Genomic DNA, 72,089 nt, shown 5'->3' with positions numbered 1-72,089 from the left:
TCCAAGTAATACCTTACGTGGGTAAGGGTCGAATCCCACGGAGATTGTTGGTATGAAGCAAGCTATGGTCACCTTGTAAATCTCAGTCAGGCGGATATAAAATAGTAATGAGGTTTTCGAAAATAATTAATAAAATAAGGATAGAAATACTTATGTAAATCATTGGTGAGAATTTCAGATAAGCGAATAGAGATGCTTTCGTTCCTCTGAACCTCTGCTTTCCGGCTATCTTCATCCAATCAGTCTTACTCCTTTCCATGGCTGGCTTTATGTGATACATCACCACTGTCAATGGCTACTTTCGGTCTTCTCTCGGGAAAATGATCCAAATGCCCTGTCACGGCACGGCTAATCGTCTGGAGGCATCACCCTTGTCAATGGTTTCATCCTATCCTCTCAGTGAAAATGGTCAACGCACCCTGTCACGGCACGGCTATTCATCTGTCGGTTCTCGATCATGCTGGAATAGGATTTACTATCCTTTTGCATCTGTCACTACGCCCAGCAATCACGAGTTTGAAGCTCGTCACAGTCATTCAATCATTGAATCCTACTCGGAATACCACAGACAAGGTTTAGACTTTCCGGATTCTCTTGAATGCCGCCATCAATCTAGCTTATACCATGAAGATTCTGGTTAAGAGATCTAAGAGACACTCATTCAATCGAAAGTAGAACGGAAGTGGTTGTCAGGCACGCGTTCATGGGGAATGATGATGATTGTCACGTTCATCACATTCAGGTTGAAGTGCGAATGAATATCATAGAAGCGAAATAAGATGAATTGAAAAGAAAACAGTAGTACTTTGCATTAATCTTCGAGGAACAGCAGAGCTCCACACCTTAATCTATGGAGTGTAGAAACTCTACCGTTAAAAATACATAAGTGAAAGGTCCAGGCATGGCCGAATGGCCAGCCCCTCTGATCTAAGAACCAAGCGTCCAAAGATGATCCTAAGATCCTAAGATGATCAAAAGATTCAAAAATGTCTAATACAATAGTAAAAGGTCCTATTTATAATAAACTAGTCACTAGGGTTTACAGAAATAAGTAATTGATGCATAAATCCACTTCCGGGGCCCACTTGGTGTGTTCTTGGGATGAGCTTGAGTGTTGCACGTGTAGAGGTCCTTCTTGGAGTTGAACGCCAGTATTTGTGCCAGTTTGGGCGTTCAACTCTGGTTTTGGATCCTTTTCTGGCGCTGGACGCCAGAATTGGGCAGAGAGCTGGCGTTGAACGCCAGTTTGCATCATCTATTCTTGGCCAACGTATGGACTATTATATATTTCTGGAAAGCCCTGGATGTCTACTTTCCAATGCAATTGGAAACGCGCCATTTTGAGTTCTGTAGCTCCAGAAAATCCATTTTGAGTGCAGGGAGGTCAGAATCCAACACCATCAGCAGTCCTTCTTCAACCTCTGAATCTGATTTTTGCTCAAGTCCCTCAATTTCAGCCAGAAAATACCTGAAATCACAGAAAAACACACAAACTCATAGTAAAGTCCAGAAATGTGAATTTAACATAAAAACTAATGAAAACATCCCTAAAAGTAACTAGATCCTACTAAAAACATACTAAAAACAATGCCAAAAAGCGTATAAATTATCCGCTCATCATTGACTAAGTAGGATTAACTCTTCATAATCATCATATGTTTGTGGTCAATGACTAGGATAGGTAGACTTAGCCTTCAATTACTTGCCAAAGAGGTTTCTTGCATTTTAAATTTCCTTTACTTGCACTTTAATTTTACTTGCTTTGACTTCTATTGCGTTGACTTTTATTTGCTTTGATGTTTATTTTCTTGCATGTTTAATTTTCACACTCTTGGTTAAGAAATTGGATGTTTGGGTGGAATTGAGTTGTGGATGTCTATTCCGCATTGTGTGAGAATGGTTAATTGATTTGGTTTCCATTGACGCTAGTCTTTCACTAAGTAATTAGTGAGTTGACTAGGACTTATGGATTGAGATCAATTACACCTTTTGACTAATTCTCAAGGAGGATTGACTAGTTTGTATTGCTTCCACACAATTGCCGTGTTTGTGGTCCACAACTAGGATAGGAAGCCTAGATTACCCAATTCTTACCAAGCATTGCCATTCACATTCCTTGCATGTTCATTTACTTTCTTGCTATTTACATTTCTTGCTCTCTTGCTTTCATTCCCAATTCCCCATGCTCTCTCCTCGATATCCATAGATTATACATTTTATTGCAACTCCTAGAGAAGATGACCCGGGAGTTAAATACTCTCGGTTTATATTTTGTTTTGTGACATTTATTATTTGATTGTGAGAGTTCATTGTTGGTTTGGACTATGCTACCAACGAATTGATTCTAGTTTTGATTGATTCCGAACCATACAAGAATTCTCTTTATCAAATTTGGCGCCGTTGCCGGGGAGTTGCAATGGTGTAAAGTTAGTGGCTATTGTAAATATGTTAATATGTAAATAGCTTGCTTTTTGGTTGTCTTTGTTAACGGTTAGGATTGGGATCCCAGAGGACATTAGACATTCAAGCCATTAGTGGAAAAGTCAAGCACCACCATAGCAAGGGCTCTCCCAATTGTCTAACTTAAAGACATTAAATATAAGTGCTTGGTAACATTGTTCTAACTCTTCTCTTTTGTACATATTTTGACTTATTTGCTTTTTGTTTTGCTTGGTTAGCTTAGAAATAGTGTAATTTTGAGTTAGTTAAGTTAATTTTGGTTTGGATCATGAATTTATGGGTTCTTGCATGTTTTAGTGTTGAGTTTTGATTGAACTAAGGCATGGTACCTTAGATTTTGAAAGAAAACAATTTTTGAAAAACAGGGCATCTGTGCGTACGCACCCAGCTGTGCATGCGCACAGCTTCTATTTTCTGCTACCTGTGCGCACGCACCGACCTGTGCGCACGCACACATATGATTTTGCCCTCTGGTCGCAGTGCCAGCACGCCTTGTGCGTGCGCGTTCCCCTGCTATCTGCGACCTGTGCGTCCGCACGTACCTGTGCGTACACACACATACCCTTTTTCGCGCTCTTTGTGTGGCCGTACAGACGTGTGCGTCCGCACGCGAACTTGTAACCACTTTGGTGGGAGCGTTGGCGTAGCGTGTGCGTGCGAACCCCTGCCCCTTATGCTCTTGTGCGCGCGCACGGACCTGTGTGTGTACGCACACATGATCCAACCCACAAAAAAAATCTCTGTACGTGCGCACAGGCTTGTGCGCACGCACACGCCGTAATTCCTCTTCTGTTTGCAGCGCTCGCATCATGCTGTGCACTCGCACACCCTCCCTTATTTCACCTAGTCTGCGCACGCACGCACCCCTGTGCGTGCACACACCCCTGTTTTCTCACACTTTACTTCTTTTCTTCTCTTCTCTCTACTTCTCCTCTTCTTTTCCCTTCCACTCCTCTCCTCTCTTACTTTTGCTCTCTTCTCTACTTATTTTAGTTGCTTTTCATTGCATTTCATTTCTCATTTTAGTTATTATATTTGTTTTTAGTTTAATTGTTCGTGGTTAAATAAATTGCAAGTGTTTGATTGATGTTGACTGGGTTGCTTCTTGCTTGAATTTGGTTTCAAGTTGGATGGATATGTGCACTATGTATCAAGTCTTTGTTTAATTGCCTATTTGAATTGTGATTTTGATTCATATGTTGTAGCTACCATATGCATTAGACTTTATCCTTGTTTGGCATTATAAATTGTGCACTTTTACTTTAGTGAATTGAGTTGAGCTACTTAGTCATCATGGTTCTTAAGTGAATATAATCACATAACAAGGTATTTGTTCCTTGTTAATGCTTTGCATTTTTTTTAGTTGACTTGACTTGATTCTTATCAAGACTTGTCACTTTTTGTAACAAGCACCTTATGATGCACGGAAACTTGTCTCTTAACAAATCTCCCTCGGCAAGTATATCGAATTGTCGTCAAGTAAAAACTCACAATAGAGTGAGGTCGAATCCCACAGGGATTGATTGGTCAAGCAACTTTAATTGGAGGAATGTTCTAGTTGAGCTAAGCAGAATTTAGTTTGAGAGTTGCAGGAAATTAAATGGCGGGAAAGTAAATAACAGAAAATGTAAATGCTAGAAATAAAGAGGTGAAAATAGATGACGGCAAATAAATTGCAGAATCTTAAATGGGAATGGGGAAGATGATTGATGAGCGGATATTTTATACGCTTTTTGGGGTTAATTTCATATAGTTTTTAGTATATTCTAGTTAGTTTTAGTCTATTTCCATTAGTTTTTAGGAAAAATTCATATTTCTGGACTTTACTATGAGTTGTGTATTTTTCTGTAATTTCAGGTATTTTTCTGGCTGAAATTGAGGGAGCTGAGCAAAAATCTGATTCAGGCTGAAAAAGGACTGCTGATGCTGTTGGATTCTGACCTCCCTGCACTCAAAGTGGATTTTCTGGAGCTACAGAACTCAAAATGGCGTGCTTTTAAGTGCGTTGGAAAGTAGACATCCAGGGCTTTCCAGCAATATATAATAGTCCATACTTTGCTCAAGGATAGATAACGTAAACTGGCGTTCAACGCCAGTTCTCTGCCCAATTCTGGCGTCCAGCGCCAGAAAAGGATTAAAAGTTGGAGTTCAACGCCAGAAATGGATCCAAACCTGGCGTTGAACGCCCAAAACAGCCTTATGCACGTGAATTGTTTAAGTCTCAGCCCCAGCACACACCAAGTGGGCCCCAGAAGTGGATCTCTGCACCATCTGTCATAGTCTACTCACTTTTTGTAAACCTAGGCTACTAGTTTAGTATTTAAACAACTTTTAGAGACTTATTTTGTATCTCATGACATTTTAGATCTGAACTTTGTACTCTTTGACAGCATGAGTCTCTAAACTCCATTGTTGGGGGTGAGGAGCTCTGCTGTGTCTCGATGAATTGATGCAAGTATTTCTGTTTTCCATTCAAACATGCGTGTTCCTATCTAAGATATCCATTCGCGCCTAACTATGGAGAAGGTGATGATCAGTGACACTCATCACCTTCCTCAATTCATGAACGTGTGTCTGACAATCACCTCCGTTCTACATCAGATTGAATGAATATCTCTTAGATTCCTTAATCAGAATCTCCGTGGTATAAGCTAGATTGATGGCGGCATTCATAAGAATCCGAAAAGTCTAAACCTTGTCTGTGGTATTCCGAGTAGGATTCAGGGATTGAATGACTGTGACAAGCTTCAAACTCGCGAGTGCTGGGCGTAGTGACAGACACAAAAGGAGGGTGAATCCTATTCCAGCATGATCGGGAACCTCAGATGATTAGCCGTGCTGTGACAGAGCATTTGGACCATTTTCACAAGAGGAGGGGATGTAACCATTGACAACAGTGATGCCCCAACACACAGCTTGCCATAGAAGGACGTGCGTGCGTGAATCAGAAGACAGAGGAAAGCAGAGATTCAGAAGACAAAGCATCTCCAAAACTCCAACATATTCTCCATTACTGCATAACAAGTAACCTTTAACCCATGCTCTCTTGTTTATTCGCAATTCAACTGATAAATACAATTGACTTCCTGACTAAGAACTGCAAGATAACCATAGATTGCTTCAAACCAACAATCTCCGTGGGATTCGACCCTTACTCACGTAAGGTATTACTTGGACGACCCAGTGCACTTGCTGGTTAGTGGTACGAGTTGTGAAAAGTGCGATTCACATTTCGTGCACCAAGTTTTTGGTGCCGTTGCCGGGGATTGTTCGTGTTTGGACAACTGACGGTTTATTTTGTTGCTTAGATTAGGAAAATTTTCTCTTTTTGGTTTAGAGTCTTTTATTATTGTCGTGTTAAAATTTTAGAATCCTTATTTTCTTTTTAAAATCTTTTTCAAAAATAATTTTTTTATATTAAATCTTGTGCCAAACTTTAAGTTTGGTATTTTCTTGTTGATTTTTCTATGTTTTTCGAAAATTTTTGTTTGGTTTTCTAAAAATTTTAAGTTTGGTGTTCTTCCTTCATGTTCTTGTGTTCTTGTGAGTCTTCAAAGTGTTCTTGAGTTTTCCTTGTGTCTTGATCTTAAAATTTTTAAGTTTGGTGTCCCTTGGTGTTTTTCCCCAAAATTTTTGAAAACAAGGAGCATTAGATCTAAAAATTTTAAATCTTGTGCTATCTTATTGTTTTTCTCTCTCCTCTTTAAATTCAAAAATATCTTTTCTCTCTGTTTTAAAAGCAAATTTTCGAAATCTATTTTTAAAATTCAGATTTTTATTTCAAAATTTAAAACCTTTTTCAAAAATCATGATATCCTTTTCAAAACTTCCGAACCACTTTCTCTCTCCTCAGTTTTTCGAAAATCTTCACTCATTTTTTATTTATTTATTTTATTTTGATTTATTTTGTTAATCGAAATAAATAAATAATTAAAATATATATATATATATATATATATATTCTATTTTACATCATCTCCCTTTCTCCGTCATGGATCTAAGCAGAAATGAACAGTCCAGGAGGACTCTGGGGTCATATGCTAACCCCTCTACTGCTTCATATGGGAGTAGTATCTGCATACCCTCCATTGGAGTCAGTAGCTTTGAGTTGAATTCTCAACTCATTATTATGGTGCAGCAAATTTACCAGTATTCCGGTCTTCCACAGGAAGAACCTACAGAGTTTCTGGCACAGTTTTTACAAATTGCTGACACAGTACATAATAAGAAAATAGATCAGGATGTCTACAGACTATTACTGTTTCCATTTGCTGTGAAAGATCAAGCCAAGAGGTGGTTAAATAACCAACCTAAGGCTGATGACAAGTCATCTTAGCCTAGTTTCACTAGCCTTTTTCTTTTATTTTCAATTGATTTATGCACTTTCTTGAGCCATAAGCAAGCCAATTGGGTAGATTTTCATGCTTCCTTTGATTTAATCAACCATAGATGAATTAATGCAATTTCATGAGGTTTTATGCTATAATTGTCACATATTATGGAAGAATGAATATCTCATGATTTTGAGCATAGCTTTGATGTGTTTGGATTATTAATGATAGGTGAAGAAAGCTTGGAGAAAGGTTGAAGCAAGAGGGAATGGCTAGGAGGAAGAGAGGACAAAAAGTTTGAGCAAAAGTTTGCCTCAAACTTTAGCTCAAACTTTTGGAATAAGTGAAAACGAACCAGGGAGCAAAAAGCTTGACCAAAAGTTTGCCTCAAACTTTTGTGCAAACTTTTGGGCAAAAAGCTTGAGCAAAAGTTTGCCTCAAACTTTTTGGCAAACTTTTGGCATCACAAATCAACACCCTGGAGAGCAAAAGTTTGTGCCAACGTTTGCCTCAAACTTTTTGGCAAACGTTGGCGCCATGAACAACACACCCTGGAGAGCAAAAGCTTGCGCCAACGTTTGCCTCAAACTTTTTGGCAAACGTTGGCGCCATGAGTGTGCAAGGGGGAGCCAACGTTTGAGCAAAAGTTTGACCCCAAACTTTGGCTCAAACGTTGGTAGCAGCAAGGATGGGGTGGCTGATATGAAAAGTTTGAGTAAAAGTTTGCCTCAAACTTTTACTCAAACTTTTACTCAAGCTTACATGATTCCAAACCCGGTTCACTTCGGTTCTTCTCCAAACTCCAAGAGCAATCAACCAAGGCCTCTATCAACCCAATTCCATCAAGAGCAAAGGCCCAATTGAAGGCTTGAAGACCATTTGAAGAAAGTGTATAAATAGCATAGGATTTAAGTTTTTGGAGAGCTTTTCCTTTAGTTTTGATAGAGAGTTTTCGGAGAGCTTTTGGTGTGGAGTAAATTTTAATTTCTAAGTCTCGGGGAAGGAGAATTGAATTCCCTTCCTCTTGGTTTTCTTGCTTTCAATTTCAATTACAATTGTCTTGGATCTTGGGTTGGAGAATTGAAGGAATTCTGTTTCAATCTCATCCTGAGACCTCTCTATTTTTTTACTGCACAATTGAATTTATATTTCTGATAATTGCTTCTTCATCTGTTTTCTCTGCAATTTACATTTCCTTTGCAATTGTTCTTGTTGGATCTAGGAAGGCATTGAGATCTAGACTTGGTTATCTAGTCTCTTGGGTCCTGAGATCTGAATCATCATTTTACATTCTCTGTTTACTGCTTTCAAGCTCATTTACATTTTTGTTTCAAGATCCGATTCAATCCAATTCATCTTCCACTCTTATGCTTGTTGCAATTTTACTTTTCCTTGTTTAATTTCTGCAAATCCAATTCCCAATTCCCTTTACAATTCAAGCCATTTACATTTCTTGCACTTTAAGATTCTGCAATTTACATTTCTTGCGTTCTAAGTTTCTGCCATTTAATTTCTTGTTCTTTAAGATTCAGCACTTTAAATTTCAGTTCTCTTTAAATTCAATGCAATTTACCCATTCCCTTTATTTTCCATGCAATTTAAATTCTGCAAATCACAAATCTCTCAACCAAATCTTGATTCGCTTGACTAAATCAACCACTAAACTAAAATTGCTCAATCCTTCAATCCCTGTGGGATCGACCTCACTCCCGTGAGTTATTATTACTTGATGCGACCCGGTGCACTTGCCAGTTAGTTTTGTGTCAGATCGTTTTCCGCACATCAAGTTTTTGGCGTCGTTGCCGGGGATTGATTAGATTGACAATGATTAAGTAAAGTGGAGATCTAGAACAAGCATTTTTTCTTTTCTGTCCTTTAATTTTCAATTAACCCACTAACTGTTTGAATTTTTGCTTAAGCTAACTAAAACCTCATTCTAGCAGTAGATTGAAGTGTCACTGGTTTGTGTGTTTCTTATGTTCTGCTTGTATGTCAGGTACAAGAAGAACCACACCCACCTTTCATGAACAAGACGAAAGAACTCTCAGGAGGTTAAGAAGAGCTGAAAGAGGGAAAAATATTGTTGGAGAAGAGGAATCAGAAGAAGAATTCCAAGATATGGAGGAACATTCAACCAATCCACCTGGTGGAGCAGACAACAACAATAACAACCCACCCCAGAGGAGAGTTTTGGCCTCCTATACCTTTGCAAATGCTAGACATTGTGGAAGCAGCATTCTCACCCCTAATGTCAATGCAAATAACTTTGAATTGAAGCCACAACTCATTATATTGGTCCAAAACAACTGCTCGTTTGGGGGAGGACCATTGGAGGATCCAAATCAACATCTATCTACCTTCTTAAAGATTTGTGACACTGTCAAGTCCAATGGCGTGAATCCTGAGACTTACAAGCTTTTGCTGTTCCCGTTCTCATTAAGGGACAAGGCCGCACAATGGCTTGAAACTTTTCCTCAAGGAAGCATCACTAGCTGGGATGATTTGGTGACTAAATTTCTAGCCAAATTCTATCCACCTCAAAGAGTCATCAGGTTGAAAACTGAGGTGCAAACATTCACACAATTGGATGCTGAAAATCTGTATGAAGCATGGGAGAGATACAAGGCTTTGCTGAGGAAATGTCCACCAGAAATGTTCACTGAGTGGGACAAGCTACAGAACTTCTATGAAGGACTCACTCTAAAGGCTCAAGAATCACTTGACCACTCAGCTGGAGGATCATTGCAACTGATGAAAACAGCAGAAGAAGCTCAAAATCTTATTGACATGGTGGCCAACAATCAATATTTCTTTGCTCATCAAAGAAATTGCCAACCATCACAAAGGAGAGGAGTAATATAGCTAGAAGGGGTGGACTCAATCTTGGCTCAAAACAAGATGATGCAGCAGCAAATTCAACAATAATTTGAGCAAATGGCCAAGAGGATTGATAGCCTCCAAGTTGCAGCAGTTAACACAAGCCAACCATCATCCACATGGGGGCAAAATGAAGAAACTCAAGAAGAACAACAACAAGAGCAAGTACAGTACATGCACAACCAAGGACCAAATGAAGTGTATGGTGATACATACAATCCATCCTAGAAGAACCACCCAAACCTCAGATGGGGAGATAATCACACCCAAAACCAACAACCATGACAGAGGAACTCAAACCAAAACAACCCAAGAAGCAACCAAAACCACAACCAGCAGCAAACTAACCAGAACCCCTACAGAAAACCTCAAAATAACTACCCCAACCCCAACCAGTACCAATCCAATAACCAACCCACCAACCAAAATGCCTACCATCCACCACCCACATCTCACAACCCACCTCAAGTATCACCTGAATCTCAAAGACTCACTAACTTGGAGACCTTGATAGACAAAATGTTGAAACACCAGGAAATGACAACCAAGAACCATGAAGCCTCCATAAAGAGCCTAGAGAGGCAAATTGGGCAAATCTCCAAACAGATTTCTGTTGAGAGACCTTCAAGCTTACTGCTGAGTGACACAATCCCAAATCCTAAAGAAGAATGCAAGGCAATACAATTAAGGAGTGGGAGAACATTGATGAGCAACAATGACACTACAAAGAAGCAAGCAGAGAGCAGCAAAAGGTCAATAGAAGATGAGGAGCTAACAAAGGAAGATGAAGCTAAGAATCAAGTTGTGATGCCAAATAAGAGCACTAAGAAACTCAAAGAGAAGGATAACCAGTCACACAGTTCAACAGAAGTGATTCAGGGACAGCAGCAAGTAGGAAAAAGCATCACACCTCCACTGCCATATCTCCAGAAGTTCAACAAAGAGGCTGAGGACCAACATTTTCATAAGTTCCTTGAGACTCTCAAGAAGCTGGAGATCAATATTCCCTTGGCTAAAGCACTTGAGCAAATGCCTCTGTATGCCAAGTTTTTGAAGGAGCTTATCAATAAGAAAAGAATTTGGGATGAGAAAGAAACCATACTGCTTACTGAGGAATGCAGGGCCTTGATTCAAAAAGGGCTTCCTCCGAAGCTTGAGGACCTAGGGAGCTTCTTGCTGCCTTGCACCATTGGGGAATTAACCATCACTAAAGCAATGTGCAATCTAGGAGCAAGTATCAACTTAATACCATCCTCCTTGGTGAAAAATTTGCATATAGAGGAAGTTAAACCGGTACAGATATCTCTAGAGCTAGTAGATAAGTCAACGGTATACCCCAGGGGTATGATTGAAAACCTTCTGGTCAAGGTGGACAATTTTATATACCCTACAGATTTTGTGGTTCTAGATTCAGATGGGGATGATGGTGACTCTATTATACTGGGAAGGCCATTCTTGGCCACTGCTAGAGCTATCATAGACATAGAGCAAGGAGAACTAACTCTCAGGATGCATGATAAGAGTGTCACTCTGAAGGTATTACCAGAAGCCCAGTTTAGTAATAAGAGGAGGGACTCTATGGAAATTGACAAGGTGATTCACAACAATATCCCAAGGCAGAAGATTGTGCAGAAGGATGAAAAAGTCCAAGAGGATATTGGAGTATTAGCCACTGAAGAGAGAAATCCCCAAGGTAAGTCTACAGCCATAAAAGAAAGATCAACAAAAAAGGGGATGAAACACAGAAACAAAACAAAAAGGGGTTGGAAGAACAGGAAGATTCCAACAGAGGGGCTTTCCAAAGGTGACAAAGTGCAATTGATATATCAACAACTGGGAGCAAGCCAACAGACTGATAACTATTACACTGTCAGCAACATAATCTCGTTGGAACATGCTGAAATTGAACACCAGAGAACAAAGAGGAGGATCACAGTCAGGGGAGACAAGTTGAGGCACTACAATCCTCAACCACCATAAAAGAAAGCTCCAATTTCAAGCTAGTGACAATAAAAGAGCGCTCCATGGGAGGCAACCCATGATTTAAGATTATTGTCATTTTAAATTCAATAAGCTATGATCACCTGAGCATGAATTTTTTTTCTTTTCATGGACGTACTTAATGAATGCATGCAAAATTTTTTTTTACATATGCTAAGACTTCTAAAGTTTGGTGTGCCTTCAAGCACACCAAACCAGTGTTACAAACATTTTCATACTATATGCCTAGCATATGACCAAACACTAAGTTTGGTGTTTCTCTTCTCATGAAAATTTAAAAATCATGCATCAATGATCATACATTATCTCTTACTGAGACTTTTCAATTAAAAATAAAGCATATTCTGTGATGAAGGCATCAATTGTGGTTAACTACTAGCATCTCACATTTACCTCTTAAGCAAAAATAAAAACCTTGATGCACTGATTCGGGGACACAATTGATCCTTCATGAAAAAAAAAAGAGAAAAAGGAAAATTATGATGAAAACATTTCTTATAAACATTTAATCAAGAGTGACATTGGGATTTCACTAGTTGGAGGGAGAGACACATTTTGTAACTATATGACCAAACATTAAGTTTGGTGTCCTCCAAGAAAAGTCACGGTTCAAATGGATATAAGGAATGATGATTCATATAGTGTTAAAGAAGGAAGCATTCTTGCCACGGTTTGATTATGCTAATATGTGTTGTCTTGTTGTGATGACTAGGTGGTCTAAAGAACACTCAATGAAAAAGACAAGACAAAGGAAACCATAGCATGAGGACAAAATCTCATCACATGCCTCAAAAGGAGAATCTGCCACTCCTTGAGATGATCACGGCAAAGACAATTGAAGAAGCAAGCTTTGTCTTCATTCATCCTTACATGCACACCTTTGATTCACATAGTATCTAATTGCATCCTAGCCCTTCATTGTTCATTTAAATAACACACCACCTTCAAGCCATGCATATGACCGAATCCTTGCACTCCAACCATTTAAACTCCATTCCCTTCATCACTTCTCATCATAATAAGCTCAGCCTCAAACTTCTTCTTGCTCCAAACACACATCAAAATCTCCAACATTCTTCACACCCCCTTTAACCCCAGAGAGATCAAACGACCAAGTGATCATGGCCTCTTCCTCAAGAACCAAACGAAGAAAAGGGAAAGATCCCATGGTGGAGGAGAGCACCCCTGAATATGACCGGTGGAGATTCAAATCTTGGCACCATCAATTACAAATTGAATGGATGAATGAGAAGAAGATATATCCAGAAGTTCCACTCTTGCTACCGGATGATGGATGCCAAGAAATGAAGGACAAGATTAGAAAAAGGAGGTGGGAAGAACTCATATCACCAATCACCCGGATCAATGCTAACATAATAAGAGAGTTCTATGCCAATGTCTCAAGGCTTGACATGAGTGAGGCTCCAACATACAAGAGCTATGTGTGGGGAGTGGAAGTAGACTTTAGCTCGGAGGCCATCAAGAAAGTCTTGGGACTAAAATCAGTCCGCTTTAGTGAACCGGGATACCACCAAAGGATAAATGGAGATCCGGATTATGAGAGAATTTCTAGAGATATTTGTATGGAGAACTCAGAATGGGAAGGAGATGCCAAGAACAAATACAAGTATCTTAAGAGAGGTAACCTTACCCCGGAAGCAAAGGGATGGTATGAGATTTTGAAAAGATCAATCCTGGGCACAGTAAACACCTCAGAAGTCAACAGGAAGAGAGCTGTTATGTTGCATTGCATCATTGTGGGAGGAGAGGTAAAAGTGCATGAAATCTTTGCAAAAGACATTCAAAAACTTGCAGAGAAGAACTCGGCCGGGTCTTGGTTATACTACCCAAGTACCATTTGGAGGTTGTGTGCAAAAGCTAAAGTACCAATGGAGGAGGAGAACCCAACGTGGTTGAGCCAAGGCATGCCTATAACCATTGAAAGAATGATGATGGCTCCTGAAGCACATCAAGGCCGAAGACCACACGGAGGAAGGCAAAGAGAAGAACCAATGGAGGAAGAAGAATTACAAGAGGAAGAAGAGCCACAAGAGGAGGAGGAACAGCAGCACATTCCCCTACATAACAATCTGGACATGACTCAAATGCAGGAAGCAATTGGAAGATTATCACAACAGTACATGAGAATTCAAGAAAGGCAAGAGGAATACCATTCACTATACATGAAAAACCAACAAGAGCAAGAAGAACGGGAGCTAAGAATGATGAACAAACAAAGTGAATTTGAGTCAAAATTTCTTGTGATGCAAGAAGAGCATGCTTTTCAATCTCATGAATCATTTGGAAAGTTGGAACAAATGCAAGCTGAAAATTTGAGGGCTCTCAAAGAGTTCACAACACTCCAAGATGCAAGATATGAAGTCCAAGCCAACTACAACATAAATAGTCAAATCAAGCTGAACTATATTGGAGAGTATCTGCACAACATGGATCCAGCTTTTCCAACTTTTGATGAATTCTTTAAAAGGAGAAGTGAGATAGAAGTAAGCAATGCTATGAAGCTTGAAGATAGAGTAGAGAAAGCGATGAATAGAGCTGGTTTCTGGCGGGATCAACAGACAACAGACATGGACACAGGGAACACCAGCAACCAAGTGTATGAAAGAAGAAAGAAAAAGCATAACAAATGAAAGGTGGACTTGCTCCTTATTCATCACTACAAAGAAAAAGCATGCATTGTATCTGTTTTAAGTTGTCTTTGCATCTTTAAGTAGTTATTTTAATTAATAGTCTTTGCATTATGTTTGTTTCTCTTAAAATAAGTAAGCTAGCCTATGTGTGTGCTTGTGTGTTTACTTTCACTGAACAAAAAGCATGCTTTGTCCCCTGCATTTTCAATTCAATAAAAGAAATGTTTGAATGTGAAGTGAGATAATTCTCTGTTAGAAAGAAGTACAATAAAAGTAAGTGGTGGTATATATGTGTGATTGTATGATAGCTCACTTTTAGTGAATAAGAGAACTAGGATGTCTCCCTCTAAGTAGAAAGTGGCCTACTGTCTATGAATCTCAATCAAATAAAAATTCTTGGTTAGAAAGAAAAACAAAAAGAAAGAAAAAAAAAGGGAGAAAAAGAAATAGCCAAAGAGTGGCAGAACAAAAGAAAACAAAAAGAAACAAAGCTGGACACCAATAGCTTAAACCTTAGAATATATGCCTGTGGTGTCTTTGTATTAGGATCTGCTTGGACTACTAAGTTCTTTGGAGTGCATCAACACTCGGTGACTTGGGTTAACTAACCCGGGATCATCAGCTGAAAGTCCACTATCAAGAGCAACCTAACTACAAGGCATTTAGTAGCCCAAAGAGGTGCTAGGCATCAATATTTTAAGAAGGAATGTGAGCCAAGTGTCTATAGTGAATAATGTGTCAAGTATAAAGAAAAGAAAATGAACTTGCTACACATGACACTCAAATAAAGCTTATGAACAAAATAATAGCCAAGGATAAAGGAATAATGAGAGGTCATAGCAGTATGTTACTTGAAGCTTGAAGGAGACTTTCTAGGCTTAAGAGTCAATAAGAAGTGAGTGTTTACATATCCACATAAAACCCCATGAACTACCAATAACACTCTACTAGCATGAACATCCTCTTCCATTTCATTCTTTCTTCTCAATAAATCTTTTCTTGCTTGGGGACAAGCAAGCTTTAAGTTTGGTGTTGTGATGACAAGTCATCTTAGCCTAGTTTCACTAGCCTTTTTCTTTTATTTTCAATTGATTTATGCACTTTCTTAAGCCATAAGCAAGCCAATTGGGTAGATTTTCATGCTTCCTTTGATTTAATCAACCATAGATGAATTAATGCAATTTCATGAGGTTTTATGCTATAATTGTCACATATTATGAAAGAATGAATATCTCATGATTTTGAGCATAGCTTTGATGTATTTGGTTTATTAATGATAGGTGAAGAAAGCTTGGAGAAAGGTTGAAGCAAGAGGGAATGGCTAGGAGGAAGAGAGGACAAAAAGTTTGAGCAAAAGTTTGCCTCAAACTTTAGCTCAAACTTTTGGAATAAGTGAAAACGAACCAGGGAGCAAAAAGCTTGACCAAAAGTTTGCCTCAAACTTTTGTGCAAACTTTTGGGCAAAAAGCTTGAGCAAAAGTTTGCCTCAAACTTTTTGGCAAACTTTTGGCATCACAAATCAACACCCTGGAGAGCAAAAGTTTGCGCCAACGTTTGCCTCAAACTTTTTGGCAAACGTTGGCGCCATGAACAACACACCCTGGAGAGCAAAAGCTTGCGCCAACGTTTGCCTCAAACTTTTTGGCAAACGTTGGCGCCATGAGTGTGCAAGGGGGAGCCAACGTTTGAGCAAAAGTTTGACCCCAAACTTTGGCTCAAACGTTGGTAGCAGCAAGGATGGGGTGGCTGATATGAAAAGTTTGAGTAAAAGTTTGCCTCAAACTTTTACTCAAACTTTTACTCAAGCTTACATGATTCCAAACCCGGTTCACTTCGGTTCTTCTCCAAACTCCAAGAGCAATCAACCAAGGCCTCTATCAACCCAATTCCATCAAGAGCAAAGGCCCAATTGAAGGCTTGAAGACCATTTGAAGAAAGTGTATAAATAGCATAGGATTTAAGTTTTTGGAGAGTTTTCCTTTAGTTTTGATAGAGAGTTTTTGGAGAGCTTTTGGTGTGGAGTAAATTTTAATTTCTAAGTCTCGGGGAAGGAGAATTGAATTCCCTTCCTCTTGGTTTTCTTGCTTTCAATTTCAATTACAATTGTCTTGGATCTTGGGTTGGAGAATTGAAGGAATTCTGTTTCAATCTCATCCTGAGACCTCTCTATTTCTTTACTGCACAATTGAATTTAAATTTCTGATAATTGCTTCTTCATCTGTTTTCTCTGCAATTTATATTTCCTTTGCAATTGTTCTTGTTGGATCTAGGAAGGCATTGAGATCTAGACTTGGTTATCTAGTCTCTTGGGTCCTGAGATCTGAATCATCATTTTACATTCTCTGTTTACTGCTTTCAAGCTCATTTACATTTTTGTTTCAAGATCCGATTTAATCCAATTCATCTTCCACTCTTATGCTTGTTGCAATTTTACTTTTCCTTGTTTAATTTCTGCAAATCCAATTCCCAATTCCCTTTACAATTCAAGCCATTTACATTTCTTGCACTTTAAGATTCTGCAATTTACATTTCTTGCGTTCTAAGTTTCTGCCATTTAATTTCTTGTTCTTTAAGATTTAGCACTTTAAATTTCAGTTCTCTTTAAATTCAATGCAATTTACCCATTCCCTTTATTTTCCATGCAATTTAAATTCTGCAAATCACAAATCTCTCAACCAAATCTTGATTCGCTTGACTAAATCAACCACTAAACTAAAATTGCTCAATCCTTCAATCCCTGTGGGATCGACCTCACTCCCGTGAGTTATTATTACTTGATGCGACCCGGTGCACTTGCCGGTTAGTTTTATGTCGGATCGTTTTCCGCACATCAAAGGCCAGCATAAGGACATGGAAACAGCTGACAGAAAAATTCCTGAATCAATACTTTCCCCCAAAACGGATGACACAGCTAAGGCTGGACATCCAAGACTTTAAACAAGGAGATAATGAATCTCTTTATGATGCTTGGGAGAGATACAGAGAGATGCTACGAAAATGCCCCTCTGAAATGTTTTCAGAGTGGGTTCAGTTAGACATCTTCTATTATGGGCTTGCAGAAGGAGCTCAGATGTCTTTAGATTACTCAGCTGGTGGATCTATCCACATGAGAAAGACAATTGAAGAGGCTCAAGAGCTCATTGATACAGTTTCCAGGAATCAGCATCTGTACCTAAGCAGTGACCCTTCCATGAAAGAAGAGGTTAAAATAGTAACTGCTGAACTCAGTCCTGTGAAACAAGCTGCTGAATTCACTCAGCAATTGGATTTTCTAACAAAGCAGTTAGCTGAATTCAAGGATAAACTACAAGAGACAAGGATGGCTAATATAAATGTGGAAGAATGATTGAAGCAAACCAAGCAGCAGCTGTCAAGACAAATAACAGAAGAATGCCAAGCAGTTCAATTAAGAAGTGGAAAAACATTAAATACTCCACCTCAAGGCAGCAAAAAGCTAAGGAATGAGCAGACCACCCAAAATTTACCTGAGGACAGTAAGAGCCCAGGGAAAAGCAATTCTGGCGTTTTAACGCCAGAAATTTGGTGGAAGGCTGGCGCTGAACGCCCAGACCATGCTCAGGACTGGCGTTCAACGCCAGAAACAAGGCAGGACTGGCGTTCAACGCCAGAAATAGGCAAGGATCTGGCGTTGAACGCCCAAAATGGGCAAGATCTGGCGCTGAACGCCCAAAATGGGTACAGTTCTGGCGTTCAGACGCCAGGAACAGACAAGGAGCTGGCGTCCAATTTCACTCCAGCTTCTAACCCTGGCACTCAATTGCCAGTGAGGGATCAGACACACACAAATGCTGATAATAACCCCTCTAAAAAGGCTTCTTCAACCACTTCTGTAGGCAATAAACCTGCAGTAACTAAGGTTGAGGAATATAAAGCCAAGATACCTTATCCTCAAAAACTCCGGAAAGAGGAGCAGGATAAGCAATTTGCTCGCTTTGCAGATTACCTCAGGACTCTTGAAATAAAGATTCCATTCGCAGAAGCACTTGAGCAAATACCTTCTTATGCAAAGTTCATGAAAGAGATCTTGAGTCATAAAAAGGATTGGAGAGAAACAGAAAGAGTTCTCCTCACTGAAGAATGCAGTGCAGTCATTCTAAAAAGCTTTCCTGAAAAGCTTAAAGACCCTGGGAGTTTTCTGATACCATGCACATTAGAAGGTCAATGCACCAAGACAGCTTTATGTGATCTTGGGGCAAGCATCAACCTAATACCTGCATCCACTATCAGAAAGCTTGGCTTAACTAAAGAAGTTAAACCAACCCGGATATGTCTCCAACTTGCTGATGGCTCCACTAAATACCCATCAGGCGTGATTGAAGACATGATTGTCAGAGTTGGGCCATTCGCCTTTCCCACTGACTTTGTTGTGCTGGAAATGGAGGAGCACAAGAGTGCCACTCTCATTCTAGGAAGACCCTTCCTAGCAACTGGACGAACCCTCATTGACGTCCAACAAGGGGAAATAACCCTGAGAGTCAATGATGATGAGTTTAAGTTGTATGCTATCAAAGCCATGCAGCATCCAGACACATCAAAAGACTGCATGAAAGTTGATCTTATTGACTCTTTGGTAGAAGAGATCAACATGGCTGAGAGTCTCGAATCAGAGTTGGAAGACATCTTTAAAGATGTTCAGCCTGATTTGGAGGATTCAGAGGACATGAAAGAGCTTCTGAAATTTCTTCTGGAAGAGGAAAAACCTCCTAAACCCGAGCTCAAGCCATTACCACCATCCTTGAAATATGCATTTCTGGGAGAAGGTGACACTTTTCCAGTGATCATAAGCTCTGCTTTAAATTCACAGGAAGAGGAAGCACTTATTCAAGTGCTAAGGACACACAAGACAGCTCTTGGGTGGTCCATAGGTGACCTTAAGGGCATAAGCCCAGCTAGATGCATGCACAAAATCTTATTGGAGGATAACGCTAAACCAGTGGTTCAACCACAGAGGCGGCTAAATCCAGCCATGAAAGAAGTGGTGCAGAAAGAGGTCACCAAACTACTAGAGGCTGGGATTATTTATCCTATTTCTGATAGCCCCTGGGTGAGCCCTGTCCAAGTCGTCCCAAAAAAGGGAGGCATGACAGTGATTCATAATGAAAAAAATGAACTGGTTCCTACAAGAACAGTTACAGTGTGGCGCATGTGTATTGACTACAGAAGGCTCAATACAGCCACCAGAAAGGATCATTTTCCTTTACCATTCATAGACCAGATGCTAGAAAGACTAGCAGGTCATGATTATTACTGCTTTTTGGACGACTACTCAGGCTATAACCAGATTGCAGTAGATCCTCAGGATCAAGAGAAAACAGCATTCACATGTCCATCTGGAGTGTTTGCTTATAGAAGGATGCCATTTGGGCTGTGTAATGCGCCTGCAACCTTCCAGAGATGCATGCTCTCTATTTTCTCTGATATGGTGGAAAAATTTCTGGAAGTCTTCATGGATGACTTCTCAGTATATGGAGACTCATTCAGCTCCTGTCTTGATCACCTGAAACTTGTTCTGAAAAGATGCCAAGAGACCAACCTAGTTTTAAACTAGGAAAAATGTCACTTCATGGTGACTGAAGGGATTGTTCTTGGACATAAAATCTCAAACAAAGGAATAGAGGTGGATCAAGCAAAAATAGAGGTAATTGAAAAATTACCACCACCTGCCAATGTTAAGGCAATCAGAAGCTTTCTGGGGCACGCAGGATTCTATAGGAGGTTTATAAAGGATTTTTCAAAAATTGCAAAACCTCTAAGCAATCTGCTAGCTGCTGACACGCCATTTGTGTTTGACACAGAGTGCCTGCAGGCGTTTGAAACGCTGAAAGCTAAGCTGGTCACAGCACCAGTTATTTCTGCAACAAACTGGACATTACCATTTGAGCTAATGTGTGATGCCAGTGATCACACCATTGGTGCAGTGTTGGGACAGAGGCATGACAAGCTTCTGCACGTCATTTATTACGCTAGTCGCGTTCTAAATAATGCCCAGAAAAATTACACAACCACAGAAAAAGAATTACTTGCAGTGGTTTACGCCATTGACAAGTTCAGATCATACTTAGTAGGATCAAAAGTGATTGTGTATACTGATCATGCTGCTCTTAAATATCTACTCACAAAGCAGGATTCAAAACCCAGGCTCATCAGATGGGTGTTGCTTCTGCAAGAGTTTGATATAGAAATAAGAGACAGAAAAGGGACAGAGAACCAAGTGGCTGATCATCTATCCCGGATAGAGCCAGTAGAAGGGACGTCCCTCCCCTCTCTTGAGATCTCTGAGACTTTTCCGGATGAGCATTTATTTGCCATTCAGGAAACACCATGGTTTGCCGACATTGCAAACTATAAAGCTGCAAGGTTCATACCCAAGGAGTACAATAGGCAACAAAAGAAAAAATTAATTACTGATGCAAAGTACTACTTGTGGGATGAACCCTATCTCTTTAAGAGATGTGCAGACGGAATAATCCGTAGGTGTGTGCCTAGAGAAGAAGCACAGAGGATCCTATGGCATTGCCATGGATCACAATATGGAGGCCATTTCGGAGGTGAGCGAACAGCCACCAAGGTCCTCCAATGTGGCTTCTATTGGCCCACACTCTATAGAGATTCCCGAGAGTTTGTACGTAACTGTGACAGTTGCCAAAGAGCTGGTAATCTGCCTCATGGTTACGCCATGCCTCAGCAAGGAATCTTGGAAATTGAGTTGTTTGACGTATGGGGAATTGACTTCATGGGACCTTTCCCACCATCATACTCAAACACTTATATTCTGGTGGCAGTTAACTATGTATCAAAATGGGTTGAGGCCATTGCCACACCCACCAATGATACTAAAACAGTGCTGAAGTTCCTCCAGAAACATATCTTTAGCAGGTTTCGTGTCCCTAGAGTACTAATCAGTGATGGGGGCACTCACTTCTGCAATAAACAGCTTTACTCTACCATGGTCCGATATGGGATTAGCCACAAGGTGGCTACTCCATATCATCCACAAACCAATGGGCAAGCTGAAGTCTCTAACAGAGAACTAAAAAGAATCCTGGAACGGACAGTAAGTACCCGTAAAAAGGATTGGGCACGGAGCTTGGATGATGCTCTGTAGGCTTACAGAACAGCATTCAAGACCCCTATAGGGACCTCCCCATACCAACTTGTGTATGGTAAGGCATGTCACCTGCCCGTGGAACTGAAACATAAAGCCTACTGGGCAACCAGATTCCTAAACTTTGATGCCAAATTAGCAGGAGAAAAAAGATTGCTCCAGCTAAATGAGCTAGAGGAATTCAGATTCACTGCTTTCGAAAATGCCAAGCTTTATAAAGAGAAATAAAAAAAGTGGCATGACAGAAAGCTGTCATCTAGAATCTTTGAACCAGGACAGAAGGTTCTGCTGTTTAACTCTAGACTCAGGCTATTCCCCGGGAAATTGAAATCCCGGTGGAGGGGACCATACGTGATTACAAGTGTATCACCATATGGTTATGTGGAGCTTCAAGTTATTGATTCTGATAAGAAGTTCATTGTCAATGGACAGAGAATCAAGCACTATCTTGAAGGCAACATTGAGCAAGAGTGCTCAAGGCTGAAGCTAGATTAAAAGCTCAGCAAGATCCAGCTAAAGACAATAAAGAAGCGCTTGCTGGGAGGCAACCCAGCCATGGGGCATCAATCCTCTAAGCATTTTGCCCTATTTTTATTTGTTTATATAAAGTTCATTGATACTAAGGTAAAGAATCAATTTCATAAATTCACAGGGTTACAGAAGGAATCTGCACACAAAACAGAGAAAAAGAGCTCACTGGCAAGAAAACGCCAGTGGGAGCCCAATTTGGGCGTTCAGCACCCAAAAGGGGCATCCAGTGGGCGCTGAACGCCAGTAAGGATAGCTATCTGGCGTTCAACACCAGAAAAGGGCAACCACTAGGCGTTGAACGCCCAGGAGAGCAGCATTTGGGCGTTGAACGCCCAAAACAGGCAGCATTTGGGCGTTCAAACGCCAGGATAGTGGGGAGGAGCTCTCCTTCTACCCATCTCCTTTCTTTTCTTTTGATTGAGGACAAGCAAACCTCTAAGTTTGGTGTGCTTATCCGTGATCACTAAGATCATGGCCCCTAAAGGAAAACCACCCACTCCAAGAGGCAAGAAAGAGAGTATTCCAAAACCACTTTGGAATCAAGGGAAGTTCTTAACCAAGGAACATTCAGACCATTACTACAAATTAATGGGTCTAAGATCAGTGATCCCAGAAGTTAAGTTCGATCTGAAAGAAGATGAATATCCGGAGATCCAAAAGCAAAATCAAAACAGCATGCTCTGCAAACTGCTCAGGGAACAAGAGGAGCAAGGGCGTGACTTAAAGGAACTGAAGCGTCAGGAGTTATCTCTTGAAAGACCAAGCACCTCACAAACTAGAGGAACATCCACTTCCAAACCTCAAGGTTGTTGAGTTCTAATCTTAGCCTTAACTCTGTGATAATTGTTCTTATTTTAGTTTTACCTTAGGAGTCATATAGTAGTAATTAGTATCTATTTTGATTTTATCTCCAATTAAGTTATAGTCTATTTTTCTCATCATCAACAAACATGAAGAAAATAGTAGATCTTTTGAATAAGAGGCAATAAAACTTCGAGTTTTTAATAAGAGAAATTCTAATTAGTTACATGTGGTGGCAATGCTTTCTGTCTTCTGAATGAATGCTTGAACAGTGCATATGTCTTTTGAATTTGTTGTTTAAGACTGTTAAATATGTTGGCTCTTGAAAGAATGATGAACATGAGACATGTTATTGATAATCTGAAAAATCATAAAAATGATTCTTGAAGCAAGAAAAAGCAGCAAAGAACAAAGCTTGCAGAAAAAAAAAGAGAGAGAAAGCAAGTAGAAAAAGCCAAAGCTCTTAAAACCAAAAGGCAAGAGCAAAAAGCCAATAGCCCTTAAAACCAAAAGGCAAGGGTAATAAAAAGGATCCCAAGGCTTTGAGCATCAGTGGATAGGAGGGCCTAAGGGAATAAAATCCTGGCCTAAGCGGCTAAACCAAGCTGTCCCTAACCATGTGCTTGTGGCGTGAAGGTGTCAAGTGAAAACTTGAGACTGAGCGGTTAAGGTCAAGGTCCAAAGCAAAAAGAAGAGTGTGCTTAAGAACTCTGGACACCTCTAATTGGGGACTTTAGCAAAGCTGTAGTCACAATCTAAAAGGTTCACCCAAGTATGTGTCTGTGGCATTTATGTATCCGGTGGTAATACTGGAAAACAAAGTGCTTAGGGCCACGGCCAAGACTCATAAAATAGCTGTGTTCAAGAATCATCACACTGAAATAGGAGAATCAATAACACTATCTGAATTCTAAGTTCCTATAGATGCCAATCACTCTGAGCTTCAATGGATATAGTGAGATGCCAAAACTGTTCAGAAGCAAAAAGCTACTAGTCCCGCTCATCTAATTAGAATCTGAGCTTCACTCAAAAACTCTGAGATATTATTGCTTCTCAACCTATTAGTCTTCTATTTTATTTGTCTAGTTGCTTGAGGACAAGCAACAGTTTAAGTTTGGTGTTGTGATGAGCGGATATTTTATACGCTTTTTGGGGTTAATTTCATATAGTTTTTAGTATATTCTAGTTAGTTTTAGTCTATTTCCATTAGATTTTAGGAAAAATTCATATTTCTGGACTTTACTATGAGTTGTGTGTTTTTCTGTAATTTCAGGTATTTTTCTGGCTGAAATTGAGGGAGCTGAGCAAAAATCTGATTCAGGCTTAAAAAGGACTGCTGATGCTGTTGGATTCTGACCTCCCTGCACTCAAAGTGAATTTTCTGGAGCTACAGAACTCAAAATGGCGTGCTTTTAAGTGCGTTGGAAAGTAGACATCCAGGGCTTTCCAGCAATATATAATAGTCCATACTTTGCTCAAGGATAGACGATGTAAACTGGCGTTCAACGCCAATTCTCTGCCCAATTCTGGCGTCCAGCGCCAGAAAAGGATTAAAAGTTGGAGTTCAACGCCAGAAATGGATCCAAACCTGGCGTTGAACGCCCAAAACAGCCTTATGCACGTGAATTGTTTAAGTCTCAGCCCCAGCACACACCAAGTGGGCCCCAGAAGTGGATCTCTGCACCATCTGTCATAGTCTACTCACTTTTTGTAAACCTAGGCTACTAGTTTAGTATTTAAACAACTTTTAGAGACTTATTTTGTATCTCATGACATTTTAGATCTGAACTTTGTACTCTTTGACGGCATGAGTCTCTAAACTCCATTGTTGAGGGTGAGGAGCTCTGCTGTGTCTCGATGAATTAATGCAAGTATTTCTGTTTTCCATTCAAACATGCGTGTTCTTATCTAAGATATCCATCCGCGCCTAACTATGGAGAAGGTGATGATCAGTGACACTCATCACCTTCCTCAATTCATGAACGTGTGTCTGAGAATCACCTCCGTTCTACATCAAATTGAATGAATATCTCTTAGATTCCTTAATCAGAATCTCCGTGGTATAAGCTAGATTGATGGCGGTATTCATAAGAATCCGGAAAGTCTAAACCTTGTTTGTGGTATTCCGAGTAGGATTCAGGGATTGAATGACTGTGATGAGCTTCAAACTCGCGAGTGCTGGGCGTAGTGACAGACTCAAAAGGAGGGTGAATCCTATTCCAGCATGATCGGGAACCTCAGATGATTAGCCGTGCTGTGACAGAGCATTTGGACCATTTTCACAAGAGGAGGGGATGTAACCATTGACAACGGTGATGCCCCAACACACAGCTTGCCATAGAAGGACGTGCGTGCGTGAATCAGAAGACAGAGGAAAGCAGAGATTCAGAAGACAAATCATCTCCAAAACTCCAACATATTCTCCATTACTGCATAACAAGTAACCTTTAACCCATGCTCTCTTGTTTATTCGCAATTCAACTGATAAATACAATTGACTTCCTGACTAAGAACTGCAAGATAACCATAGATTGCTTCAAACCAATAATCTCCGTGGGATTCGACCCTTACTCACGTAAGGTATTACTTGGACGACCCAGTGCACTTGCTGGTTAGTGGTACGAGTTGTGAAAAGTGCGATTCACATTTCGTGCACCAATGATCATAGAAGTAATTGGCAGAAATTAAAGAGAATGGGTAAGATCAGAAATGGAGAGTTCATTGGGCTTAGGAGATGTTGCATCCTCCGGATCAAGTTCATTTTCATCTCTTCCTCAATCAATGCATTCATTGATCTCCTTGGCAATCTTAAGTGATTGAATTCCAATTCCTTGGTAATTCAATCTCTCAAATCTTGATCAATAGCCAATTCCTTGGTCCAATTGCTCATGACACTACAAGAAAAAAGGCCTATGGCCACGCTTTTATGAGGGTGGCGATAGATTAGAGATTTGGCCACATTTTTTTTTGCCACGCTTCAAAAGCGTGGCGAAAAGGATCAACGGCCACGCTTTTGTGAGGGTGGCAATTGATTACAGAAAAGGCTACGTTTTTTTTCTGCCACGCTTCAAAAGCGTGACCGTAGATAGATACAAGGACGTTTTAAAAGCGTGGCCACAGGGTTTCATTACGGCCACACTTAGAAAACGTGGCTATATGCTGGTACACTTTTGCCACGCTTTAAAAGCGTGGCCAAAAGTTTCTTTTTTGCCACGCTTCAAAAGCGTGGCCGTAGAGAGCAAGAATAACGTTTTGAAAGCGTGGCGAGATGGGCCAAACCGGTTGACCCAAACCCGGATCCCAAACCCGGATCCCAACCCGGCCCAAACCCGGCCCCCAACCCGGTCCCCAACCCTAATCTCTCTTTCCCCTTCGAAGCCACTAACCCTACTCGCCTGTATCGAAGAGCTCCTCCCTTCGCCCTTCTCCCTTCACCCGTCGCCCTTCGCCGTCCGAGCTCCTCCCTTCGCCGTCCGAGCTCCTCCCTTCGCCCTTCGCCCATCGCCCTTCGCCCTTCGCCCTTCGCCGTCCGAGCTCCTCCCTTCGCCGTCCGAGCTCCTCCCTTCGCCCTTCGCCCATCGCCCTTCGCCCTTCGCCCTTCGCCCGTCGCCCGTTGCCCTTCGCCCGTCGCCCTTCGCCTTCGCCTTCGTCACTGATGGAAACCACTTCTTCTTCATCTTGGTAATCTTCATACCCTTCTTCTCTTTCTTGTTCTTCTTCGAATCAGTGAGGATCTCTCTGTTCACCTTCAAGCTCCAGCAAACATGGGCGACGGCAAGCTCCTCCCTCTTCTTCTCCTCCAAGCCCTCGAATTCCATAGGTATGATCGGTTTTCCTCTTTTTATTTTCTCGATTTTTCCGTTGTTTTTACGTTTAGGGCTTTCCCTTTTCATTTTCATTTTCCCCTGATTCGTTCTCTCTGATTGCATGTTCCTTTTCATTTTCATTTTCATGTCCCTGGTTAAATGATAATGCTGAAGACGCGTTGCTTGCGATGCTGTGGACGTACGTGGTTTTTTTCTGGAATGAGAAAGCCACAAAGGTGCACTCTATTCACTATATTCTCCTTTGATTTTCGATATCTTATGTTGACTGTTAATATATGTTGTTTGCGGGTAATAATGGATTCCATGGTCTTTTTCCTACTATGATGAATGCTGATGATGATGAATGAAATGTCTCAGCCACGTGAGACACAAGGCTTCTGTAATTTACTCGTGTTGGTGTCAGAAAGAGTGAAATATATCTTCTTCCTTGTGCAGTTGTGAATGATTGAAGTCAAAACCATGTTTTATGCTGATAAATCGAATTATAGAAGTTGACTAGAACCAAACATTAATTTTATACTAGTTTTTTTTATTTTAATTTTATTTGGTGGATCAGTGTTTTTTAAGTTAAGAGTATTACTTAATTTGTATGGACGATGATGAATGAGCATTATTTCATCATCACTTTGTTTGTGTGTCTTGAATAATACAATGGTGGCCTGGGAGCCTAAAACAGTTGCATTGTTAAGACCAGCATCTTAGCATTTTTTTTTTATTTCTTTTTAATTCTCCGCTTGATGCTTGTTAAGTGATTATATGTGCCAGTGTGTGTGTGCGTCTGTGAGATGATATGGTTGAAACTCCCGTGCTCATTTAAAGGGACTAACGTAACTCATTTCTATTAAATATAAATGTTATCTAACATGGTTCAAACTTTCTGTCCCGTTTTAAGGACTATTTAACGTTACTTATTAGCGTCAATTGTATTTTGTTTTGGATTCTTCTCTCCACTTTGCATAAAAACTCGCTTCTGATGAAAGATGCTGAAGTCACATAAAAAGTGTGTTTTCTTGCTGGTTTTGGTATTCCATTAATTCTCACTGTTTGTTGCCTTTTGCCTAAACAGTATTTTCACCTCTAATGGCCTTATTTATTATTAGCTTTCCCCTAAAGAGATTTTAAGTTACTGACTTTATATGATGTCATTTCTATTGGTGAATTGTGACTTTGTGAATGAATATTAAGATATTCATACAATCGTCTTACTTATCAATACTTGATATGATGTCGTTTATTTGAACTAATTAGTTACCTTTATTCTTTTTCAGCATGGCACTCTCGGGGCACTTGTCCAAGATTCTGTTAAGAGCCACTACGAGACCCTGTTTTACTGTTTTCCCTTTCCTTCCCCTGCTCCAATTCTCTGCTTTCCAGGTTCCCCTTTCATCTCATTTGATTTTATTTCTGTTTGAGGATTAATCTGGTTTAGCTCATTCTGTTTAGCTTGTTTAGTTCAACTAATTTAGTTTAGTTGAATTAGGTGGTTAGAGAATCTGGACTGGTTAGTGGATGTAGGTTTTGTTTTGTTTACTGCTGCTGTTCGGAATGAATTTTTCTTTCCTCTGAAAGTTGTCCTGGATGAACTTGTTTATTGTGCTGTTTTGGTGTTGAATTCTGGACCTGTGATTGCTGTTTGTTGTATTTTTTTTCATTGTCCAAAATAGATGCTGTGGAAGTGTTACTGTTTCATTAATTATTCTTGGTTTGTTGTTGCTGAGTTCTGCTCTGCTTGTTGCTTGGTCCATATTATATGAACTGCAATGATTTCAGTTTGTGGAACTGGTTAAGTCATATGAATTTTGTTTGGTGCTTGCTTGAACCTGGGAAACATGCTATTTACTGCTGCTGTTTATTAAGTGTTGCTGCTTTGTGCCATGTGTTAGCAACTCGTTTCCTTGTTGAGATTCTTTGTGCTTATTATGCATTCATGCTCATTACATCCTTAATCATTGGCTGCTGCTGATTTCTCAATTTGCATTTCCTCTTCTGCTCACTTTCTATGCATGCATATATGATGTTCATTCTTGGATTCTTTTGGGGGGGGGGGTGTTTGCCTAAATTTGCTTGGCATTGGGAAATTGTTGTGTGATCATGCAATTGTACTTGGATTCTTTTGCAACAATTATTCATGGATCTTGTTTTTCATTTTCTTTTCACTATTAAGTAAATAATTAAATTAATTTCACATTGTACAAAAGCACATGGGACTGTGGCCTAAAACATTGGATATCTGAAAGTAAATAGAAATTAAATTGATGTTTTCAGTGAGAAGGATTTCTGCTAATTCTGAGAGATTGAGGTTATTCATTTGTTTGTGATAGAAAATATTGTGTGCCTACTTTGATGTGGTTTCTAATGCTTGCATTGTGTTGCCATTATCTAATATAATCTGAAATTCTGAACAGCCATTTGAATTTGTATTTGCATTTCTCAATCATGCACTATTATTATATTGTCTGTTGTTAATTCAAGTATAGTACACACGTCCTTTTCTTTTCTTTTATAAAAAAAAAGCCTGAAAATATATAGAATAACATTGGAAGTATTATTTTTGCAGTAACAAGCAATAACAACACTGAAGCTATTGAGAGAGAAGAAGAACAAGTTTGAAGAGGTTCCACTGTTTTGGCTTTGGTCCTTCCTCCCTGCTGGTGCCTTCGTCTCTGTCGTTCCCTACTCAGTCTTCTCTGCCATTAGTCACAGATTTTGCAGTTTATTGCTTAGTTTTAAGGTGTGGAGCCTGGACCAAAGTAGTAGCTTCATCCACACTGAACATAAAACTTTCATTATTCTTTTTTCTTTTTTTTCTTGTTTCCTTTTTTTTTCCACGCCACATAAATTGGAGCACATACATCCACATTCCACTGTTCTTCTTCCTTTTCCCTTTATATCATTTATTTATATTTATAATTATAATGTCATTCTATTTTTTTATAAAATTATATAGTTTTTTATTTTTCATAGCATCTTTCAATTTATAAGGGTAAGAACTAATTCGTCACAAATTTCTTTTTAAAATTTGTTGTTAGCCAATAGATTATTATATATATAAGAAGGAATTCAAATTTTTAACACTTACTTAAATAGACAATAAATTAATTACTTGACCAACTTAAGTAAGTTTTGTTGTATAATTCTTTTATATAGAAAAAAAGCTTTAGATAAAAATGGTTATTCCTTCACTTTTTTGTCTAAGAAAAAATAGATTTAGAAAAATAATATTTTAAAATTGGGAATGCTATTAAATACTATTAAATGAATTAAGGTAACATTGCCTTTTATTTTTTCCTATACCATCAAGCATACTATCATTGATTCTTCATGTTCCTAAACTTAAGTGTTTTGGAAGAAATTTGATTCTTCATTGATTCTTTATATTTAGGCTATCTCTGCTAAGAATACTGAAAATAGGTTAAAACAAACATGTCCTCACCGAATGGGATCAACAAATTTTGGAATAGTGCGTAAGCAGCTGGTAATATAACTTATTCTTTGTGATTTCTCTTTTATATGTATTCATGGTGTAGTTGCCTAGTTAGTATGCTTCATGTAAACTTTTCTCTATGTATTTTAGCGTGACTCTAAAGAGAACAGTGAAGAACCATCAAGGGCTGAAGTTTTCATAGCAACTCGTACAAGTAAAAAAGGAAAAGAAATTGATGCTAAAACACAAGCCACAATTGTGAGTTGTTTGTATTTGTATTTTGGATATGTACATTATGAATTCTGATGTGATTTCTATCTAAATTGAGTTAATGCGACTTTGCAATCTATTGGTTGTTGCTTTTTGATAGACTGAACTTCAGAACCGCTTAGAAGCAGGAGAAAATGAAGAGGATGCATTTGTAGGAGTGTTAGGAAAGGACCAACCAGGTCGACTTCGTTGTTATGGGGCTTCGATTACAAGAAGCTCTCTTAAAAAAGATGAGGAGATTCGCCACATAAAAGTTGAATATAACACTAAGGTCTCATCATTAGAGAAGAAGATGGATGGTGTGTGTGGTTTATTAAAGATATTGGTGCACCAACTCAACCCTGGAATGAGCAATGAAGAGGTAACAGCCTTAGTTCAAGCTGCCCAAGATTCTCCTGTGGATACCTCAAGTAGCAAAGCAAAAAATACTCCTCGCTCCTCCGAAGCAACTCACATTCCACACAAAGATGATGTAGGTAAAATTGTGGCATGATTCACATTCTTTATTTTGTTAAAAAAGAGATAAAATTGAGAGAGAAATAGTCAAATAGTAGGCTTCAATTTCAACAAAAGGTGAGTGCTATTTCACTTTAATAAAGTCTATTCAAGTCTTGTATTTACTAGCTGGAGGAGTTTTATCTATAGAAGTCCTACTTAGCTTGACCAGGTTAGTTGATCTCTAGTTGACTAAGGATAGAACTAATTTAGGATTGTAAGTGAAGAAAGAAAAATATCCTGCTAGTAAATGGAGATTCAGTGACTGAAACCGCTGGATTAGAAATAAAAAAGCTTGCAATATGGTCTAAAACTCTGAATAAATAGTGGCAATGTGAAAATGGAGATCAGCCTGGACCTAGAGGAGATAAGTTAAAGTGCAGTGGACTGTGGATATGAACTCTGTTATTTTGACTCCTTAAAAGACTTTATTACCAGTAATGTCTCTGGTCTTTTAGAGTGTAATATTTTTGTGTATGTCTGTATTTTTCTACTATGATTGTTTATGTCTGTAATACATTTGATGACTTCTTCCATTTAGATATTAGTCTACATGTTAAAGCTTCTGCCTGCTGTTTAGTTGCTTTGATGATGTCCACATAATTATAGTTCCAAGCTTGTCATGCTCAAAAAGCAGATGAAAATAACGTACATCTACTGAAAATATTATGCATTTTCTGTTTTTTTGAATATGTTATATCAATGCATTGAAGATTGAAGATGCTTGTTTAGCATATGCCTACATTCTCTTTGCTTCTCTTAAACTCGCATTCTTTTTAGTGCACCATTCTGATTATTCAAAATGGTATTACTTGTAAATATAGGATTCAAGAGCCTATGAATATACTTCCATGAAGAACCTGAATGAGTCCGAGAATGGATTTTGGGGTGCTCTGGCCAGGAAAGCCAAATCAATTTGTAGTTGTTCATTTGTGTTTTTTATTTTGCAGGGCATAGGTCAAAACAATTTACCTTGCAATGATGATGCATGAAGTACAAGAAGACTTTGATTAGGAATTCTAATTCATGTATTAGGAATTTCACACTTTTGGTATTTTGAAGATGACTTTGATTAGGAATTCTAATTCATGTATTAGGAATTCATGAGTAGTTATGATTTTCACTTTTGGTATTTTGTTAGTGTATGTTGTTATGTGATCACACACTTATTTTGGTGACAATTTTATGAAAGTTGGATTACTTGATAATTGGTTATTGACTAAATTATAAAATTATCTATGAATTCATATTAGGTTTTATATATTTATGAAGATTAAAAAGGGAATTAGGTTACTGACCATCTTTTTCGCCACGCTTTAAAAACGTGGCCATACAGCCATATCTCTGTCTATTGCCACGCTTAGGAAGCGTGGCTGTATCTAAGCTTTTTCGCCACGTTTTTCAAGCGTGGCCAAATCTCCTCTACTACCATGCTTTCGCCACGCTTTAAAAGCGTGGCCATATTTGGTCTACTGTCACGCTTAAAAAGCGTGGCCAGATCTACCCTATCGCCACGCTTTTACAGCGTGGCCGTATTTGGTCTACTGTCACGCTTGAAAAGCGTGGCCAGATCTACCCTATCGCCACGCTTTTACAGCGTGACCATATCTCTGCCTATCGCCACGCTTTAAAAGCGTGGCCGTATTTCCCACCTATAGCCACGCTTTTACAAGTGGCAGTTTGTAAAAAAGCGTGGCAAACAAAAAGCGTGGCAACAGGCTGCAAAAAGCGTGGCGATAGAGCAACCGCCACCCTTTGATAGGTCACCCTTTCAAAAGCGTGGCGGTAGCTCAAAAAGCGTGGCAAAAAACGTGTTTTCTTGTAGTGTGAGAAGAGATGAGGTATGGTCACTGATTATACCACATGTATTTCCAAATCAAAGTGTTGGTAGGATTATATGTCACTATATCCATCCAAACCCCAATTTGGTCTAACATGAGAAAGCATTTCTAGCATGATCCTTTCATTCTTCTTCCAAGGTTCCGAAGAGATCCAAGTATGAATAGCTTTTTTCCAAGATAACTACTCAATTGGATGAAGATTGAAAGCTTTCTAGTAAAATCAAGAGAAAAGAAAGAAGAAGAATAATGCAAACTATTATTGATCCATCAAATTACAACAGAGCTCCCTAACCCAATGAAAGGGGTTTAGTTGTTCATAGCTCTGGGAATGGAAAACAAAGGTGGAGAATGCATTCTGAAAAGTTAAACTAGAAGTTGCAAAGAAAGTAAAAATACAGAGAGTAATTCTAATAATGCCCCCCCAAAAGCTCCTCTTCTAGTTCAAAGTTCTCCCTATTTATACTATTCTTCTGATCTTCTAGTTGCTTCTTCAAGTCTTGGATATGGTGGGCCTTTGGATCTTGAGTTGAAGCAGTTATCATCTTCAGTGGGCTTAGCTTTACTTGCAGAGAGAGAGTGTGAAGTAGGCATGGACTTTAGCTTAGGACGTTAGTGGTATTAACGTTAAGTGAAAGTGTGGGTTCGAGAACATTAGTGACAATCACCTTTTTCACTAACGTTCCTAACCCAAGAATGGTCCACGTTAACTTCAATGTTAGTGGCATCAACGTGACCACTAACGTTGCCTCTTGGTCCTTCGCACACGTTATTGGGGTTTACCTTTTTCAATAACGTTGAGAGCCCCCCTTTTCTCCCTACGTTAGAGTCCACGTTAGTATAGTTAACATGGCCTTTAACGTAGGCTTGCCAAATCTTCGAGAGCGTTAGTGAAACTTACCTTTGTCACTAACGCTTCAAAACGCCCCTTCTTCCCACGTTAGAGTTCACATTAACTAGGTTAACGTGACTTCTAACGTGGTATTGATAGCCATCTCCAACGTTAGTGACAAAGGTGAGTGTCACTAACGTTGGCTCATCATTCTCTCCTCCACGTTAGCTTCCATGTTAACTGAGTTAACGTGGCAACTAACGTGGCTCAAAGTGGCTTAGTCCAACGTTAGTGACAAAGGTGAGTGTCACTAACGTTGGCCATTCCTTGCTTCCCCACATTAAAGTCCACGTTAACTGAGTTAACGTGGCTCTTAACGTGGCCATTATGAACTTGGTCCAATGTTAGTGACAAAGGTGAGTGTCACTAACGTTGGCTTCATCTTCTTCTTCCACGTTAGAGTTCACGTTAACTGAGTTAACGTGACTCTTAACATGGACAATTGCCACTTTGGAGCGTTAGTGGTACTTACTTTTACCACTAACGTTGGAGTTCTACTTCTCTTCCACGTTAGCTTCCACGTTAACATAGTTAACGTAGCAACTAACGTGGGATATGATGGCTCACGAAGGCATTAATGGCGATCACTTTTCTCATTAACGTTGCAAGCTAGCCTCTATTCCACGTTAGTGGTCACGTTAGCTAGACTAACGTGGCTACTAACGTGGTTCTTCCTTGCTTCCTTTGTCCTGAAATCAAGCAATAAAGTGCATCAAAGCTCTAATCCAAGTTATGAGACATGCATCATTCAATTTTGTCATTTAATTCATGCATAATTCTCATGAAATCATGTAAAATTCACAATATTTTCTTGAATCAAGATGTAAGTGATTATTTACCCAAAACTTTCTTATTTCCTAAGAAAGTGCATGAAACTATCCTAAAACCATAAAGAAAAGGTCAGTGAAACTGGCCAAAATGCCCTGGCATCACCTTATACATGTAATTATTTTCTTGTTCCTAAGGATGAATTAGTAGTCTCTTTTCATCATTGAATTGGTTGTTGTTGATTGTGCCATTTTCTATTCACCATGCACTTTCACTTGCATGACTTCAATAACCAATGTCTTTTATACTCAATTCACTTTAGTTGTGGTTACCTAGGTTGTTTAGGCCTTAAGTTTTGCTTATTTGTTACTTGCAACCTAGGACTACTTAATTGAGGAACATGCTATTTCTTTTGCTTTTGTGGTTATTGTTTTACCCGATCAATGTGTTGTGTTCTAAATTGTGCATGTATTTAGAATACACACATTGCCTTTTATCATACCACACACATCTTACCTTTCCTCAATTGTTGTTTCTTTGTCTACAAAGCACTCGGAGCCCCCGGAGCCCACTCGCTGAAGGTGGAGCCTCAAAGTCCTTCATCCCTCAGATCATGTGCATGCACGGAGGACCGTGCATTATTTAAGTATGGGGGAGGATTGCTAACTTCAAGGGGGGTAAAGTTTCTTTTCTTAGACACTTTGCAATATTCTTTTTGTTCTTTTTCCTTAATTTTTGCAAGTTTTTATTCTTGTTTTCATTTTGTTTGGTTTGTTTGTATATATCTCTTTAATGCTTATAGTTATATGATAGTAAATATTTGCATGTTGCATGGTAGAGTAAATAAGTTTGGTAAAACAACAAAGAATTTTCAAGAAATCTCTTTTTGGCATTCCATTGATTAGATTTGAAATTTATTTTTTGGACTTGCTTGAAGTATCTTTTTTTTGGAATATAGAAAAGAGCTTCAACAAATACCAAGTGAGATTTGAGCTTTAATTGTGTGGTTGCATATTTTCAATCACAAATTTTTGTTCTTGTGTGTTATACTCCTTTTATGATTGTAATCTTAGATTTGCTTGAATCTTTATGTCCTTTATTTATTGTTTTGAATGCATCTAGTATGATTGAGGCCATTGTTGAAATTAAACTCACTTAACCCATATGGCCAACCCTTACATCTACCTTTGTAAACCACTTTTGAGCCTTTTAATTCCCCTTTGTTCTTATTTTAAGCACATCATTTACCCTAAGTGAAAAATCATTAATGTCCTTGAATTGTATCTTTGATTAGCTTGGGTTTGAGTGTGTGTGTGTGTGTGTGTGTGTGTGTGTGTGTGTGTTAATCAAGTGTGGGAGAATTTGTGGGAAACATTGGTAGAAAGCTAGTTGGGTGTTCATTGAGAATATTTGGAAAAATGGGTAAACACTCATGCATCTATTAAGTAAGACATATGCATCTCATTGTGTTGATAAAAGAAAAAAATTTTGGTGTATATACTTTGTATAAAAAAACAAAAAAAAAAAAAGAAAAGAAAAGAAATGACAATAAGAATAGAAATAAGAGATTCATAGGTGGTTGAATTGAAAAGCATGCATGAGTGAATGTGAGAAAGGGATAAATGGGTAGCTAGGATTGTTTTGTTATGTATATAGGATGATATATAGGATTAGGTGGGATGCTTGAGCTAATCAAAGATCCAATCTAATAGCACGCTTAACCATATTAATCCTACCCTTACCTAAGCCCCATTACAACCCACAAAAGCCCTCATGATATTTGCATTCATTCATCAAATATCAGTTGATTGTTGGATGACTTGCAAATCTTTAAGAAACATGATTAAAGGAGGATTAAGTGATTAAACCCTACACACTGAGCAATTAGAGTGTAAACACATCCGGTGAGGGTTTCAATTGTTCAATTCTATGTTTCCATTGCTTATTTTATATCTTTTTGCAAGTTGTTGAACTTAATTTTGAAAATTTCAAATCAATCTTTGGACATTGATCATATTGCTATATTTTCCTTGTCTTGGCCCTAAGTTTCTACTTTGGATTGATTGAGATTCTTTTGTTGGATTTTGCAAAACTCAATAGGAATCATAGTGTAGATATATATAGATAGCATTTAGTATAGTTACATGCATGTAGGTAGTTGCATTAATAATTACCCCTTCATTCATCTCCTTTGGTTGGTTTAGCATAAGGACATGCTTGGTTTAAGTGTGGAAGAATTGATGAATCCATATTTTACGATATATTTTGGTTTAATTTGAGTGGATTCCATCACATAAACCCACATTTATTCGCCTAAATAGCATGCTTTTGTGAATTCTTTCCTAATTGTGCTTAATTGTGAAAAATATACTTTTCATGCTTAAATTGCCAATTTTAATTCACTTTTCTCCCATTCGATGCCTTGATATATTTGTTTGAGTGATTTAAGGTTTTGAAGGCAAGAATGGCTTGAGGAAGTGGAAGGAAAGCATACAAAGTGGAAGAATTCAAGAAATGAAGGATTTGGAAAGCTGTCAGCCCTGACCTCTCTGTACTAAAGTGGTCATAACTTGAGCTACAGAGGTCCAAATGAGGCGGTTATAGCGGCATTTGAAAGCTAACATTCGGGGCTTCAAAATGATATGCAATTTGCTATAGTGGACATAAGTCTACCTATGCGTACGCACAGGTACTTGTACATCTGCACAGGTCAATTTTCAGCATGTTGCGGATGCACGCGTCTGTGCGTCCACACAGGTCCGTGCACGTGAGCTCATTAATACAAATTGCTGGGGGCGAATTTTGGGCCTCCAAAACCCAATCCAACTCATTTTCTGAAGCTATTTAAGGCCAAAGTGAAGAGAAATAAAGGGGGGCAATTAGGTTTAGTTTTTTTTTATGTTTTCTCTTAGTTTCTAGAGAGAGAAGATCCCCCCTCTCTCTAGAATTAGGGTTCTTTAGTTTAATTTCTTGTAATTTCTACTTTTAATTCTTGTTTCTATTTACTTTTTCTTGTCATTTATTGTTATTACCTTTTTGCTCTTCTTCATTTCTCTTGTTATTTCCTTTATTTTGTTATTTTCATTTTATGAGCACTCTTTGTTATTTTAATTTACATTTAATGTAATTTATGTTTTATGTTCATTTATTGCTTTCTTTAGTTGTTATTGCTATTTTCTTGCTTTGGTAGCTTTAGAATCTATTTTAATACATTTTAATATTATTTTATTCTCATACACACCAAGTGTTTGATAAAATGCTTGGCTTAGTTTTTACTTACTTTTTCTCCACTCTTGGCTTGAAATTGTTGTCTTTGGTGATCCTTGAGTCATTGATGTGCATTCTTGTTTAATATATTAGAGTGAGTTAGTTGATTTGGTTTCCCTTGACTCTATGTGACCCCTTAGTATTGACATAGGATTTAGGGATTGAAATTAACTATGCCTAATTGACTTATCTTTGATGTAAGGTTGACTAAGTAGGATTAACTCTTCATAACCATCATATGTTTATGGTCAATGACTAGGATAGGTAGCCTTAGCCTTCAATTACTTGCCAAGAGGTTTTTTGCATTTTAAGTTTCCTTTCTTGCACTTTAATTTTACTTGCTTTGACTTTTATTGTGTTGACTTTTATTTGCTTTGATGTTTAATTTTTAGCATGTTTAATTTTCACACTCTTGGTTGAGAAATTGGATGTTTCGGTGGAATTGAGTTGTGGATGTCCATTCCGCATTGTGTGAGAATGGTTAATTGATTTGGTTTCCATTGACGCTTGATGCCAAGGCATCTTAGGCTAGTTTCACTAGCATTTTTCTGTTAGTTTTAGTTGTTTTATGCATTTTCTTGAGCTTAAAGTAACCAAGAATGGTTAAATGAATAACAAAGCAATGAACCATCCAAACAGTATGATTTTGATGCAAATTCCATGAGTTTTAGTTATATTACTTGAATGCTATGAATGGAAGAATTCTCATGAAATTTTGCAAGACTTTGATGCAATTGTTTGGATGATTTCAGGAAAGAAGAGGCTAGGCAAGGAAGCAACAAAATCAATAAAGGAAGCTTGAATATCACATGTGGAGTTTAAGTTCCAGTTTAAGCTTAAACTGGAGCTTAAACGCCAGAATCATGAAGGCTAAGAAATGCTGAAATTGAAGTTTAACCTCCAGTTTAACCTTAAACTGGAGGTTAAACGCCAGAATGAAAGTCTCACTAAAGAAGCATTTCCACGTTTAACCTCCAGTTTAACCTTAAACTGGAGGTTAAACACCAGAATGAGAATTCCACTCAGGAAGCATTTCCACGTTTAACCTCCAGTTTAACCTTAAACTGGAGGTTAAACGCCAGAAATGGGAAATGCACCAGGGAGCCATTTCCACGTTTAAGCTCCAGTTTAACCTTAAACTGGAGCTTAAACGTGTTCGACCAAGTTTTCTCCTCCAGGGTTGCTTTCTCCATTTCCACGTTTAAGCTCCAGTTTAACCTTAAACTGGAGCTTAAACGTGTTCGACACCTCCAGGGCTACCTTTCTCAGCTTCCACGTTTAAGCTCCAGTTTAACCTTAAACTGGAGCTTAAACGTGTTCGACCTCCCAGATGGCTTTCTCTATTTCCACGTTTAAGCTCCAGTTTAACCTTAAACTGGAGCTTAAACGTGTTCGACCTCCAGGGCTGCCTTTCCTATCTCCACGTTTAAGCTTCAGTTTAACCTTAAACTGAAGCTTAAACGTGTTCGACTAAGTGACCCTCCAGGGCTGCCTTCTTCCATTTCCACGTTTAAGCTTCAGTTTAACCTAAAACTGAAGCTTAAACGTGCTTCCACAAAAGGCATCACTGGAAGTGTCTGGCGTTTAAGCTGCAGTTTAAGCTTAAACTGCAACTTAAACACCACTCTTGGAAAAGGTTTCTAGGCCAAAAATATTGCGGTTTAAGTTAGTATTTGAGCACAAACATTAACTTAAACTTACTCTGGTATGAAACCCAATTGAATATCATGGTTTATGGGATTTGGGCCTGAAGGATTGATGAGTCTGAAATTTCAATTTGTTGAGTCATGTGTCATTATTTGATTATCACTAAGTTGGCTCAATGAATGTTACAGAATTTGGATCAGCAGCCTCATCAAGATTATGGATCATAAACCCAAAGCAAAAGGAAAGCAGGGAGAGGCCTCAAAGCCCAAGAAACACAACAGAAGCTCAATATAGAAAGTGTATAAATAGGATAGAATTTAAGTAACCAGGGGACTTTTATCTTTTCATTTTGGCTAGTTTTCATATCTTTGTAATTGAATTCAGAGCTATGACTCACTAAACCCCCTTTCATTGGGTTAGGGAGCTCTATTGTAATTCAATGAATCAATAATAGTTTATCTTCTTCTTCAATCTTTTCTCTTGAATTTTGTTAGAAAGCTTCTCGATCTAATTCCATTGGGTAGTTGTCTTGGGAAAGAAACTACCCATAATTGGAATCCTTCGGAACCTTGGGAAAGGAATGGAGGATTCATGCTAGAGAAGCTTTCTCACAGTGAATTGGATTGGGGTTTGGGTGGATATTGTGACATGTAATCCTACCAAATTGTGGTTCATGAAACTGTGTGGTATAATCAGTGATCGAGCATCATCTCTTCTTATGAACATTTAAACCAAGGGATTGGGAATTTGTTTGTTTTTAGAGAGAATTGGTGAGCCAAGGGATTGGGATCCAATCATATAAGATTGCCAAGCAAAATTCAATGAACGCATTGGTTGAGGAAGAGATAAACATGTTTTGATTCGGAGATCTCAATATCTCCTATAACCCAATGAATTCCCCATTTCTGATTTCCACTTTCTCTTTACATTCTGCAACTCAATTCATGCAATCACCCCCATTCCCTTTTAATTTCAGCAATTTAGCTTCTGCTCTTTAATTCATGCAATTTAAGATTCCGCCATTTAAATTTCTTGTCATTTACGTTTCCCGCCAATTTTACATTCCGCAATTCTCATCTAAATCTTGATTCCGCTCAACTAGAACACACTTCTAATCCGAATTGCTCACTCAACCAATCCTTGTGGGATTCGACCTCACTCTATTGTGAGTTTTTACTTGACGATAACCGGTGCACTTGCCGGAAGGAATTTTGCCGATCGTACAATTTCCTAAATCGTAGCATAACTAGTTTATGCGCATCAAGTTTATGGCGCCGTTGCCGGGGATTGGTTTTCGATTGACAATTCTCAAATTGGAAGTTAACTAGATTGAGCATTTTTTTTGTTTTGATTAATTCAGTACAAGTTACTTGTTGAATTTTAATTTCTGCACTCTGTTACATGCTTTCTTTCTTTATGCCTTTAAATTCAAGCAACTAACTCACTGACTCACTAACTCTTTGAATTAATTCCTCAACTGCTCTAACCATACTCTTCCATTAACCAAGAGTATTTCACTTGTTTGTTGCCTGTGCTGTGTTCTTGTATGACAGGTAGGAGAGGAGAGACATCAACTCCTCCATATACCGAACCAGAGAGGACCCTTCATAGACTTAGAAGGGAAGCAAGAGGGAAGAGAGTACTGGGAGAAGAAGAATCTGAAGGAGAATCTGAGGACAATTTTGAGGAAGCTCTAGATCTCAACATGGATAGAGAAGTTCACAACCATGAGAGAGCTGATGGAAACAATGCCATTCCTGAGAGGAGGGTTCTTGGTTCATACATAAACCCAACATCTGGGAATTGTGGTAGCAGCATTCAGAAACCACCCATTCAGGCCAACAATTTTGAGCTCAGACCACAGTTAATATCACTTGTGGAGAATCATTGTTCATTTGGTGGGAGTGCTAATGAAGATCCAAACCAACACCTCACAAAATTCCTGAGAATTTGTGACACTGTGAAGTCCAATGGAGTACAGGAAGATGCCTATAAACTGCTTTTGTTCCCATTTTCACTTAGGGACAAGGCAGCTAAGTGGCTGGAATCATTCCCAAGGGGGAGCCTAACAACATGGGACGAGGTGGAAAGCAAGTTTCTGGCACATTTCTACCCCCCACAAAAGGTCAATAGGCTTCGATCTGAGGTTCAGACTTTTAGACAACAAGATGGTGAAACTCTCTACGAAGCATGGGAGAGGTTCAAGGATTTGACAAGGAAATGCCCACCAGACATGTTCCATGACTGGGTGCAATTGCACATTTTCTATGATGGACTTTCTTATGAATCAAGGAAGGCTGTAGACCATTCATCAGGAGGTTCATTGAACAGGAAAAAGACTGTGGAAGAAGCCATTGAAGTGATTGAGACAGTGGCTGAGAATGAGTACTACTATGCATCAGAGAGACACAACACTAAGGGAGTCATGGAGCTGAACCATGTTGATACAATTCTAGCCCAAAACAAGGTGTTTGCCAAGCAACTAGCAGAGCTCACCAGGAAATTAGAAACAAAGCAAGTGGCTGCAATACACACACAAGAGAAAGAGGAAGAAAGCACTGAAGGAGGTGATTGGGAAGAGGCCAATTATGTAGGAAATCAACAAAGGCAATCATATGATCCACATTCCAACACTTACAACCCAGGCTGGAAAAACCACCCAAACTTTGGGTGGGGAAACCAGCAAAACCAACATAACAAGTCCACATACCAAAACTCCAACCAAAGATCATACCAAGCCACACAAAACACTTACTCCCAACCATCATATCATGGCCAAAATAATCAACCTACCCAACCTAATCCGAACCAACAATTTCAAGATCAATTAAACAGGATAGAAGGAAGGCTGGCAAACATGGGTCAGGACGTAAGTGAGTTGAAAAGCTTTAGGGATGAGGTGAGATCCACCTTAAGGGACCATGGTGAAAGACTAAAGAGGATGGAGTCTCAAGTAGGAGAGCTATCCCAACAAGCCCCCAAGTCCACTGCAGTGTTCCCTAGTGACACGAAAAAGAATCCTAAAGGGGAACAAAAGGGAGTGAGATGGGAAGACTGCAAGGCCATCACTATATTGAAGGAAGTCTCAGAAGAAGAAGGAATCAGACCCTCAAAACAGGAGCCAGAAATCTTGAAGGAAAGTGTGGAGGAAGCTAAGCAGGAAAGTGAAACTGAGCAAGCCAAGGAACTGCAAAAAGGCACGATGGAAACATACCAACCAAAAGCACCATTTCCTCAGAGGTTAGGAGGAGGTGAAAAAGGGAAAACCTATTCAAGGTTTTTAGAGACATTTAAGTCTCTCCATATCAATATTCCTTTTCTTGAAATTCTCCATCAAATGCCTACACACATCAAGTATTTAAAGGAATTGTTGAGCAAGAAAAGAGTTTTGAAGGGAGGACAAACGGTAACAATGAACAAAGAATGCAGTGCCCTCATCAAGAAGGACACAGTCTCTAAGAAAACAGACCCAGGAAGTTTTCATATCCCTTGCATCATAGGGGAAACAAAAATTGACAGAGGATTCTGTGATCTAAGAGCTAGCATAAATGTGATGCCTCTAACTCTTATGAAGAGGCTACAACTGAATGAGGTGAGATCCACTGATGTAATCATACAACTGGCTGACAAAACTCAGAAGCAAGCTGAAGGGGTAGTTGAGAATGTGCTGGTGAAAGTGGGAGATTATTACTTCCCCACAGACTTTGTCATTTTGGACATGGAGGAAAGCTACTTACACCCTATCATTCTGGGCAGACCATTTCTAGCCACTACTAGAGCGCTCATAGATGTAGAACAAGGAGAGCTAATTCTGAGAATACATGATGAACAGCTCATTTTCAAAGTTTTCAAACCTGCATCTGAGCCTGAACCAGAACCTGAAAAGCCTAAGGATGATAGTAGCCATCTGTGTTTGGAGGAAAGTAATCCAGCAGCTGAAACTCTAAAACAGTCCTTGGAAGGCAAACAAGAGTTGCAAGAGTTAAAGCCACAAGAATCAATGGAAACAGATCAGAAGGATCCTCCTGGAATAAGGGTCAATGAAGAAATCCTCAAGAGAAAGGGAAGAATGATAGGGAAATTGCCAAGAGGGTGGAGAAACAAGAAAATTCCCACTGAAGGTTTTTCTCCGGGAGATAAAGTGATATCAAGTCATTATCTGCCAATCCCACCTGGCCTCAAAACCATTCCTTCCCAGCTCCCTCAAGTGTTCACAATCAGGAAAGTTCTTTCTATGGAACATTTAGAGGTCATGAAGGAATCAAGTGGGGACGTTTTCATAGTGAGAGGAGAAGACGTCAAGCACTACAATCCACCCTAGCCAGGGACAACCGTCAAGCTAGTGACGTTAAAGAAGCGCTTCATGGGAGGCAACCCATGTTTTAATATCCTTACTTTTTTTGTTTTGTTGTGCATTTAATAAAGCATGGTTTCTTATGCATGAACTTGAATCCTCAGGACAACTGCTGAAAGAGTGCACTAAACATTGCATGTAAAATACAATTTGTCTCTAAGTTTGGTGTGCCTGAAGGCAACCCAAATTTTATTCAAAATGCATTCAATTTTTCATTCAAAGTGCACAACCAAACATTAAGTTTGGTGTTCCTCTTTGAACACGGTTCATGAAAAGCAAGAAGTTCCTCTGGATTTCGAAATTCATGACAAGTATACCATTCGCATGTTTTAATACTTTGGTTTCAATTACTTAGGGTAGTAAATTTGTTTAGAATCAAAGAGCCAAAGTGACTATGATTTATTAGAATTATGCACATTCATTAAGGACAACCAATATGGATTTCATGTCATCAGGAGACTTTACCAAACACTAAGTTTGGTGTTCAGTAATAAGTGTGCATACATACAAAAGTCACGGCTATAAGCTCATGAAGTCAATCATTGATTTACATGTGCAAGTACTATTCATCATTCACATGGACCGAAAAATGATAGCAAACTTGTTTGTTTGTGCAGGTACAAAAGAAAAGTCAAAAATGGAGGAAAAAGACAAAGGGAGGTACGGTGCTTGGTCAAAAAGAAAGTTCACAAGTCTTTGAAACTAACACATGGGAAAAGGAAGTTCTGCAAGAAAAGATAGCTACATGTACAACCTAATGCACCCAGAATACTTCCAAGAAAATGAAAAGCAATTCGCCCTTCTCCTTAATTCATATATTAACCATCAAGCCACCCTTCACAAACCACCCTAGCCGTCCATTTTTCACTTACGGGCACTATAAAGAACCACTTGAGGAACGAGTTCCACACCACCAAATCTCCTTCATGCACATTTTCTTTCATCATAGCATAACTATCTTTTGCCGAAAACAACCTCACCACACCTCCAACAACACTTCTTGCTTCACCTTGTCAACTTTAGCTTGTCACTTACCAAAACTAAAGAGCCAATGGCAGCCTCATCTAGCCACAAAAGAAGGAAAGACAAGCAACCAATGGAGGAGAACAGGGAATTCGATGCATGGAGATACAAATCAGTTTTCCATGAAATTCAAGCCGAATGGATGAGACCTAAAAGGGTACTAGCTGAGGTTCCCTTTGACCTTGAAAAGGATGAGTTCCCAGGTGTTTGGGAGAAGATCAAAAAGAGGAAGTGGGAGCTCCTGACTAAGCCAATCACTAAAATCAACATCAACTTGGTGAAGGAGTTCTATGCAAATGCAGTGAGGGAAGACTCAACCAAGAAACCCACATACAAAAGCTATGTGAGAGGGGTGGAAGTTGACTTCAGTCCCAAAGCAATCATGAAAACTCTTGGCCTGAAAAACATACATTTCAGCCAAGCAAGTTATGAAGAAAGGATGATAGGAGAACCTGACTATACAACTATTGCTGAAGACCTTTGTGCCATCAGAGCTGAATGGGTAAGAAAAACAAGAGGGGCTCCAAGAGTCTTGAGAAGTGGAGACCTAACACCGGAAGCTAAAGGGTGGTATGCAATAGTTAGGAGATCCATCCTACCCACTGCAAACTCTTCAGAAATAGTCCCTAAAAGAGCCATCTTGCTACATTGCATAATGGTGGGAGGGGAGATTAAAGTTCATAAACTCATTGCTGAACAGATACAAGAGCTTAGTGAGAAAAGTGACCCTGAATCCTGGCTCCACTTCCCTAGCACCATCATTAGACTATGCATCGATGCCTAAGTACCACTTGAAGATGAAAGACCTAATTGGCTATATCCTGGATTGGCTATAACTGCGTACAGAATGACTCTTGGCCCAATTGCTCCAAGACATACAAAAAGAAGAAATGAAGAAGGGCAACAAGCAGAAGCAGAGCAAGAAGCGGAACAAGAAGGACAGGAAGGAGAAGACGGAGAAGAAGAGTAAGAAGAGCAAGGAATTCCAGAAAGAAGACAACGAATTCCCAGAGACCCCATGGATATGAGCAGAATGCAGGAAATCATAGAAGGAATGTCTCAACAATACATGAGGTCTCAGGAGAGACAAGAGGACTTTCACCTAAAAATGATGGATATGCAAAGGAACTTTGAATCAAGATTCTTAGATCTGCAAAGGGAACAGAATTTACAATTACAGGAATCCTTCAGCCACATATGCCAACACCAAGATGCCAATGTCTTGGCAATCAAGGAAGCCACCACTTTACAGAATGCAAGATACTCAGTTCAAGCTGATTACAACATCAGTTCTCAAATCAAGCTTAACTACATAGGGGAACATCTACACAAGATGGACCCAGCATTCCCAGCTTTTGATGAGTATTTCAAAGGGAGGAAAGAAGGAGAAATAAACAAGGCAATGATCCTTGAAAAAGGAGTGGAAGAAACAATGAAAAAGGCTGGATTCTGGAAAAAGATCATAAGAAAAGACAAAGGAAGCACAAGTGGTCAAAAAGAGGCAGGAAGCAAGAAGAAGCAGGATCCCAAGAATTAAGAAGAACCAAGCAATAAATAAGAGGTGGTCTCGTTCCTTAATAATCAAATTATAATTGGTGAATTGTCGTTATGAGCTTTCTTTCATCATAAGTCATTTAAGCGTTATGTGGAGTTTTTAGTATGAGTGTCTGTTTATTGCTTTGAATAAAGTGAATGCCTTGATGTTTGGATATAACTTCACCTTCTTAATCAAATGCTTGCCATGCTTGTTCTGTTTCCAAAAATAAAAGAAAAGTTTGAACAAAAGTAACTTGGCTCAATTAGTGACAAATCAAGTAGAATTAAGTGGTGGTATGCATGCTTGATTGTTTAAGTCAGATCACTGGAAATAGAGTGTAGAATTATCATTTTTTATGTAGAAATTGAAAACTGTCTATGGATCTTGATGAATAAATGTCTTTGGCCATGAAAAAGAAAGAAAAAGAAGAAGAAAAAGCCACTGAAAAAGGGCAACCAAAAAGCAAAAAAAAAAAATTGAGAAAATAAGCTAGGCACCAATGGTTTGAACTTCTGAGACAAATGCCTGTGGTGTTTATGTATTAAGGATATGCTTGGATGTATAGGTTCAGAGGAGTGTTTCAACACTTGGTAACTTGGGTTAACTAACCCGGGATTATCAACCAAAAGTCCATTATCAAGAGCAACCTAAATACAAAACATTTAGTCACACAAAGAGGTGCTGGGTACCAATGTCTCAAGAAGAAATGTGAACTAAAATGCCTGTAGTGGATATGTGTAGTGCACTGATAAGAAAAAGAAAATGCCAAAGGCTTGTGCAACACATGACACCAAGCAAACAAGGAGCAAAGGAGCTCTAAGAAAAAGAAAAGAAAAAACAAAGAAGAGAAAAGTGCTAAGGACATAAGAATAACAAGAGGCCATAGCAGTGTTTGATGGATGCAATGAAAAAGTGATAATCTTACCTGATAAGAATGAAAAAGTGATGCTGCAACTTTCTGCATAAAACCCTTCTGATGAACTTCAAAATGCTTGCTAATATAGCCAATGTAATTGCTTTCTGTTTCATACTTTCTTCTCAAATAACTCAGGACTTTCTTAGGGACAAGCAAGTATTAAGTTTGGTGTTGTGATGCCAAGGCATCTTAGGCTAGTTTCACTAGCATTTTTCTGTTAGTTTTAGTTGTTTTATGCATTTTCTTGAGCTTAAAGTAACCAAGAATGGTTAAATGAATAACAAAGCAATGAACCATCCAAACAGTATGATTTTGATGCAAATTCCATGAGTTTTAGTTATATTACTTGAATGCTATGAATGGAAGAATTCTCATGAAATTTTGCAAGACTTTGATGCAATTGTTTGGATGATTTCAGGAAAGAAGAGGCTAGGCAAGGAAGCAACAAAATCAATAAAGGAAGCTTGAATATCACATGTGGAGTTTAAGTTCCAGTTTAAGCTTAAACTGGAGCTTAAACGCCAGAATCATGAAGGCTAAGAAATGCTGAAATTGAAGTTTAACCTCCAGTTTAACCTTAAACTGGAGGTTAAACGCCAGAATGAAAGTCTCACCAAAGAAGCATTTCCACGTTTAACCTCCAGTTTAACCTTAAACTGGAGGTTAAACACCAGAATGAGAATTCCACTCAGGAAGCATTTCCACGTTTAACCTCCAGTTTAACCTTAAACTGGAGGTTAAACGCCAGAAATGGGAAATGCACCAGGGAGCCATTTCCACGTTTAAGCTCCAGTTTAACCTTAAACTGGAGCTTAAACGTGTTCGACCAAGTTTTCTCCTCCAGGGTTGCTTTCTCCATTTCCACGTTTAAGCTCCAGTTTAACCTTAAACTGGAGCTTAAACGTGTTCGACACCTCCAGGGCTACCTTTCTCAGCTTCCACGTTTAAGCTCCAGTTTAACCTTAAACTGGAGCTTAAACGTGTTCGACCTCCCAGATGGCTTTCTCTATTTCCACGTTTAAGCTCCAGTTTAACCTTAAACTGGAGCTTAAACGTGTTCGACCTCCAGGGCTGCCTTTCCTATCTCCACGTTTAAGCTTCAGTTTAACCTTAAACTGAAGCTTAAACGTGTTCGACTAAGTGACCCTCCAGGGCTGCCTTCTTCCATTTCCACGTTTAAGCTTCAGTTTAACCTAAAACTGAAGCTTAAACGTGCTTCCACAAAAGGCATCACTGGAAGTGTCTGGCGTTTAAGCTGCAGTTTAAGCTTAAACTGCAACTTAAACACCACTTTTGGAAAAGGTTTCTAGGCCAAAAATATTGCGGTTTAAGTTAGTATTTGAGCACAAACATTAACTTAAACTTACTCTGGTATGAAACCCAATTGAATATCATGGTTTATGGGATTTGGGCCTGAAGGATTGATGAGTCTGAAATTTCAATTTGTTGAGTCATGTGTCATTATTTGATTATCACTAAGTTGGCTCAATGAATGTTACAGAATTTGGATCAGCAGCCTCATCAAGATTATGGATCATAAACCCAAAGCAAAAGGAAAGCAGGGAGAGGCCTCAAAGCCCAAGAAACACAACAGAAGCTCAATATAGAAAGTGTATAAATAGGATAGAATTTAAGTAACCAGGGGACTTTTATCTTTTCATTTTGGCTAGTTTTCATATCTTTGTAATTGAATTCAGAGCTATGACTCACTAAACCCCCTTTCATTGGGTTAGGGAGCTCTATTGTAATTCAATGAATCAATAATAGTTTATCTTCTTCTTCAATCTTTTCTCTTGAATTTTGTTAGAAAGCTTCTCGATCTAATTCCATTGGGTAGTTGTCTTGGGAAAGAAACTACCCATAATTGGAATCCTTCGGAACCTTGGGAAAGGAATGGAGGATTCATGCTAGAGAAGCTTTCTCACAGTGAATTGGATTGGGGTTTGGGTGGATATTGTGACATGTAATCCTACCAAATTGTGGTTCATGAAACTGTGTGGTATAATCAGTGATCGAGCATCATCTCTTCTTATGAACATTTAAACCAAGGGATTGGGAATTTGTTTGTTTTTAGAGAGAATTGGTGAGCCAAGGGATTGGGATCCAATCATATAAGATTGCCAAGCAAAATTCAATGAACGCATTGGTTGAGGAAGAGATAAACATGTTTTGATTCGGAGATCTCAATATCTCCTATAACCCAATGAATTCCCCATTTCTGATTTCCACTTTCTCTTTACATTCTGCAACTCAATTCATGCAATCACCCCCATTCCCTTTTAATTTCAGCAATTTAGCTTCTGCTCTTTAATTCATGCAATTTAAGATTCCGCCATTTAAATTTCTTGTCATTTACGTTTCCCGCCAATTTTACATTCCGCAATTCTCATCTAAATCTTGATTCCGCTCAACTAGAACACACTTCTAATCCGAATTGCTCACTCAACCAATCCTTGTGGGATTCGACCTCACTCTATTGTGAGTTTTTACTTGACGATAACCGGTGCACTTGCCGGAAGGAATTTTGCCGATCGTGCAATTTCCTAAATCGTAGCATAACTAGTTTATGCGCATCAACGCTAGTCTTTCACTAAGTAATTAGTGAGTTGACTAGGACTTATAGATTGAGATCAATTACACCTTTTGACTAATTCTCGAGGAGGATTGACTAGTTTGTATTGCTTCCACACAATTGCCATGTTTGTGATCAACAACTAGGATAGGAAGTCTAGATTACCCAATTCTTGCCAAGCGTTGCCATTCACATTCCTTGCATGTTCATTTACTTTCTTGCTATGTACATTTTTTGCTCTCTTGCTTTCATTCCCAATTCCCCATGCTCTCTCCTCCATAGCCAAAGATTATACATTTCATTTTAACTCCTAGGGAAGACGACCCGGGAGTTAAATACTCTCGGTTTATATTTTGTTTTGTGACATTTATTATTTGATTGTGAGAATTCATTGTTGGTTTAGACTATGCTACCAACGAATTGATTCTAGTTTTGATTGATTCCGAACCATACAAGAATTCTCTTTATCAGTAATGCAAGGTTTTTTGGCAATTGAAAATTCATGACATCTGTCGTAAATGGTCCAACTGCATTGTCCAATTCGTCGTCTTCATTGGCTGGTTGGTCCTCCTCTAGTTGCTGAGTTTCAGAAACATGTGTTGAATCGGAATTTGCTTCTTGATCATATGATTGTTCGTTGTGATCATTATTATGAGTTATCCGAGCCCGGTTAGCTCGGCTATCTGATTCGCCATTCTTTGATTTTCATCTACCATGCGTTGATTAGTATGTTGTAATTCCGTTACCATACGAAGAAGCTTTGATGGCGTCGGGGAAGGTTGGTCAGCCCTAAACAAATCTGAAAGTTTATGAGCCTAAAAAAAGGTGTTTTTTTTCTCGGCTCCACGGTGAGCGCCAATTGTTCTTCTGTGATTTGGTTGTGGTATAAGCTCGTTCTCCGGCAATTACCTCCAAGCTTTTGTCGGGATGAGTTATACCTCGGTACCAAGAATACAAAAGGGTGGGCACCTGCAAAAAGATACTCTGACGCTCAATTCAGTGAGTGAATTATAAGTTTTGTACTCAAAAAGTAAGTCCTAAATCAAATGTCCTACCTGCTTTTTATATTTGGGATGAAGTATCAATAATTATGTTCCCGAGTAATTTACTTTAATGAGGAATAATGGCATATCAGAGCGTTTTGATATTTATTTGATGTTTGTTAGTGATAATCGATCTATAATATTTATAGCCAAACTATAATGTGTAACCGAGTTATGATGGACATATGAATCATCATCGTCATATTATGAGCAGGACAAAACCACCTTTTTTATCATGAGAAGAATAAAACTATCGTTCCTACAAAATATCAATAACAATGAACAAGCAGAATAGAACTACTATCCTTGTCAAGAATAAAATTCAATATCATCAAGCCAAAAAATCCACATGCATAATTAAAGGTAAGAGTAGTTTAGGATTTTCTATAAAAATTAAAAGAAAAATTAGAAATAAGGATTAGATGTTGTTGAAGGAAATTGTTCTAAATTACCATGGAATTTTACTCCTTGGATCACAACTGAGTTCGAATAATTACTTTCATTTAGGAAATTAGGAGACTTCACTTCATTTAATTTAATCTATATAAATGGAGCATTAAATCTTAAAATAAATGGATTAATGTTTCAATTTCCTTTATCCTGTAATCACTTCAATTTTAAATTTCAAATCACTTGCAATGCTCAATTATTTGAAATAATATTCAAGAACTCTTACTAATTAAATTCAGTTTGTCATAAATTGTATTTTAATATTCTTTTTTAAATAAATTTCAAAAATAATTTCACTACACATCTAAATTTTTTGGTAATCAAGTGGGCAAGTCCAATCAAATTGGTTCAAATTCAACAAAATTCACTCACACAGCATGCGTGTAAAATCAAGAAAAATTTCTTAATAATAACATACATATTTTTTAGTTTTGACATTAAAATTTTGCTACAAAGATACAAAAATATCTTTTTTAATGTTGCATTTTTTCTTTATATTCTTTTCTCTTTCTTTCTTTTTTCTTTTGCTCTTATTTTTTTTAGGAACATTGCTTCTCATATTAAACTTGAATGAACATGTGTATTGTAATATGATTTAGTTGAATGAATGTAGGTTCTTTCTCTTTTTACTGATTTTGTAGCATTATGTATTTTTTTGTTTGACTTTTTTCTTATTTTTATTCTTGTTAAGAAAGAAAATGAGAATAATAATGAGAAGTTAAAACAAGTAGGAGAAGATAAATAAGAAAAGAAAAAGATGATGACGATAATGAAGAAGGAGGATTTTTGAATTATCATTAAGTGATTTCGGTTCATTCTGGATTTAAATAAGGTGCACTTGGTCTGTGATTGTTTTGAAGTGAGTTTGTTTGTGTGTCGTCATCATTAAGTAAGTTCAATGCATTCTGAATTTAAATAAGTTGCATTTATTTTGAACCGAGTTTGTTTGTGTATCGCCATTATTATGTAATTTCAGTATATTCTAGATTTAATTTTGATGCATTCTGGGTTTGTTTGTGTATCGTCATCATTATGTAATTTTGATACATTCTAGATTTAATTTTGATGAGGAGGAGGAGATTGAAGAAATTCAAATGAAAAAAGAAAAAGGAGGATGAGGAGGAGTCGGTGGTGTGGTGGTAGTGACGACGGCGATAATGAAAGAGAAAAATGAGAAAAAATAAGAAAAAATGAGGAGGAAGAGGAGGAGAAGAAGTAGCAGAGAAATGCAAAAAAATGCAGAGAAAGAAGCCTTTTACGTTAAAAGTCTGTTACACATTAGCGACACAAATATATAAATCACTTTATTGAACTTGGTTAGCTAAATCACTTGGTTGTATAACTATTGTTTCAAAAAATAATAACCCTTAAATTCATAAAATCAATCTTTAATAACTCAACTAAATTTCCAAAAGTTCGATGGTTTCCAAACTACCAAGACTTTCGTAATAAAAAAATTGCGTGAAATGTTTTTACAGATTTTTTTTAATGTGTTAGGCTGCCATTCACCTCCAAAAGTTTTAATTTCAGAAAAAAATAATATAACACCTCTTATTTTTAGAAATTTTTAAATTATGAATGAGTTATGTATTATTTTACTAAATTGAGCTTTTTATTATAGAAATCATTTTATTAAAGATATTTAAATTTATTTTTATGAACTAAGAAAATTAATTAAATTATCTCTAATTTTTTTTTAAATTAGAATATCTAATTAAAACTAATTGATGGGTTTATAAATAAAGGATATTCCAAAATAATTAATTTTAATTTTCAATTACTATTCTATCCTCTATTTTTATTAAAATTAACAACACTCTCAACTCTCACCTCACATGCTATGAGCACACACAGGAGAAGCAGAGAGAGTGATGATCGGGGCGAAGAGAGGGGAGGAAGGGAGAGGGAGAATGAGATCAAAACAGGGAATGGGAGAAGGAGAAAGGAAGAAGTGCGAGGGAGGAGGTGCTGTCCCGCCGTCCTCGTCGTCACCCCTGGAGTTTGTCCCTGCCATTGGAAGGGGAACTTCGTCGTTGCCGTCACGGTTGCAGGTATGGGGCTTTGAAGAGAGAGAGAGGAGCTCGCAGAGGAGAGAGAAACACAATGGTCAGAGAGAGGAGAGTCTCCCGAGGAGGGGGAGCTGGTACGCCTCTGCCGTTGTTGCAGGCTGCAGCACCGCGCCTCTGGTCGCCAAGAACCACACTGACATCGCCGCAGCCACCGTCGGAAACTCTGCAAGTTTGCCCTAGCTTCGCTTTGCTTCTGCCGGTTCTGTCCTTGCCGGTGAGGATTATCGGAGCTGCCGATGCTCCATCCCCTTGTTTCCTTTGGTAAGACTAATCTTGTTCTGCCTTGTCTTGCTGTAAAGCTCTATTATTGACTCTGTCCTATCTTGATTCCCTTTCTGCCTTTGCTCTTGTTGGATTTGCTATCATTTTTACTGTGGTTGTCCCATGTTGTTGCAACTAGGGCTGCCAGCGATGATGTTGTCATTGCTATCTTGATTTGTGCATATATTGGTAGGAATAAAGCTTATGTTGTCGCAGCCGCAACTTTCTACTGCCCCGGCCCAAAAATTCATGCTCTTTCATTCCAGTCTACTTCAACCTTCTTCGCATTTTATTTTGGAACTCCTGGTTTGGTCTCCTCGGTCCCTTGAGACCAATTTGTGAGTAGGCTTTACATTTATAATTGTTTGATTGTGCATCTATAATTATTTTGATATATATCTATTATGATCTTTGAATTATACTCACTATCTTTGCCTTGAATAATTTTAAATTGATTAGAGTAATTGATTTATTAGAATTAAATAATTCATTTTTATGAAGTTTATACTTTCGGAACTATACATGAGACCATATATATTTTTTTTGATGAAGTTTTGCATTATTCCAAAATGTTTGATTTTACTTGAATATCTATTTTTGAAGCATTAAAGTATTTTTTGGTACTCACTTATTTTAAAATTGTGAAATATGTTTGAAATGCCTTAAGATTGAGAAAATATGATTGGAAAGGATTGGATGAGAAAGTATTATTTGATTTTATTTGATTTGATACCTTGTATGTTTGAAAGACTGTAGAATTGATTATATTCGAAATTACATGTTGTTACGGGCTGCCAAACCAGCCCAGGAAGTCGCCGGGTCGGGGCACCACCCCGCCCAGACCTAAGAAGCTACAACTGGTCTCCGCGGGTCGGTCAGCTACGCCCGACCCAGAGGGAGATCAACTCACCGCGCTAAACACGTCACCACCCGGGTCAGAACCCTTAGGATCGGCACCCCGAGTACCGGCTCCAAGTACGGACGACCCGCACACGTGGAGGATGACAGCTTTACTCCTCAACCAATGGGCTAGGCCCCTATTAGGCCCACCCAGCACAGCATATAAAAGGGGGACAGCTCTCCCCCCGAGGTACGTCACATCCTTACATAACGCTGCCACCCCTAGTACGGACTCTGACTTGATTGTCAGAGTGTCCTTGCAGGTGGCCACCCCCGCTCCGTCCGCCCTCCGACGTTGCCAGCCTTCGCTTTGCGCCCGCTCGGGACCTCCCTCACTCTCTCAATCATCACCTACCGACAACCCGTGGACCCCAGGTAACGAACATTGGCGCCGTCTGTGGGATCCCGATGCGAACATGGAGTGACACATCACCTCGGAAGAGCTCCGCGAAAGAGACGGAGCCCGTTTGAGCAGAGCGAGCTCAACGGCCCGTGATGCCGAGCACCCGAGGCCATCCATCCAGCCCGACCAAATGTATACCCAGACCCCCGAGAGACGCCGCCACTTTGGGAGAACAGGAGCCAACAGCGCCAAGATCATGCAGGAGCTTAGGCACAGAGTACAGAACCTTGAGCAGGAGTTGGCGGCAAGGGACCAATCCCAGGGGAACGCCGGCCGCTCACACAGAGGTGCTAGCCAGTCCCATGCCCGCACCCGCTCTCCCTCTCGTGCACGCGATAGCCAAGGAAGAAGCCTAACAAGGCACGAAGAGACACGCACACAAGTGACCTCCAGAACCACTCGACGCAAGTCAGAAAGCCGTTGGGGGTCCCAGAAAGAGGAGACCCGGAGACAAGAAAACCCCATCGTCATGGGGGCAACCCCTTTTCACCCCTCAATTCTCAAAGTCCGGCTCCCGAGAAACTTTGACAAGCCAACGGACATGAGATATGATGGGACCAAGGACCCCCAGGAACACGTCACAGCTTTTGAAGCAAGAATGAATCTGGAAGGAGAAGGCGACGCAGTCAGGTGCCGGGCGTTTCCCGTAACACTAGCCGGCCCGGCGATCCAATGGTTCAACACCCTCCCGTAGGGATCCATCACGGCCTTCGCAGACATATCCCAGAAGTTTCTAGCACGGTTTACGACACGCATAGCCAAAGCAAAGCACCCAATTAACTTGTTAGGGGTTACCCAAAAACCCGGTGAGCCGACCAGAAAATTCCTGGATAGGTTTAACGATGAATGTCTAGAAATTGATGGCCTCACGGACTCAGTCGCTAGCCTATGCCTAACAAACGGCCTGCTGAATGAAGACTTTAGGAAACACCTAACAACCAAGCCTGTATGGACCATGCAGGAAATCCAGAGCATAGCCAAAGAGTACATCAATGACGAGGAGGTCAGCCAGGTTATGGCAGCCAATAAATGGCAGCCCGCCAACCCGCAAACACGGCAGACACATCAAACCGAGCGATACAAGGAAGCCCCCAGAGATGGCATCCTAAACAAGCCACCCAAGCAACCACGGGTAGGAAGGTTCATGAACTACACGTCACTTACGGCACCCATAGTGGAAGTCTACCAGCAAATCGCAGAGAAGAGAATCCTAACCAGACCCAGACCCCTGAAGGAGAGAACGGGAGGCAACAAGAGCCTTTACTGCGATTACCACAAAGGGTTTAATCACAAAACACAAGACTGCTTTGACCTCAAGGATGCCTTGGAACAGGCCATCAGAGAAGGGAAACTGAGCGAATTCTCCCGACTTATCAGGGAACCAAGGAGACAAGAGAGAGAGCGCTCCGAGGGAGACCGAAATCGGGCAGTCAAACCTAGACAAGAACCCACAGGGGATGCCAGCAATCCCCCAACTTTCGTGGTTAATATTGTGGTCGGACGAGACAGTCCCTCCAAATCTAAGTCAGGAACAAGAAAGGACTCCCGGGTGCTCTCCATCTCGACGGATAGCCCCACCACCAACAAGAGACTCCCAACAATATCATTTGGTCCAGAAGACATATGGTTCAAGGACCTCCCCAAAAATCCTCCCATGGTAGCCACAGCGATGGTCGGGATAGGGCTGGTCAGACGCATCCTCGTCGACACAGGAGCCGATTCGAATATCCTATTCAGAAACGTGTTCGACGCAATGGGGCTCAAGGAATCCGACCTCAAAAGCCATCAACATGGAGTCATGGGACTTGGTGATAACTACATAAGACCCGACGGAACGATCTCTCTCTCGATCAGCCTAGGAACTAGCGACGCCAGGAAATCGGTTATGGCAGACTTCGTAGTCCTTAGAGACTCCACCGCCTATAACATCATCCTAGGAAGGAAAACCATCAACGAATTCTCAGCTGTAATATGCACAAAATACCTAACAATGAAGTTCGTAATGGACAAGGGATCGGTTGGTTCCGTAAGGGGAGACCTAGAAACGGCAGTCGCCTGCGACAGCGCCAGTCTCTCCTTAAGGAAAGAATCCAAAAAGGCAGCTGGCGTGTTCCTAGCAGATCTGGACGTCAGGGTGGAGGACAAACCAAGACCTGAACCAGAAGAGGACATGGAAAAATTCTAGATAGGGAAGTCGGTAGAACAATTCACCTTCATTAACAGAAACCTACCCCATGAACTCAAAGGTCCCCTCATAGAGGTCGTGAGAGCAAACAGCGACCTTTTTGCGTGGACCCCATCAGACATGCCAGGGCTAGATCCCGAGGTCATGTCCCACCGACTAGTCATAAAATCGGAAGCCAAACCGGTAGCCCAGCGGCGAAGGAAGATGTCGCAGGAAAGGGCGGAAGAAGTCGCTAAGCAAACAGCAGGGCTGCTGGAAGCAGGGTTCATCAAAGAACTCGAATACTCAACATGGCTGTCCAATGTTATCCTAGTCAAGAAAGCCAGTGGGAAATGGGAATGTGCGTAGACTACTCTGACTTGAACAAAGCATGTCCAAAAGACTCCTTTCCCCTCCCCAACATTGACACCCTAGTAGACTCAGCAGCGGGGTACCGATATCTCAGTTTCATGGATGCCTACTCCGGCTACAACCAAATCCCGATGCACCGACCTGACGAAGACAAGACAGCTTTTATAACACCAGGAGGCACCTACTGCTACAAGGTAATGCCCTTTGGGCTAAAAAACGCAGGGGCCACCTAGCAAAGGCTAATGAGCAGAGTCTTCCATGACCTCATCGGTAGAACGGTAGAGGTGTATGTCGACGATATCCTGGTAAAAACAACATAACCAAGCAATCTGATAAACGACCTCCAGGCCGTCTTTTGGGCATTAAGGAAATTCAAAATGCGACTTAACCCACTCAAATGCGCATTCGCCATGGAAGTAGAAAAATTCCTGGGATTCATGATAACCCAGAGAGGAGTAGAAGCTAACCCGGACAAGTGCGAAGCCGTCCTCAAAATGATGAGCCTCGGGAGCATCAAAGATGTACAACGGCTCACCGGGAAACTCACAGCCCTATCCCGGTTTCTCGGAGCCTCGGCTGAAAGGGCCATTCCATTCTTCAACTTGATGAAGAAAGGAATCACCTTTGAATGGACCCAGGAATGCGAAGAGGCATTCAACCATTTCAAGAGGATAATCTCAGAACCCCCTATGCTCAGCAAACCCAGAGAAGGCGAGCCCTTGTACCTGTACTTGGCCGTGACCATATAAGCAATGGCAGCAGTCCTAGTCAGGGAGGAGGACAAAACCCAGCGCCCAATATACTTCATCAGAAAAACACTTCAAGGGGCAGAGACGAGATATACCAAGTTGGAAAAGCTAGCCTACGCCCTATTGGTTTCATCAAGAAGACTAAAACAATACTTCCAAGGGCACACAATCATCTTGAGAACCGACCAAGCCATCCGACAAGTCCTCCAAAAACCCGACCTAGCGGGAAGAATGATGGCATGGGCAGTGGAACTATCCCAATACGACTTGCGGTATGAACCAAGGCAAGCAATCAAAGCCCAAGCCATGGCAGACTTTCTCGTTGAAGTCACAGGAGAAGCCCCCGACGTACCGAGCACACGGTGGAAGCTCCACGTTGACGGAGCATCCAACCAAACGTTTAGAGGGGCCGGGATCATCCTCGAAAACTCGGCAGGAGTAGCATACGAACAATCCATCAAGTTCGAATTCCCGGTCTCAAACAACCAAGCTGAGTATGAAGCTTTGATTGGAGGGTTAATGCTAGCCAAAGAGGTCGGAGCATCAAGAATAGAAGTGAGCAGCGACTCCCAAATCGTCACTTCCCAGGTAAACGGCAGCTACAAAGCCAGGGATGCACTACTACAAAAATACTTGGAAAAAGTAAGAGAACTATGCAAAAGCTTCGAAGAAGTCACAATCAAGCACGTTCCCAGGGAAAGGAACGCCCGAGCCGACCTCCTCTCCAAGCTCGCAAGCACCAAACCCGGCACGGGGAACAGATCTCTGATCCAAAGGCTAGCAACGGAACTTGCGATCATCATGTGCACGGCTCAAGCACCAAACCCGCCCTCATGGATGGACCCTATCTCCCGATATCTGGAGCACGCAGAAACACCTCCCAACCAAAAAGAGGCGGAGATTGTCAAAAGGGAAGCTCTTAAATACACAATCATACAGGGGCAGCTATACAAGAGAGGGCTCCACCAACCACTACTAAAATGCTTATGCCCCGACCAGACGGACTACGTCCTAAGGGAGGTACACGAAGGGTGTTGTGGTCACCACATCGGGGGAAGATCTCTAGCAAGAAAAATCATCAGGGCGGGATACTACTGGCCTACAATGATGTCAGATGCCCAGAAGTTCGTGAAGAAATGTAAAAAGTGCCAGGAGAATACCAACTTCCACAAAGCACCTCCAGAGGAGCTCAATCTAATGATGGCCCCCCGACCTTTCGCCCAATGGGGAGTCGACCTCCTAGGACCATTCCCACCAGGACCCGGGCAGGTGAAGTACTTATAGTGGCCATAGATTATTACACCAAGTGGGTAGAAGCAGAACCACTAGCCAGTATATCTGCAGCGAACTGCCAAAAGTTCATGTGGAAACAAGTGGTCACAAGGTTCGGGATACCGGAAACCGTCATATCGGACAACGAGACCCAATTCACCGACAAGAAGTTCAAAGGGTTCTTAGAAGGACTAGGGATTAAGCAAAAGTTCTCCTCAGTCGAACACCCTCAAACCAACGGCCAAGTCGAAGCAGCCAACAAAGTTATCCTAAAGGGGCTGAAAAAGTGACTTGAGGGAAAGAAAGGCTCATGGGCAGAGGAATTAGCCCCAGTACTATGGTCGTACAGGACCACCCCCCAATCATCCACCGGAGAAACCCCCTTCCGACTCACATACGGGGTCAACGCTGTCATCCCAGTCGAGGTCGGGGAACCAAGTCTGAGGCTGCTCCTCGGAGGGGGTAGCGAGGCAGTTGAAAAAGACCTAGCCGACGAGACAAGGCAAATGGCGCACCTAGCAGAAGCAGCAATCAAGCAGAGAGTGGCCCTCAGATACAATGGCAAAGTATTGAAAAGAAACTTGGGAGAAGGCGACCTGGTCCTACGACGAAACCACATAGGACCCCCAACACCAGGAGAAGGCAAGCTAGCCGCAAACTGGGAAGGACCTTACAGAATAAAAGAAGTCCTCGGCAAAGGGGGTTACAAACTAGAAAGGTTAAATGGGAACGAAGTACCGAGGACATGGAACATGGCGAACCTCAGAAGGTTCTACTCGTAAGAAGGGGCGATCACACAACCCCAATCCCCATCCCCATGTTTCGCTTTTACGTTCTCCTTTTATGTTTCACACGAATATCTTCTTTCGCTTGAATTTGTTTATGCATTACATATTTCCTTGTCTGACAATATGATAAGCTTATCTTTTGCAAGTTCACTCTCTCCCAAGTCTCAAAACAAAAGCGCAACGAAAAGAAACAAAACGGTCGACCCAACGGTAACCCAGGACTGATCACCCCGGGAACCATAAGGGACCAAAAATAAACGGCTCAAAGTAGTATCATAATAAACGGATTAAGCAAAATGCCATGACGGCCCGAGCAAGCGAAATAAAGAGCAAAGGCCACGACGGCCCGAACAAAATCCGATAAATGCCAAATAGCACGAGCACAAGCAAAAAGTGTTCAAATACAACCAAAGGGCGCCTACCAGCAAGCCCGAAATGATAAATATTACAAACAAAAAGTAAAACAAGACAGGAATATCCAAATAATTCAAAGGATGTCAACAATCTTCCCACCCTCCACAGTCTTCATCGCACCAACCTGAGAGAGGTCAAGGTCGGGAGCCAGTACTGCCACCTGGAGCTTTATCCCTTCCTCAGTCAGCTTAACAGCTTCGCGAGCTCCCTTCGCAAGATCTTTGTTCCTCTTCTTCAAGGCAGCCATATCCCGAGCAACCGCCTCCGCCGAACTCTCAGCCAACTTCAGCTTCTCTTCCAATTCCTCAACCCTCTTCTTCATGGCCACAGTCTCACCACGAGAGGCATTCAGGTCCTTCATTAAAGCCATATCCCGATATACCAGCCTGTTAATCTCCTTGGCATCCTCCTCAGCCTTCCTCTCACGATCAGCCAACTTAGTCTTCAGAGACTCCTCCCGAGATCATGAATCTGTCAAATCTTTTTGGGAGTTTCGAAGCTTCACCTCCATGGCATGATAGTTACCCAGGATGGGCTCCACCTTCTTGGCAATAGCAGCAGCACGAAGGAGACTACGATAAATCCACCTAGCTTGACCGGAGAGGTCGGCTTCGTGGAAATACGACTCAGTACCGGGAAGCAAATGGGACTCAATAAAACCCCCAGCATCAAAGTTCTTCTCCATAACCGAGAGGGCTTTCCCGGAATCCCTCTTCCTCTTCTTAGGGTTACCTACGGCCCTCAGCTCATCATCACCAAAATCCTCCTCAAAGATCTCCGTTTCCACGCCGGTAGCCTCCTCAAGCTCCTCGGGAGAAATAACATTTTCTTGGTGAGCCGGATCAGGCCCACCTATCCGACCACTAGCTTCCTCAATATCCCCGTGCTCCTGACTCGCCGAGGGAGTAGGCGGGAAGTCACCTTCACCTTCCTCATTACCTTTAATGAGGTTCATCAGGTCAGCCAAAGTCTTATTGCCACTAGCCATAGTAACTGCAAACAAAAAGGAAGAAAGGCGTCAACAGTAGAAAAATAAAACACAAAAGAGCTACAAGGAGGAAAAACCCACCAACATACGATCGAACGGCCTCCCGGTCCCCCATTAACATGCGAGGATTAAGGTTCTTTTCACCAAAAATGGCCAAAAGTATATCAGCAATGTTCCGTTCTTCCGAGCTCAGCCAGTCATAAGACACCTTATTAAGATAATCGGATCCCGCACCAAAACTCCAGTAGGTCGGGATCCGCCGAGCTCCCTCAGCCGTAAGCCAAAAAGGCTAGTAATCTTTAATCGGTCTAACCTTGAAGAAGGTAGACTTAAAACCATGGAAAGAATCTTCAAATAGGCCAAAGATTCTACGCCCCTGTTGGGCTCTAAAAGACATGTAACCCTTCTTAGCCTTCCCCTGGCTAGAAGGTTTCATGAGCAAGAAGAGATAAAGGAAGACGTTCACTGAAAGCGGCAGCTCGAGGTACTCGCAAACCATCTCAAAGCACCGAATAGAGGCCCAACTATTCGGGTGAAGTTGCGACGGAGTGACGTCGCAGCGATTCAGTAAACTCATAACAAAAGGAGAAAAGGGTAAACGAAGCCCCAAAGTCATGAACATAGGATCGTAAACCCACAGCCAATCGACAACTCGTGGAGAAGCCAGATTCTTGTGGCAGACACGCTCCCGACCAGCAGGGACATAGACCTGGTAAAACGCCTCCTCGGGATCCCCTCCACATAAGAGCCCGGATTGTCGTAGCTTCTGGAGACCCTCATTGGTCATCTTAGAAGGAGTATCCTTCACATCGAAGGAAACCCAAGCATAATGGTCGATGAAGTCAGCCAAAGGGCGCTGGGCCTGACTCGAGGAAGCGACACGATCGTCCATACCTACAGCGGGGGCACCACTTAGTCAACATGGGAGGTCGGGAACCCTCAAAACAAGAAAGCGAAAGAAAAACTATAAACCTCTCCCTAACCCCTGGCATACTAACCCAGGAAAACCCAGAACCACGAACAAAAACCCAAGAAAACCCAGAAACATGAACAAAATCTAGAAAGACCCAAAAATGCGAAATCCAGTGGCACCCCCTCTAGAAAGAAAGGAAGACCCAAACATACACGAAGCAAATGCACAAAAGATAAGGAGAAATAACCAAAAAGAAAGAGGCTATGAGAGCTTACCAAGAGAAGCAGGACCTGCAAAGTGGGAACGGGGAGCAAGAATGCTTGAAACAGCGGCGTTGATAGGAACAAGGAGCAGCAGCAGCGTAGGAAGAAAGAGAGAAAGAAAAAGGGAAATAATAAAGAGAAGAGAGGGTTAGGAAATAAAAATAATAAAAGGAGAAAGTAACTGCCGAGGAAGAACGCCAAAAGACATGGGCACGTTTGACATTTCGCCCAAAATTCAAATCAATGAAATGATGGGCATTTAATGCCCAGGCGCCAAAACCAAGAAAGCAACACAAAAACTGAAACCACCAAGCACGCGAGAAACAAAACGCCACCAACGAGCTACCGAGAAAGGAAGAAATCTCACCATTCCAGCAAAAGACAAACGCGCCCAACCACGAGCACCAAATCTCGAGGCAGGCGTGTTAGGGGCACTGTTATGGGTTACCAAACTAGCCCAGGAAGTCGCCGGGTCGGGGCACCACCCCGCCCAGACCCAAGAAGCTACAACCGGTCTCCGCGGGTCGGTCAACCACGCCCGACCCAGAGGGAGATCAACTCACCGCGCTAAACGCGTCACCACCCGGGTCGGAACCCTTAGGATCGGCACCCCGAGTACCGGCTCCAAGTACGGACGACCCGCACATGTGGAGGATGACAACTTTACTCCTCAACCAATGGGCTAGGCCCCTATTAGGCCCACCCAGCACAGCATATAAAAGGGGGACAGCTCTCCCCCCGAGGTACGTCACATCCTTACATAACTCTGCCACCCCTAGTACGGACTCTGACTTGATCGTCGGAGTGTCCTTGCAGGTGGCCACCCCCCGCTCCGTCCGCCCTCCGACGTTGCCAGCCTTCACTCTGCGCCCGCTCGGAACCTCCCTCACTCTCTCAATCATCACCTACCGACAACCCGTGGACCCCAGGTAACGAACACATGTTTTGAATTGGTTTGGGAGGCTCGTATTAGAAAAACGTAGTTAACGGCGGTTATGAAGTTAACCTAGATGCATCTGGCTCAGACCTCAGCTAGTAGGGGCGTTGCTAGCCTAACATGTAAGCCACACATTGGATCTGTTTTCCGTACGGACACACGAGAGGAAAGGGCTACCCTTAGAGTGGAGCTGCCCAAGTGTGGATTATTTGATTTTATTTCTGTATGAGAATTCCCTTATTGATTCACATATTTATACAAATTATTATTTTCTAAATAAAATTATTTTTATGATAATATTTATATGGTCTCATGTGAATTATAGATGTACTGTCTAGTCACTGGGTTGCAAGACTCACTCTATTTTTTTTTAAAAGATATTTTTTAGGAATAAATGTATGATTATGTGAGTCTTTCTATTCAAGAGTAATGATCTGCAATGGGTATCTATTCTTTGTTGAATTCTTAGACGTCATCTGCTCCATATGTCATAGGCAGGATCCATCCATATTTATTTATTTTATTTTTATTAAAAATATATTTGTAATTATTTATTCTAGAAACTATAAATTTATCAAAAATATTTGTAACCTTCGTATTTATCTTATATTCAAATCTGTTAGACTTGCTAGGGAACTATTTTCCTGAGCGCCAGTCATGGCTCACTTTGGGCTGTGACAAAGTGGTATCGGAGCTTAGGTTTAATCTCTGTAATATGGAGCAAGTGTCCTGTGGTAGGATCATAATTGTATAAATAGAAGCGCGCCTATTTGTACAAATTGTGGCTCTATCAAAGGCCTATAGGAATGTCATCTTTGTCCTCTGTGTAATTGTCTCTTCTGATTTTTGTGATCATGCGTCCTTTGCCGCTTCTTACTACTCCTGTTCTTTTTCTTGTACCCAATCTTAACTTATCCTTTGGTAGATTTTCTTGAATGTGTTTTTGTAATGGTTTCGGTTTGGGTTCTGGTTCGCGGTTTCTCTTGTAGCTAGTTTAATCTTCCCCTATTTTTGGCGAATGTATGCTTTAATCTTCTTCATCATCATGTTGTTCTCTATGATCTCTGATGTCAGTATTTTAGGAATTACTTAGAAGATTCGATCTGTGTTTGCTGTGAATTACTATCTAATTCCTTAAAGTTTAACAATTTTGTTTTTTTTTTTACAAGAGTGTTTCCCCTTATTACTTTCAACTAATTATAATAAATCATGCATCGTGAGTTAAAATATCTAGCATCGTCACTTCTTGTGGTGTGGTTGTTGGGCATGATGCATACAGGGCTAAATTATAACATGCAAGGAATAGTTCTTCTAAACTCCTTCTTTCCTTTTTTTTTTTTTTGTAATGGTAATCGTTAAGTTTAGGAACTGATAAACTCCAATTTCGTGGTTTATCTTGTACTTAATTTAGGGGATTTTATCAACTTATCCCATATTTATTCAATGAAATAGCATGGTTTTGTAATTCTCCCTAATTTGTGCTTAAGTGTGAAAACATGCTTTTTAGGCCTTAAAATAGCTAAATTTAAGTCACTTTAATTCCATTCCATACCTTGATATATTTGTTGAGTGATTTCAGGTTCATAAGGCAAGTATTGGATGGAAGAAGTGAAGAGAAAAGCATGCAAAGTGGAGAATTCATGAAGAAATGAGCATTTGGAGAATTCAAGACCACGCGCACGCGTCACCCACGCGTACGCGTGAGGAGGAAATTTGCCAGCGACGTGCACGCGTCATCCACACACGCGCATGACAAGAGGCACGTGACCTCATTAAAGTGAATTCACTAGGAGCGATTTATGAGCTTTCCAGGCCCAAATCCAACTCATTTCAGAGGCTACTTGATGCAGAATTCAAGATGGGTCAAAGGGGAAGTAATTAGATGAGATTAAGGACCATGCTTTAGGTAGTTTCTAGAGAGAGAATCTCCTTCTTCTCTCTAGAATTATGTTAGAATTAGGTTAAACTCTCTTTAATTTAGGTTTTAATTCTTGTTTTCATCTTGTTTTCTTTACAATTTCTTATTCTTATATCTTTGTTCTTCTTAGTTTTCTTGTTAATTTCCCCTTGAGCCTCTTTTATGTTTATGAGAACTCTTGTTACTTTGATTTTCATTTAATACAATTTATGTTTTATGTTCTTTTATTATTTAATTGAGTTGTTATTGTTCCCTTGCAATTGGATAGTTGTAGAATTTATATTTCTTGCAATTTAACAAATTTTCCTTTTATGCCTTCCAAATGTTTGACAAAATATTTGGTTGGATGTTAGAATAGTTTTTTTAGCATTCTTGGCTTGAAAAGAGAAATTAGGTAATCTTAAGTCATTAATACCCAACTTATGTTGGTGATCTAGAGTTGTTAATTAATATTGTCTCTATTGACTCTAATCTCTTGCTAATTCAATTAGTAAGTTGATTAGGACTTTTGGATTGAGATTAACTAGTCTTATTTGACTTTCTCTCATGTGAAGATAACATTATACCTTCTTCCAATGTTGGAGATGACTAAATAGGATTAGCTCTTGATAATTATTCTAATATAATTAATGACTAGGATAGAAAGCCTATATTCTCAATCCTTACCATGAATGCCTCTTTTTAGTAGTTGTTATCTTTAATTGTTTGGTTTAGTTTCTTGCCCTTTTTTACCAACCCAACCACTTGAATACCATAACCAATAATGTGCACACCTCACTGTAATTCCTTTGAGAGACGACCCGAGGTTTAAATACTTCGGTTATTTTATTGGGTTTGCACTCGTGACAAACAAATTAAACTTTGATTGAGCGTTACTTGTTGGCTTGGAACTATACTATCAACGGAATTATTTTGTGAAATTCCTAACCGACGATAATCCTCACATCAGGAACACTAGGTATTCTTCTCAGGTTAGTTTGTGTTGAAGTATGCGCTTTGATCCTGCCGCGTGATTTGACATATCGTTCATTCTTCTATCTTTCATATTGGGAGTTTCTTGTTTTAATTCTTCTTGAAATGTGATTTGATTCCTTTGCTTCATCTCTTATATCTTATACATATCTTGATCTGATCGTGCTGCTACGTCTTGTCTCTCCACCATTGCTGTAGCTATGTAATGTCTCTCTTCTAGTTTGTCTGCTTCCCTTGACATCTTGATTTTTGATTAATTGATTATTGAATATTGAATATTGATTACTTGTTCTGTTGAGAATATGGATTAGTTCAATTTTAGATTTCTATCTTTTTATATTAGTTCAGCTATTTTGCCTCTTTATGAGGTGAAAATACAGTGTGTGATTAAACTTGATTTATAGATCCTTGATTTGCGTGTGTATGATTAAACCTTGTTACTTTATGTAAGGATGAACTAATTAACAATATAGAGCCTTAATTTGTTTGTCATTTGAATTTAATTAAAGATAAATAGGAGATAACAAGATCGGCCTTAATTTGCTTCTGTTTTGCTTACTATTTAGGTTCACTAATCCTTTTTCATTAAACACAATGTAATTATTCCTTCACTGCCTTGCATGTAATTATTTGTTCTTGATTTATCTTTTGTTCCTTTTTGGGTCTTCGACATTCGACATTTCAAATGCCTAACAACTTTGGTCTGTGTGCTGAGTAAAAGCATTTGCTTCGTTGTTACATGTTATTTCCCTTTAAATTGATTGCTTTCCTTTGCTCAGCTGTTGTACTAAATTTGGACATTAATGAGAATTCAGAATTGTCAATAAAAAAATTGTCAAGTCTTATTACATTTTGCCCCATGTTTGGCAATACAATTAGCATAAACATAACACATAAGAGAGGAGTATAAATGGATCGGTTTGGGCATTTGGCCCTTGATTTGCCATTGTTATGGAATATGGTGTTTGATGAATTCAACTATTGATCTGTCATTTTTACTTTTGAACCTTAGTTTGCAATTGTCGCATCTGATTCAATTTCAAATTTCATACTTGATTTTCAATAATACAAAGAAAAAAATATTTGTATTTCTCACAGACTCTTCCAATGAAGATCACAACATTCAGGCTAAAAAAATTTGCATACTTGAAAAAATTTATATGCCTATTATTTGGTAATGTTATTAACTGAGAAAGAAAACTTTACAATTTTTGCACCCTCCTTCCCTTCCAGTAGGGGACACTTGATGAAAGAATTTGAAACCATTAGTATATTGAGAAGAAGGAGAGGATTATGAGAGTTGCTCAATTCTACTTTTATATAGGCAGATTACTGATCCTTAGTTTGCTATTGTTATGTGATATGAGATTGCTAATTATTATTGCTTCTGAATGTAATGATATTTTTGCCCTACTATATTTGCGGCATCACATCCTCTATTTCAACCATCAGTTGCCTTCTTCAACTTTAAGGCATCAAAATATAACTCATTTTATAGTCAAATACAATTCATTTACAACTACTTGTTTGTGGTTCAATTCATTAACTCAAAGGAGTTGTACAATGCTTTTAGGTAGAAATATTAAAGAGAAATCCTTGTTCAAAGTTAATGTCCAATGATTAACACCACCTATTCTTTTATTAACTTTATAGGAAGCCTTTGCCCCAGATTTTTTTTCTTTAATACAACTTGATTCTCTTTCAACCACATTCCATTTGCTTATGCATACGCTTGTTTGATTGTGCACCTAAGTATCTGATGCGTGAGCATCTTTCCTACCTTTTCTAGTGAATTTGTATTTAATTTGTTGAGTTTAATCAAGAATTAATTATCTTTTAGCCACTATAGATGCTACTTTGATTCATGTGCAATTCTGTTTATTTTAGGTAGCATTCGGATGGATTTGATGGAATTTTCGCAGAAAAAGAGAAGAAGGCGAATGATGCTATCAACCCTGACCTCTCTGCACTCAAACCTGAATAACTCGAGCTACAGAAATCCAATTGATGTGATTTTAGTGGCGTTGAAAAGCTAACTTTCAGATCTTTCCAACGATGTATAATAGTCCATACTTCTTCTCTATCAATTCGGCCAAGGCTGCGCCTAACTTGAGATTTCTCAAGTTAGGCGTGGATTATTAAGGAATCAAGTGGTCCCCAACTCTCCAAGAAGCAAGCACGCAATCTCCTATTAATTCCGATTTAAATTTTATTTTATTTATAATTAGAAAAAGATATTATTTGATTTAGGAAATATATTTTATATTAATTAGGATTAGATATAAAAAGGGAAAAGAATCAGCCATTCAGGAATCTCTTCTCCCTACCTCATTCCGCACTTTACAGTTTTTCAGAATCCTAGTTTTCTCTCTGAACCATGAGCAACTAAACATCTACTGTTAAGGTTAGGAGCTCTATCTATTGTATGGATTGATACTATTATTTTTCTATTTTAATTCATGTACTAATTTATAATTCAAGAATTATTTTCGTTCTTTATCTTATGAATTTTGGGTGGAACGGAAGTATGACCCTTATTCTAATTGAGTTCTTGTATAACTTGGAAAAGCTCTTTACTTGAACAACAGCTTGAAAATAATTTTTCCTAAATTTCTAATTATCTAGACTTAACATGATACGTGACATATAATCCTTTTATATTTGGGTAATTAGAGTTTCTGTGGCACATAAACTAGAATTGAACTTTATTCTCTAATTGGAATTAAGTGACCAAGGAATTGGCGGTTGATGAAAGTTAGAGTAGACTAAGAAGGTCTAAAGAATTAGGGCTTAGTCATTTATAGTTTGCCATGAATTGAATCTTGCATGATTAAAATAGTTAGTAAGAAAAGTCAATCCGGAAAATAGATATCTCTGAAGCCTTAACTGTTTCTCCATATATTATTCACATCTTGTTTACTGCTTACTTTTCTAATATTCTGAATTTACTGTTTAATGCTTTTGAACTCTCAAACACCATTTTTTGCTTGTCTAACTAAGTAAATCACTTAACCATTGTTGCTTAGTCCATCAATCCTCGTGGGATCGACCCTCACTCACCTGAGGTATTACTTGGTACGACTCGGTGCACATGCCAGTTAGTTTGTGGGTTATAAATTCCGCACCGGTATCCTCCAAAGATCTTGAGGAAAAACCCTTGCCCCTAACCGCTATTAAGCACCAATTCATGAACATAGTATCCTTTGTTTCAACTTAGTTTTGTTTAACGTGATAGCATCTATGCTTTTATCATTTCTTTGAAATGTTCGTCTTATATTTTTCCTTTGAGCATGTGAAATCTCTTAGTTTTATCCATTGTTAATGAATGTCCTATTTGATTGTGTTCTTAATCATTCTCTTAAATCTTTGTGAATATTGCCACTGACTTTAGTGATCAATTCTTGTGAGCTTTGTACTTCTTTTATTCAGTTTGAACTTGTTTCGACCTAATACTCCATCTTTTCTTTTGTTGTTTCTATCGAAGTTCATTGATTCAAATTTCCTTGTTAAGATGTGAATTGACTTTCTTTCTAGAACACTTCATTGTTTCTGTACATCATTGCTTAGTTGCGATCCTACGCATCCTTCTGAATTCTTTCGAACACTGTCTGTGATGTTTGTTCTCTTCCTAGTTTTTGTATCCCATTGAGTAAGTTCGAACTTGTTTCGATGTCACGTGCGATTTCTAGATATAGCCAGCAATATGTTAGCTCTATAGAACATGAATTATGGACGCAGAAGGTAAAACTTGTAAGCATGCAACGTTACAAGTTGTGAAGATAAGTTATGATGAAGTTTGGAAAGTTGAAATTCCAAGTCTTGATGTGAGACTAGTTTCTACCATGGATATATTACATATGTGCAACAGAATAAGGAGATTATGAAGTTAGAGTGATGTGATGAGAAAGTTAAAGAGATTTTAGTACAAGTTGAAAAGCGCTATATGTGTGTCCTTATCAAGGGAAAAAGGATGTGTGTGAATGTTAACAATGTCTTTTTAACACAAACCAATTTTGTAACTTTTGCACCACTTTATACTTCTTTCTCATGTTTAATAGTGATAAAACCGTGTAATCTTTTGCATCAGGTGTATTTTGTGGCTTCTATTTCGCTTCGCACTTTTTCCTTATATTCATGCCATATGCTATTTGAAATTGTATATGCTGAAACTATATTCTTTCCATAATGTGTGCAAAAGTAAAGCTGGTATAGATCTCTTCCATCTTATATCAATTTTTGAGGACAAAACTTTTTGTAAGAAGGGTAGATTGTAACCCCTCTTATTTTTAGAAAATTTAAATTATGAATGAGTTATGTTTTATTTTACTAAATTGAGATTTTTATTATAGAAATAATTTTATTAAAGATATTTAAATTTACTTTTATGAACTAAGAAAATTAATTAAATTATCTCTAAATTTTTTTTAAATTAGAATATCTAATTAAAACTAATTGATGGGTTTATAAATAAAGGATATTCTAAAATAATTAATTTTAATTTTCAATTACTATTCTATCCTCTATTTTTATTAAAATTATTAAATTACCCTTACTATTTTTTGAAATTTAACCCTAATTTAAAAATTAACAACACTCGCAACTCTCACCTCACATGTTATGAGCACACACAGAAGAAATAGAGAGAGTGAGGATTGGGAAGAAGAGAGAGGAGGAAAGGAGAGGGAGAAGGAGAAGGAGATCAAAACAGGGAATAGGGGAAGGAGAAAGGAAGAAGCGCGAGGGAGAAGGTGCTATCCCGCCATCCTCGCCGTCACCCTTGGAGTTCGTCCCTACCGCTGGAAGGGGAGCTTCGTCGTTGCCATCGCGGTTGTGGGTATGGGGCTTCGAAGAGAGAGAAAGGAGCTCGCAGAGGAGAGAGAAACACAATGGTCAGAGAGAGGAGACTCTCGCGAGGAGGGGGAGCTGGTACGCCTCTGCCGTTGTTGCAGGCTACAGCACCACGCCTCTGGTCGCCGGGAACCACGCTGAGGTCCCAAAAGCCACCGTTGGAAACTCTGCAAGTTTGCCCTAGCTCCGCTTTGCTTATACCGGTTCTGTCCTTATTGGAGCTGCCAATGCTCCATACCCTTATTTCCTTTGGTAAGACTAATCTTGTGCTGCCTTGTCTTGCGGTAAAGCCCTATTATTGACTCTGTTCTATCTTGACTTCCTTTCTGCCTTTGCTCTTGTTGGATTCATTGCCATTTTTACTGTAGTTGTCCTATGTTGTTGCTACTAGGGCTGCCAGCGATGATGCTGTCATTGCTCCCTTGATTTGTATGTATATTGGTAGGAATGAAGCTTATGTTGTTGCAGCCGCAACTTTCTACTGCCTCGGCCCAAAAATTCGTGCTCTTTCATTCCACTATACTTCAACCTTCTTCGTGTTTTATTTTGGAACTCCCAGTTTGGTCTCTTCTGTCCCTTGGGACCAATTTGTGAGTAGGCTTTACTTTTATATTTGTTTGATTGTGCATCTATAATTATTTTGATATATATCTATTATGATCATTGAATTATACTCACTATATTTTTCTTGAATAATTTTAAATTCATTAGGATAATTGATTTATTAGAATTAAATAATTCATTTTTATGAAGTTTA

The 72,089-nt window shown here is 39.6% G+C and overlaps 3 protein-coding genes, 1 non-coding gene and 1 pseudogene across 4 annotated transcripts; 3 read left to right on the top strand and 2 right to left on the bottom strand.

The window, feature by feature from the left end:
* Positions 1-30,041: 30,041 nt before the first annotated feature.
* On the top strand, positions 30,042-31,786 carry LOC110269247 (uncharacterized). The gene is made up of 4 exons (XM_088504416.1): positions 30,042-30,080; positions 30,180-30,287; positions 30,400-30,771; positions 31,619-31,786. The coding sequence occupies exons 1-4, from the start codon at positions 30,042-30,044 to the stop codon at positions 31,784-31,786; spliced, it is 687 nt and encodes a 228-aa protein (XP_088360542.1).
* An 8,966-nt stretch (positions 31,787-40,752) lies between these two features.
* Positions 40,753-43,527, top strand: LOC148574784 (uncharacterized). The gene is made up of 2 exons (XM_088504486.1): positions 40,753-42,288; positions 42,343-43,527. Exons 1-2 carry the CDS (start codon positions 40,753-40,755, stop codon positions 43,525-43,527), a joined length of 2,721 nt encoding a protein of 906 aa, XP_088360612.1.
* On the bottom strand, positions 41,338-41,441 carry LOC148574785 (small nucleolar RNA R71). The gene has a single exon (XR_015906850.1). It is a non-coding gene; the product is annotated as a small nucleolar RNA R71 (small nucleolar RNA).
* A 14,495-nt stretch (positions 43,528-58,022) lies between the features above and the next one.
* On the top strand, positions 58,023-59,303 carry LOC148574783 (uncharacterized). Its single transcript, XM_088505957.1, has one exon. It carries the CDS (start codon positions 58,023-58,025, stop codon positions 59,301-59,303), a length of 1,281 nt encoding a protein of 426 aa, XP_088362083.1.
* Positions 59,304-60,566: 1,263 nt separating this feature from the next.
* On the bottom strand, positions 60,567-62,373 carry LOC148574782 (uncharacterized; annotated as a pseudogene).
* Between the last annotated feature and the right edge of the window lie 9,716 nt (positions 62,374-72,089).

This window comes from Arachis ipaensis, chromosome B2, assembly GCF_059453495.1.
Source record: "Arachis ipaensis isolate K30076 ecotype BB chromosome B2, ASM5945349v1, whole genome shotgun sequence".
Lineage (NCBI taxonomy): Eukaryota > Viridiplantae > Streptophyta > Magnoliopsida > Fabales > Fabaceae > Arachis > Arachis ipaensis.
This window is presented reverse-complemented; position numbering and strand designations above follow the sequence as displayed.

Coding starts and splice junctions, on each gene's coding strand:
- LOC148574784 (XM_088504486.1), top strand. CDS start 40,753: ATGACAGGTAGGAGAGGAGAGACATCAACTCCTCCATATACCGAACCA. Junction 42,289..42,342: donor CCATCACTATATTGAAGGAA/GTCTCAGAAGAA, acceptor GAAATCTTGAAG/GAAAGTGTGGAGGAAGCTAA.
- LOC148574783 (XM_088505957.1), top strand. CDS start 58,023: ATGGCAGCAGTCCTAGTCAGGGAGGAGGACAAAACCCAGCGCCCAATA.
- LOC110269247 (XM_088504416.1), top strand. CDS start 30,042: ATGGGATCAACAAATTTTGGAATAGTGCGTAAGCAGCTG. Junction 30,081..30,179: donor GAATAGTGCGTAAGCAGCTG/GTAATATAACTT, acceptor TATGTATTTTAG/CGTGACTCTAAAGAGAACAG. Junction 30,288..30,399: donor CTAAAACACAAGCCACAATT/GTGAGTTGTTTG, acceptor GCTTTTTGATAG/ACTGAACTTCAGAACCGCTT.